The sequence below is a fragment of the Triticum urartu genome, chromosome 1 (genome assembly GCF_003073215.2).
Source record: "Triticum urartu cultivar G1812 chromosome 1, Tu2.1, whole genome shotgun sequence".
Classification (NCBI taxonomy): domain Eukaryota; kingdom Viridiplantae; phylum Streptophyta; class Magnoliopsida; order Poales; family Poaceae; genus Triticum; species Triticum urartu.
This window is the reverse complement of record NC_053022.1, coordinates 193956386-194028474: the sequence shown is the minus strand read 5'-3', so window position 1 is coordinate 194028474 and position 72089 is coordinate 193956386.

Genomic DNA, 72089 nt, shown 5'->3' with positions numbered 1-72089 from the left:
ATTTGAGTTCATCTTGATGCCCGAAATGCTGTTAGAAGAGGGCTACTTGAGATATTTGTCAGATTTGCTACTCCATTTAGATATTTGTCATTTTTGCCATGATTATTGTGGGCATGATATGCCCATGAGCTCTACATATGTTTTGTTAAGGGTTTTGCCATCTTTCCAGAGGTGCAACCCATGTATTTTTGTGATGTGTGTGGTGACTAGCACAAGCTTGCAAAGTGAGGCACTTGGTAATGCTGATTTCAGGGACTTAGCATTTCCACTAAGTCCTTGATCTGTTTATCTCATGTTGCCATATGTTCATGTTGTTTCCTAGTGATCCGTGCCTCTTTTGAGGATGATCAATAAGGATGTTTTGTTAATCTTGTAGTGCTCTATCCATCCATGTCTTTGTTTGCAATTATGGAGCACCCTAGCTTGAGTCAATCAAGCTCTACTTTTGCTACTTCGTGAATCTGAGCAGATTGTCTACTTGTTAGCGATCTTGCCGATGATGTTGTAGTTGGTCCTTGCATGCTATGCTATTGTTCTTGCCATGTCTAGATTGTATTTTGTGTATTCTTGATGGGTGTATGCTTAGATTATCATGACTTGCTCCGTAGTGAGTGCATCGAGGTTGTAAACATGCCTACTTGATATCCGTTTTCAGCATGCTCCAGTTTTCACTAAGTCTGAGAACTGATTATGTTTTTGCCATGTCCACATGCTTGCAATTGTATTTTCTGATCCCTTTTGGCTCAAGGTCACTAAGGGACTTTTGTTAAGATTTTTGAGTAGCTCCATGCCATGCTTTACTTTGCCATGTTCAGGCCCTGTAACATGTAGTTTTGTTGCTCCGAAGTGTGCTACCTGATCTGAAATTCCAGACAAGTGTTAATTTCACTAAGTCTGAGATCTGTTTACCATATGCATTTTTGCCATGCTTGTTTGAACCTGTTAGTGGATGAATTGGCCATAGATCGGTGCTAGACTTTTGTTAAGCATCTTGAATGCATCCCTGCCATGTATTTTTATGCCTTGTTTGAGTGCTGTAGCATGTTCATATTGTTGCATTTAGATGGCTACTTGCTGTAAATCGTAGACCGGTGTCATATTTGAATCGCTTGCCATTTCCAAACCGTAACTCCGATTCTGGCGTTCTTTATATCGTTTTCAAGCGATTTCATCTCATCTTTCCAGTGGCACACTTGGATTCCCAAGTGTAGGCCAGGTTCATGCATTCCTTGTCAAATCTTGCATATGCATCCCGCATCGCATCCCGCATAGCATACCATCTTTGCATCATATTGTTTGAGCTTTGCACGTGGTTGATTGTGTCCTTGTTGCTTGTTTGTCTTGTTTGGGTAGAGCCGGGAGACGAGTTCGCTAATGAGGAGCCCGTTGAGTTTGCTTTCGAGGATCCAGTCAACTCTGACAACTTTGCAGGCAAGATGATCATACCCTCAAAATCACTACTATCTTTGCTGTGCTAGATTGCTCGCTCTTTTGCTATGCCAATGCTACATGCCTACCACTTGCTTTCAAGCCTCCCAAATTGCCATGTCAAACCTCTAACCCACCATGTCCTAGCAAACCGTTGATTGGCTATGTTACCACTTTGCTCAGCCCCTCTTATAGCGTTGCTAGTTGCAGGTGAAGATTGGAGACCGTTCCTTGTTGGAACACTTATTTACTTGTTGGGATATCATTATATTATCTTGTTATCTTAATGCATCTATATACTTGGTAAAGGGTGGAAGGCTCGGCCTCTCGCCTAGTGTTTTGTTCCACTCTTGCCGCCCTAGTTTCCGTCATATCTGTGTTATGTTCCCGGATTTTGCGTTCCTTACGCGGTTGGGTTATAATGGGAACCCCTTGATAGTTCACCTTGATTAAAGCTTTTCCAGCAATGCCCAACCTTGGTTTTACCATTTGCCACCTGGCCTCTTTTTCCCTTGGGTTTCCGGAGCCCGAGGGTCATCTTATTTTAGCCCCCCCTGGGACAGTGCTCCTCTAAGTGTTGGTCCAAACTAGAGTCCTGTGCAGCGCCCCCTCGGGGAAACTCGAGGTTTGGTTTTAGTTGTATGGAGAGCTCATCTGAGTGTGCCCTGAGAAAGAGATATGTGCAGCTCCTATCGGGATTTTTCGGCACATTCGGGCGGTGTTGCTGGTCTTGTTTTAACATGTCGAAGTGTCTTGAAGAACCGAGATACCGAGTCTGATCGGAACGTCTCGGGAGGAGGTCTATTCCTTCATTGACCGTGAGAGCTTGTCATGGGCTAAGTTGGGACTCCCCTGGAGGGATTTGAACTTTCGAAAGCCGTGCCCGCGGTTATGGGCAGATGGGAATTTGTTAATGTCCAGTTGTAGATAACTTGAACCTTAACTTAATTAAAATGAATCAACTGAGTGTGTTACCGTGATGGCCTCTTCTCGGCGGAGTCCGGGAAGTGGACACGGTGTTGGAGTAATGTCTGCGCAGGTTGTCCTCTAGTTTCTCGCTCGCGCTTTGCCTTCTCTTCTCGCTCTCTGTTGTGAACTGGATAGCCACCATATTTGCTAGTCGCTTGCTGTAGCTCCACATATTTACCTTGCCTTACCTATAAGCTTAAATAGTCTTGATCGCGAGGGTGCGAGATTGCTGAGTCCCTGTGGCTCACAGATTACTATTACACCAGATGCAGGGACTGATGATTCCGCTCCAGGTGACGCGCTCGAGCTCAAGTGGGAGTTCGACGAGGACTCTCAACGATACTATGTTTCCTTTCCTGATGATCAGTAGTGGTGCCCAGTTGGGGGTGATCGGGACCGTGTCGCATGTTGGGTTATCTTTTATTTTGGCGCCGTAGTCGGGCCATGAGTGTTTGAATGATGTAATGCTATTTTATGTACTTGATTGACGTGGCGAGTGTAAGCCAACTATGTTATCTCCCCTTTTATTATCTATATTACATGGGATGTTGTGAAGATTGCCTAACTTGCGACATATGCCTTCAATGCGATTATGCCTCTAAGTCGTGCCTCGACACGTAGGAGATATAATCGCATCGAGGGTGTTACACAGATGTAGGGGAAAGTAAGTGTAACTGTCCATCTAGAGTAAAGAGTTAATGTTTCTGAAAGACTATGTCTTGTTCATCCGTTTCTCAAACACAATGTAGTGCGAGAAAACCAATGGAGGAGATCGAGTCTTGTGGGGAAAAGTGCGCAAACCACTGCAGAGTGTACAAACTAATCATGATTAGCTGTGTCCCCGGCTATGGACATCTTGAGTATCCGGTTCTTGGATTATCATGTTGATCTCATCACTCTAAATTAATATATTGCATTGTTAATACTGCTTAATGGGGATTGAGTTGGAGGAAACTTCTCAATGTTTATCAACTACCATGATAGGTAAATAAAATATATTCCTTTGTTGTAGGAAAAAATTGGCTTTTCGCAAAAACATTATAACCATAGATCCTCCACCAGCCATATATGCATATAGTGATAGTCTTTACTTGTTTCATTGCTCTACTGTGTTATATTGCCAACATATTCCATGTGCTGACCTGTTCCAGGCTACAACGTATCATGTTGCAGACTTTTCAGACGAAGAGTAAGGTGCGCTAGGTCGTTGTCGTGCTCAGCTATGCCGTTGGAGTTGATGGACTCACTTTATCTTCCAACCCTTCCGATGTTATCGTAAGCCTTAAGCCATATTTATTGTAATAAGTTCTCTATTGAGACTATCGATGTAATAAGTGTGTGATTGCTACTCTGTCATAAATCCTTCTATGTGTCAGCATTACCGATCCAGGGATGACACTTATGCACAGAGATTCGACCGTTTAAGGTTGGATAGCTACATGGAAGGACATCCCAAGGCAGCCTAAAACTAACCCTAGGTTGTAAAAGGCTCATGGGCCCAAGTGGAGATGATGCAACACCTTTGGACTTGCTGTTTGACTCAGATTCTGCTGCATCATCAGATTGTGTCGTCGATATCTCAATGCTCCGGACGAATTTGAAGGTTAATCCAATTGGTTTGTAAAGAGCATGAAATCTACTTTCCAACAAAAAAACAATCACCCAATTCAGAGTCCGTATGAAAAAGTTGTTGGCGTTTTGAGTTAGGTATGTCTGTGCAGTCTGAATCTGAATTCAGAACGTGAGAGACTTGGACTGTATCTTATCTTGGCCCAAAAGTGACGCGAGAGGACTTTTTGAACAGAACCTAAACTCCTCCTTTTCCCATATCTTCATATGTGGATTGTAAAAATGTCCCATACACCTGCAATTAGACAAAACACAAAAGTGTGTGAAGTATTTTTGTTCTGGATAACATAAATAGATTATTGAATAGTTTACACTAGAAATCACCTGACAAATATGCATGTATGGAATATTTTTGGTCATATCCAAGGTAGTCATGTCCTCATTATCCTCCCCTTCTTGAAAACAAAGCTGTTCTTGGCGTTGCTTAATGTGAAATGTAGCTAACAAAAGAGACAAGGTGTACATGTTGTATATGTATATGTCATCCATTTTTACTTCCCTTGATTTTTGCACATATGACACATGTATACATGAGTAAATTTCATAGATCATAAAATATAAAGCCAAAATATTATCATAAGTAGAAGGCATGAAAATATTGCAACTCAGTTTGCACATATAAGTGAAGCTCTTATTCATATCAAGAGATTGATAATATTCATCATTAAACCATCTCAACATTGGCGAATAAACCTTATGTGCATCAAATTTACATGCTACAACATGGTTAAAAAGAAAACATGCAATAAGTCATTTGATACAGAATGATCATCAAAATTAGAGGTCATATCAAAATGATTAAACATTGGCACAATTATTTTAAAATGTATTTTATCCAAATCTGATTTATTTCCTAATTCACATGGTTCTTTGACATCAACAGTTAATTCAATGGGCTCACTCGAAATTGTTGGTATTTCAGTTGTTTGATCACATGATGCATTCATGACAGTTACATGATTCTCTAAAATAGGTGGCATGCTCAAATCAACAGGTAACTCAACACATGATGTATTTAAGTTAATTAGGCATGCATCATATTCATGTGAAGTTATATCATCAATACCTTTACTATTACCTTGTCACAAAGACGTAGCTGATGTAGGTATGGACAATGACAATATACCATACACTTGAGATGATGTCGCACTCACAATCTGAGGTGTGGCTGCTCTAGTAGGTGCAACAGTGGAGGAATCAACCGATGGTAGTGAGCATGAATTGGAATAGTAGTTGTTGTATTCACCCAATGCATCCTCCTGTAACTGTCTCTCAAAGGTACAAGCACAAACATACGTACCAGTAGTGCAATGAGGAATATACTGAAATCTTGCCTGAATATCATGGTTCAAACCACCAAAAAAGTTATTCATTGTATCGTCCTCAGATTCTTCTATGTCACAATGATGAATATAAGATTTGAACTCTTGGTAGTAAGCATGAAAAGTGTTGTTGCCTTGTTTAAATTGTTCAAATTTGCGAAGCAATTCATGACGATAGTAAGGAGGGAAAAATTGTTGTCTCATTACATCTTTCAAATCTTTTCAAGTTGTGGGTTGTTTATCAATGTTTTTCTTACAATGCACACTCCAAAACAGAAGCAAAACCAGTAAATGCTCTAGTGGTAGCTTGTACTCTCTCAAGTTCAGAAAAATCATGGTGACTAAAAACTTGTTCTACTTCAAGCTCCCAAGCTAGATAAATAGCAGGATTAAATCTACCCTCAAATGATGGTAAAGAGATAACCTGACCATATGCTTGTGTGTGTTGTCCCACCTCTCGTGATGGTGAAGATGTATCTGTCGTCCAAGAACTTCTATCTTCGGATCCTCTGTCATTATTAGTAGAAAAAAGAAACAAAATTCAAGAATAATGTTCCTATGAACTACTAGGGTGTGGTGGTAAAGCACTCTTAGTAAAGCAAATATCAATATCTTACAAGTTCTTACCATGCAGCAGGTGGTGACATGCAACCAGTGGTGTCAAATAACTCTGAAGAGTAAGTAAAACGATTGCTAGGGGAACGTACATATACACAGTCTAGAAATATGTGGAGCTTGGAAGGCTTAAATATATGGTAGCAAAAGATTAGCAATAATCAATTCAGAGATGCAATGTTGAATAAACGCTCAACGATTGTACTGTGCTGGTCCTAGTCTAGACCGGACTAGCGACGCGAGCCTAGAACACTAATGAGGTCACGGCATAGCACAACTAGCATCAGTAAAGGATATGAAGTAGCTCTGGATAGCAAGATATAACTGAAGATCACAAAAGCAGTAAAGATAATGATGTGAAACAATAACCAAGCAGGATATATCAACAACTTACTCTCCAGCTTTCCTTTGGAAAAGTTTGTGCCAATTTTTTTGATATTTTTTCAAGAATGGTACTGACTCAAGCTTTCAAACGCAAAATGAATCACTCAATTCCGAGTTGATATGAGGAGTCAACTTTTTTTAAAACTGACCTGAAAAACTGCAATAAGCTGTGTTCGCAAACTTCGGAGGGCAAAAAGACCTATTTAGAAGCCGATTTTAAGGTGCCAAATATTGAACTAGCTTCTGCAACTATTTAGATGCGTATCATCGCTAAATTTCATTTGAGTACTCACGGAGCCAAAACGGACTTCGTATGAGGAAGTTATGCATGTTTTACTAGACAGTGCACAAAACAGATTCCAATCCGAATTCAACTACGAGATTGAGTCTAGATAGATCTGAATTTTTTTTTTATTCTCCCTTTTTTTCGTCACACTTTCTTTTTCTTCTTCTTTTTTTTCTCTGACTTTTTTTACCTTTTTCTCTTTTTTCTCTCTCTTTCCAAGACAACTAGATAAGATGCAGATTGGATCAACCGAAGATGTGAATGACCTCAACTATGATTATGACAATGAACGATGGGTAGCACGTGGTGGAAATTGACGGATGGGGTGGTGGACAATGGAAGGGATAATGATGCAGCGGCGGCGTGACTAATGTGAACAGAACTCGAAACTCTAAACGAACTACACAGTAAGACCAGCAACTCGACACGACGATGTGCCCCCTGAATACGGTGATGCTACAATGGGGGGAGCTGGTGAAGATCAAGAGGAACCAGACGATGTGCCCAATGATGCTGCAACGGGTGAAGCTGCTGAAGATCAAGAGGAACCAGACGATGTGCCCGATGATGATGATCTCCGCCGGGTCATTGTCAATGCAAGGACGCAATGCGAAAGTCAAAAGGAGAAGCTGAAGTTCGATCGCATGTTAAGGCTGACCCAAGCATCCTGATAAACGATGAAGATTATCCATGGTTACGGCGCAATAAGAAAATGACACAAGCGAATAAAAAGTGAAGACTTTCTCCCGTAACTATTATGATGATACCATGCCAACTTTGTAACACACGAGTATGCTATGCCAACTTTTTCAGAGTTCATTTGAAAACTATGAATTTAGGTCGAATTTTCTCTATAGGTGCATCTATGTTCATTTTTTAGTAAAGTTAATCACAAACTTGTGATTCACACAAATTTCAAAGAATTCAAATTTTAACTATTCAAATTTGAAAACCAATGGCACTAACAAAAAGTTTATAATTTTTCTAAAACTAATGCCACTAACAGAAAGTTTATAATTTTGCTGACCTAAAAGCAAAAAGAAATAAAAAATAAAGCAAAAAACAAAAGAAAATAAATAATGCAGAAAACAAAACAAAAAATTTGGAAAAAAATTAAAAATAGCAACAATAAGTATTTTTTTGTAAATATAAACAAAATAAAATAAATAAAGCAACAAAGAAAACAAAAAAACTAAAAAAGTGTTTTCAAATTTGAAAACTAATGGCACTAACAAAAAGTTTATAATTTTTCTAAAACTAAAAGCAAAAAGAATTAAAAATAAAGCAAAAACAAAAGAAAATAAATAATGCAGAAAATAAAACAAAAAAACTCGAAAAAAATAGCAACAATAAGTATTTTGTTGTAAGTAGAAACAAAACAAAATAAATAAAGCAACAAAGAAAAAAAACAAAAAAGTGTTTTCAAATTTGAAAACTAATGGCACTAACAGAAAGTTCATAATTTTTCTAAAACTAAAAGCAAAAAAGAATTAAAAAATAAAGCAAAAAACAAAAGAAAATAAATAATGCAGAAAACAAAACAAAAAAACTGGAAAAAAACTATTTTTCTAGTAAAGTTAATCACAAACTTGTGATTCACATAAATTTCAAAGAATTCAAATTTTAACTATTCAAATTTGAAAACTAATGGCATTAACAGAAAGTTTATAATTTTTCTAAAACTAAAAGCAAAAAGAATAAAAAATAAAGCAAGAATCAAAAGAAAATAAATAATTCAAAAAACAAAACAAATACTGGAAAAAATAAAAATGCCACCTATTGGGCCACACGGCCAGCATACGACTAGAAACCCATCTATACATGGGCCAGGATGCAGGCCCGCAGGCCCAATAGGCCCAACAAGCCAGTGACAAGGGTAGGCAAGTACTGCCTGCATATTAGAGAGGAGCTCAGCACCTGAGCCGCAACGCAGCTTATAAACAGGTGCTGAGCTCTCTCAGCTAGCGAGGTGGGACTAAACTTCCCACCGCACCGCGCCAGCGCAAGGCCGTTGGTCCCGGTTGGTGCCACCAGCCGGGACCAAAGGTCGCCGCTTCCCGCCCTTTGGGCTGCTGAAAAGAGGCCTTTGGTCCCGGTTGGTGGCACCAACCGGGACTAAAGGGGGCATTGGTCCCGGTTTGAGCCATGAACCGGGACCAATGCCTTTGCTATATAAGCAACACTTGGGAAATTTTCAGATTTCCCTCGCCAGTTGCCCCCGACGACGCCGACCTCCTCGACGCCGCCAGGCTGCCCCGATGCCGCCCGCCGCCCCCGCCGTCGCCGTCGCCCGCGCCCGTCGTCGTCGTCGCCCGCGCCCTCGCCGGCCGTCGCTCGCGCCCGTCGTCGCCGTCGCGCGCGCCCTCCCCCGCGCCCTCGCCGGTCGTCCCCTGCCCCGACGCGTCGCCGCCTCTGTGAGCACCGCGCGTCTGCCGCCCCCGCCGCCGGCGTGCAATTTTTTTAATTATACATGCTTTTTTACATGTTTTTAGATTTTCATATATATATATATATGTATGTATTTTTTAGATATATGTTTTTTATATATGTTCATATATGTTTTTTATGTATGTTCATATATGTATATATGTATGTATTTTTTTAATTGTAATGATGTTTTAAAAATACATATATGCAAAAGCTAGATTTTTAATTAGAAAAGTTTTATCTATATATGTTCTCTGATTTAGTACATTTTAGGTTAGTTTCATTTTAAAAAAAGTTTTATATATTTAGGAAGAAGGAATAGAAGTAAGAAGAAGGACGAAAAGGTTTTATATATGAGGGTCGAGAGGGGGTCGACGGTCGCCGAGAGGTCGAGGGTCGAGAGGGGGTCTAGGCTCGCCGAGGGGTCGAGGGTCGTCGAACATGAGAGGAAGAAGAGGATAAAAAAAGAAGAGGAAGAAGAAAAAAAGAGGAGAAGAAAGAATAGAGGAGTGAGTTCTCTCCTCTATTCTTTCTTCTCCTCTTTTTTTTCTTCTTCTTCCTCTTTTTTTATCGGGAACGAGGGTCATCGAGGGTCGCCGAACATGAGAGGAGGAAGAGGATAAAAAAAGAAGAGGAAGAATAAAAAAAGAGGAGAAGAAAGAATAGAGGAGTATCTTCTACTCTTTTTTTTCTTCTTCTTCCTCTTTTTTTATCGGGAACGAGGGTCGTCAAGGGTCGCCGAGGGGTTGAGGGTCGAGAGGGGGTCTGTCCGACACCGACGACCACATGTATCTCACACCGACGATACTTGCTATTTAGGGTTTCCTCTACCGCTCGGCGACCCTTGACGACCCTCGTTCCCGATTAAAAAAAAGAGGAAGAAGAAAAAAAAGAGGAGAAGAAAGAATAGAGGAGTTCTTCTCCTCTATTCTTTCTTATCCTCTTTTTTTCTTCCTCTTCTTTTTTTATCCTTGAAGCGTTGTCGAGGCCACCCCAAACCCTAGAGAAGCAGCGTCGAGGCCACCCCAAACCCTAGAGAAGCAGCATCGAGGCCACTAATTAATATTAGTTCTACATTTTCCACTAATATATCCATTTGTCATGTTTGAATAATAATTGCCATGTTGTAAATATTTGTAGAAACTATGGACACCGCCCGAGACGAAGTACAAGAAGAGTTGTTGGGGGACATAATCGCACGAGGAAGTTATGCCGTCTGCTCGTTGTTTCTCAACGACACCGATGGTCTGGAAGCAGCTAGCTATGATTATGATGGCTCCGGTGACCTAATGCCGGTGCAAGAAGGAGACCATGTGGACAGCTCCGGTGACCCAATGCCGGTGCAAGAAGGAGACCGTGATGACGTCTCCGGTGACCGAACCGAGTCCGGCTCGAACCGAGTCCGGCTAGGTATATATATTAGTTAAGCTTGTGCTGACTAGCTAATTGATGCATTCATTGTTTTGGTATGTACACATATTAATTAAGTCTTTGTTCTTTTTTCTAGCCCTCCGGATCGAGCACAACTTCGGTAAAGAGACGAGGCCCAAAGAAAAAGTTGAGCTCGGATGAAAGGTTTGAGATCATAGCAATCGCGCCCGACGGCCAACCGATTGAACCCATCCGGACAAAGAGCGCATTTGTTGCTCAGTGCGGGGTTCTGGTCAGGGACAAGATCCCGATCAGCATCTAGCAATGGTTAAAGCCGGCTACAGAAGACCCTGAGGTGTCTTATGTCAATGATATGCAGAAAAATGATCTTTGGACTGAGCTGAAGTCAAATTTCACCCTACCGCCAGAGGATGATCCGGAGAAGCCAGTTAAAGAGAAATTAATCAAGTCTTTTGCTCTTAAGAGGATGACAGAACTATTCAGGAGGTGGAAGAAAGAGCTGAATAAGTTTTTCAAAAATAAAGAGACACCAGAATTCAAGGGTAGATATGAGAAGATCAGAGATCACTGGCCTGCATTTGTGGCCCACAAGACATCGGAAAAGAGTAAGAAGATGTCGGCGACAAACAAGCAAAATGCTACGAAGAAGAAGCATCACCATCGCACGGGGTCAGGTGGCTATCTCGCAGCCCGGCCTAAGTGGGCCAAGACTGAGAATGATCTGGTTGATAAAGGGATCGAACCAGAGACAATTAACTGGCCAGACCATTGCTGGACTTGGTTCTTTGGAGCTGGCGGAACCTTGGACCCTGTATCAGGGAAGTGCATTTGGACGGACGAGCAAATGGAAATACCATTCAAGAGGCTTAAGCACTATATCGAAGCAGTGCAACAAGGGACGTTCGTTCCAGACAGAGAGAATGACGAGCTCACAATAGCCCTCGGGAATCCTGAGCACCCTGGATGGACACGAGGCACGCCAGGCTCCATTGCGTGGAAGGCTGGGTTTCCGAACGCAGGCGGTTTCAAATGCCACGAGAGGAGGAAGAAAGTGGAGCAGACCCAACTGCAGGCGCTGCACGCTAGGGTACAAGCGATAGAGGAACGAGAAGCAAATAGCAGCAAACGAACTGCCAAAGCTTCCCCCGAAGCTACCCCGCCATCTCAGCGGAGAAGTAGCATGGCTTCCACCGAGCTGCTTCAGCCGGAGCATGTCTTGACGGCTCCTGCCAGCTATCATGTGGATGCTATCACGGAGTCTCGAAATTGCCACCTTATGACGCAATGGATTAATATGAAGGTCAAGGCGGCTGTTGGCTCTGTTTTTCCTACTGAACCCGGCACAACTTTTCACTGCCGGCCGATTCCAGAAGGATATGCTAGGGTGATGGTCGATGAAATAATGGAGGGATTTGAGGACCTCCAGCTTGACCACCCTACCGGTGAAGGGGAGACTCGGTTGGGTTCTGCTCTGAAGACTCCATGCCTATGGCGGAAGGAGCTCGTCAACCTTCCGAACTGGACGCCTCCGCCTCCTACTCCTCCTCCAGCGAGTTAGGGCACTCCGCCTCCTCCTCCGGCGAGTGACGATCAGGGCACTCGGCTGGCTCCTTCTCCGCCGCGTGGCAGCACTCCACCTCCTTCTCCGCCTGCGCCGGCATGCCCGAGCAGCCAGCCTCCTCCTTCTCTGCCTCGTCAGCAAGGGCGGAAGAGACCCGCCGCCGCTCCGGTGCGTCGTAGTCCTTCTCCTCCACCTCATAAGCAAGTAAAGAAGACAGCCGCTCCGTCTGCTTTGCCGGCGTATAGCAGTACAGCCAAAGGCGGGAGGACATACAGATTTGGTCCTTCTCTGAAGACTCCAGAGAAGTTACCATACGAGAGGACCCCGGAGGAGAACGCCGAGATTGCGCGAGAAGAAGTGAGGAACTTCTTTGAAGGGGTGAAAGCAAAGAAACATCCACCTCCGGAGGAGAAGGTAGATCCGGTGAAAGCGAAGCGCACTCTGGCTGCCCTGACAAAACCACCCAAGTCTCAGCCGAAAGGAAACTATGAGCGCATTATTGGAAAGGCATTTGCCGAAGTGGAGTGGTCGGGAAGTACTGTCAGTGATAAAAGGCTGAAAGAACGACGAACTGGGAAACAAATTGCCCAGCTCGGCGAACAAGCGAAGCAATCGTGCCCCCCGCTCAAGGTGCCTAGCGACATCGTCGCTAATGATCCGAGGATGGTGCCTGGTTATAGCAATATTGGAGATTACCTACTCGACGATCTACATTATGATTTCATGGAGGTGCAGATACAAAGATACGAGTACGGGAAGCCTCTCGTCAAAGATGAAAGATCTCTATCAACGATGATGCGGAGATTGCATGATTGGTACTTGAAAATCTGCAGAGAGTCTGGGGGGAGGAGTAATTTTTATGTGAGAGTTAAAAAGGAGCATGACCTCGTTGGAATTGAACTGTTGCCTGTTCCATTTGAGGAGTTCTTTCAGTTTTTCAATCAATTGGCCCTCGATAAAGTAACGGTCACATGCTACTGTCTGTAAGTAGTACTACTTCTATCATTAAGTCTCTCTATATAGCTCAGCTCCTTCATTGCATGTATTTATAATTATCCTCACTATATTATGCAGATTGAAGATCGTCGAATTGAAGAAAAGACAAATCGGTGATATTGGGTTCATTAACACAAATCTCATAGATGCAACTCAGGTTAAATTTCATGCCGCAGATACCGAGGCCAACTTGCTACGATCGTTGGTAATAAATGAAAACAAAGATCTAATACTCTTTCCTTACAACTTCAAGTGAGTGTTACTGACTTGTGCATATTCGGTTCCCCTTATATATTAGTCAAGGTTATAGTAATGTAATTGATGAGTTATGCATGCGTGTGCAGTTTCCACTATATTCTCCTAGAGATTAAGCTTGAGCAGGGACTAGTAACCGTCTTAGACTCGAGATGAAAAGATCCCCAGGACTATGCGGACATGACTCAAATGCTCAAGAAGTAAGTTAAATCGATCATTATCCACCATATCAGCAACTTTGTTCATTTCCTAATATATCAAGTAATTGTTTTCTTTGTCTGGCAGGGTTTGGAGAAAAATCGCCAAAAAAGCTCCGGGACTACCGAAGAAGCTGCAATTTAGACACCCGAAAGTAAGTACTATAGTAGCATGTTCCGCGCATCTCCTAGTGATTCAAGCGCGCTAGTTTCATCAATACCATTTGGCATTCTTGCTTATCAGTTTGATTTACCTCTATTTCTTGTAAAGTGGTTGTGGCAGGAACAAGGGAATGATTTCTGTGGATACTACGTTTGCGAGTCCATCCGCCACACAACCTATGAGCGGGGCTACTCTGACGAACAATATGAAGTGCGTAAATAACAACATTCACAATTTTATTTTATTACCATCATTTGTGTTGAGTTTCATTCATTCATATATATATATATATGTATTGACCCCCTTCTTCAAATTAGATGTTTCGGAAGCGGGATGAACTCCTAGCACCAGCTCGCATGCGAGCAATTCAAGAGGAATTGGCGGCATTCTTTCTTGACCATGTGATTGCTGAAGACGGAGAATACTATGTGGACCATGCGTCCGTATGTTAGGAGATTATATTTGTAAGAGATAATTATTGTATATATGTAGCCGGTAGTGTCGGATAGATATACGAGAACTTGTTGTTCGACCAATCTCTCGGAGAAGGAGGGGTGGTCGATATCACTTCTCTCTGTATGCATATATGTTCATGACGATCTTCTGTTTCCTTCGTTTGCTTACTAGCTAGCTAGCGTGTCTAGTCCTCTCTATATGTATGTATAGTACGTAGCGTCGACCAAGCACGGACATAAGAGAGGACACTTCTCTCTATTAATTATAGCTAGCTAACACAATATATGAAACACCTAAATTAACCCCCCAAAACCACCAACCCCCCCCCCTTTCAAAACAAAAAAAACCCAGCCATAGAAATGCTGACGCGTGTATGCCTATTGGTCCCGGTTGGTGCCACCAACCGGGACCAAAGGCCCTCCTGCCCGGGCTCCGCGCACAGGCCATGTGGAGGCCCATCTGTCCCAGTTCTGGATTGAACCGAGACTAAAGGGACAGGGCATTAGTACCGACCCTTTAGTCCCGGTTCAGGAACCGGGACAAAAGGCCCTTACGAACCGGGACAATAGGCCCGTTTTCTACTAGTGTATGCAAGCAATGTAAAGAAAATTGCAAAGGCTCGGACTGTCTTGGACAAAGGATGAATAGATCTAACTTTTTTTGTGGTTTTTTCTTCGACTCTAGGTATGAAGAACATACGCAATCAAGACTATAGAAAACTGAAAAATCTCACCGGGTAACCTAAAAACTGATACCACTTGATAGAGGCGAGGGTCCCGATCTTTTGATGAGATGATAACTATCGATTTGGTGGAGTCGACTTTGACAATCCGACTAAAAACGTGCACGACGTTGCGCCTTAGCAGTCCCTAAACCAATCTCCCGAGGTTACTGATGATGCTAGAAGCACGATTAGCCTGACCATGAAGGTCTATTCCTGCACGCAATCGAAGAATAAGCAATAATATGATAATGTAATCTGAATATTGAGAATATAGATGAAGTATTGATAAAGGTGGGGATCCAAAAGCGGTCTTGGTCTGGTCGTTGGACACAAACGAAGTACACGAAGTTGCAATGGCTAACTTTTAACTAAACAAATCCCAAGAAAAAAGCTACTAGATGGATCTACTTATATAGGAGCAAGGGGTGGTGGCCAAGGAGGTGGAAGGACGTCCCAAGGCAGCCTAAAACTAACCCTAGGTCGTACAAGGCTCATGGGCCCAAGTGGGGTGATGCAACACCTTTGGACTTGTTGTTTGACTCAAATTCTGCTGCAGCGTCAGATTGTTTCATCGATATCTCAATGCTTCAGACGAATTTGAAGGTGAATCCAATTGGGCTGGAAAGAGCACAAAATCTACTTTCCAACAAAGAAAGAATCACCCAATTCGGAGTCCGTGTGAAAAAAGTCATTGGCGTTTTGAGTCAGATATGTTTGTGAAGTCCGAATCTGAATCCAGAATGTGAGAGACTTGGACTCTATCTTGTCTTGACCCAAAAGTGACGTGAGCGGACCTTTTGAACATAACCTAAACTTCTCCTTTTCCCTTATCTTCATATGTGGATTGTACAAATGTCCCATACACCCGCAATTAGACAAAACACAAAAGTGTGTGAAGTATTTTTATTCTGGATAAGCTAAATAGATTATTGAATAGTTTGCACTAGAAATCACCTGAAAAATATGCATGTATGCAATATTTTTGGTCGTATCCAAGGTAGTCATGTCCTCATTACTTTCTATGAGTTTGAGGTAGATGCTTATTATCTTGACACACATATTTGCGTTGCTACCTCACATTTACATGCTTGTTTTCCATGATGTCCTTAATTTCGCTCAATTTATGTGCTTTCATGCCATGTCACAATCCTTTGTTACACCATATGCTATGCATGATGATGTCACTTGTTCGGTGAATCACCACTTGCATGCTTGGTTTTGCACTAATTCTAACCACATTTGTTTTTCCAAGTGTTTGTTGTTCGTGCTCCTTTTGAAGGAATCACAAGATGGTGCGACATTGGAGAGTGCACATTTGGAACTACAAGATGATGAATGCTTGGTGACCGAGGGAGTCCTGGATTAGGGGTTCCTCGGACAGCCGGACTATATAATTTGGCCGGACTGTTGGATTATGAAGATATAAGATTGAAGACTTCGTCCCGTGTCTGGGTGGGACTCTCCTTTGCGTGGAAGGCAAGCTTGGAAAATTCGGATATGTAGATATCCTCCCTTGTAACCGACTCTGTGTAACCCTAGCCCCCTCCGGTGTCTATATAAACCGGAGGGTTTAGTCCGTAGGACAAGAACAATCATAATCATAGTCTAGCTTCTAGGGTTTAGCCTCTACGATCTCGTGGTAGATCAACTCTTGTAATACTCATATCATCAAGATCAATCAAGCGGGAAGTAGGGTATTACCTCATCGAGAGGGCCCGAACCTGGGTAAACATTGTGTCCCCTGCCTCATGTTACCATCCGCCTTAGATGCACAGTTCGGGACCCCCTACCCGAGATCCACCGGTTTTGACACCGACATTGGTGCTTTCATGGAGAGTTCCACTATGTCGTCACCATAAGGTTTGATGGCTCCTTCGATCATCGGCAACGATGCGATCCAGGGTGAGGTTTTTCTCCTCGGACAGATCTTCATATTCGGCGGCTTCGTACTGTGGGCCAACTCGCTTGGCCATCTGGAGCAGATCAAGAGCTACGCCCCTGGCCATCAGGTCAGGTTTGGAAGCTTGAACTATACTACCGACATCCGCGGAGACTTGATCTTCGATGGATTCAAGCCCATGTCAGGTGCACCGCACAGTCACGACGAGCATGACTTAGCTATGCCGCCGGACGGTGTTCGGGAGATCACACCTGTGGCAACTCCGGCCCTCAATCCGGAGTAGATCATGCCGTCCGAGGACGGGTGGATGGACCCCGCCACGGAGGTCGCACACCCAGCGGTTATAGAGCCGAATACTGACTTCACCTCCTATGAGACCTGTGTTGCCAGACCCTTGGATTCATCCCCGGCCACAGGCTCCGAACCGCCTGCGTCCGTGCCTATCGAATCTGATTGGGCACCGATCATGGAGTTTACCTCCACGTATATCTTTTAGCACTCGCCCTTGGCCGACGTGCTAAATTCATTGAGGTCTCTCTCCTTGTCAGGAGACCCTTGGTCAAACTATGTCCGGCTTGAGTGGGAAGCGGACGACGAAGAAATTCATTTCCCACCCGCCACCCACTTAATAGCCACTGTCGACGACTTAACTGACATGCTTGATTTCAGCTTTGAAGACATCGACGGTATGGACAACGATGCAGGAGAAGAACAGGAACCACTGCCCATAGGGCACTGGACAGCCACCTCATCATATGATATATACATGGTGGACACCCCCAAAGAAAGCAATGGAAAGAAGGCAACAGAGGATAATCCCCTCGAGAAGCAATTTAAGCATCAGTGTCATCGGCGCCGCTCTAAGCCCGCCATAGCAAAAGCAGCGATACCGGCACAAGAGACAATAACGCTGCGGACAGTGCCGAAGACGAAGACAATCCCCTCCAGCCAGGCTTCGAGCGGGAGGATGGGCAAGCTAGCCCTAAGGAACTGGCGGCAGACGGAGAATTAGTGGATGACAATTACATGCCCCTCTCCGATGACGAGGTGAGCCTCGACGACGAAGAAATTATCGTGCCTGAGGATCCCATCGAGCAGGAGCGCTTCAAGCGCCGGCTTATAGCCACAGCAAAAAGCCTGAAGAAAAAACAACAACAGCTTCAAGATGATCAAGATCTGCTAGCGGATAGATGGACCGAGGTGCTGGCAGCCGAGGAATACGAACTCGAGCGCCCAACCAAAAGTTACCCAAAGCGCAGGTTGCTACCTCAACTCGAGGAGGAAGCATTAAAGCCTACACTTCCAGCGTATGATGCGGCTGACCGGCCACCTTGTGGCCGAGATAAAGTGGCGTATCAGCCCGATGTCCAGCCCGCACCCCGTCGCCAGTCAAACAAAAACGCAAAGGCCCGGGGCAACACGCAGGACCTGCGAGACATATTGGAAAACAAAGCAGGACATACAAGATCGATCTACGGATCACGGGGGCGCGCCCCAACGCGTGACGACGACCGTCATGCCGGATATACTAAAAGACAAATCCGGCCAGGCCGAATATAGCAGACAAGACTCATATGAACTGCGCCATGATATAGCCCGGCACAGAGGCGCCGCACACCCCCTATGCTTCACTAATGAAGTAATGGATCATGAATTCCCAGAATGTTTTAAACCCGTGAATATTGAATCATATGATGGCGCAACAGACCCCGCGGTATGGATCAAAGATTTCCTCCTCCACATCCACATGGCCCGCGGTGACGATCTACATGCCATCAAGTACCTCCCATTAAAACTCCAAGGACCTACTATGCATTGGCTCAATAGCTTGCCGGCAACTCCATTGGCAGTTGGGAGAATTTGGAGGACGCATTCCTTGACAACTTCCAGGGCACTTATGTGCGACCACCGGATGCCGATGACTTGAGTCACATAACCCAACAGCCAAGGGAATCAGCCAGGAAATTTTGGACTCGGTTCCTAACTAAAAAGAACCAAATTGCCGACTGTACGGATGCCGAGGCCTTAGCGGCATTCAAGCATAACATCCACGACAAGTGGCTCGCCCGACACCTCGGCCAAGAAAAGCCGAAGTCCATGGCAGCCCTCATGACACTCATGACCCACTTTTGTGCGGACGAGGATAGCTGGCTGGCTCGCAGCAACAACACATTAAGAAACCCTAGCAATTCAGATGCCAATGATAGCAACGGCAGGCCATGTCGCAACAGACACAAACGTCATAACAACGGCGACAACGCTGAAGACACGGGAGTTAATGCCGGATTCAGTGGCTCTAAATCCGGTCAGCAGAAAAAGGCATTCAACCACATATCGATCGTTCGTGTCAAATTCACGTCACAGTCGATAAACCAGCCAACCACACCAACAGAGAATGTTGGGTGGTCAAACAGGCCGACAAGTTGAAGGCCGAAAACAAGGAAAAGGGGCTGCATAGCGACGATGAGGAGGAGCCTCGGCCGCCGAACACAGGAGGACAAAAGAAATTTCCTCCCCAAGTGAAAACAGTAAACATGATATACGCAACCCATATTCCCAAGCAGAAACGGAAGCGTGCACTGAGGGACGTCTATGCGATGGAGCCAGTCGCCCCAAAGTTCAACCCATGGTCTTCTTATCCGATCACCTTCAATCGCAGGGACCACCCCACCAGTATCTGTTATGGCGGTTCTGCCGCATTGGTCCTTGACCCCATCATTGACGGATTTCACCTCACTCGAGTCCTTATGGACGGTGGCAGCAGCCTGAACTTGCTTTATCAGGATACAATATGCAAAATGGGTATAGACCCCTCGAGGATCAAACCCACCAAAACCACCTTCAAAGGTGTCATCCTAGGTGTAGAGGCCTGTTGCACGGGCTCAATAACACTGGAAGTAGTCTTCCGATCTCCGGACAACTTCTGAAGCGAGGAGTTAATCTTCGATATCGTCCCCTTCCGCAGTGGCTATCATGCACTGCTCGGACGAACCGCATTTGCCAGATTCAATGCGGTACCGCATTATGCATACCTCAAGCTGAAAATGCTAGGACCCCGCGGGGTTATAACAGTTAATGGAAACACAGAATGCTCGCTCCGCATGGAGGATCACACTGCGGCCCTCATAGTAGAAGCGCAAAGTAGCCTTATGAGGCAAACCACCAATTCGGCGAAAAAGACCCCGGACACCTTCAAGCGAGTCCGGAGTACCCTGCAAGAGGATCGCCAGGCACGTTTAGAGCTCGCCTAGCAATTCGGCCTCCGTCCTAGTCCCAGTCAAGCGGCGAAATTTGCGCCGCGCGTACATAATTACGCACTTAAGATACCATGGGCATAGGCGGAGGCACGGGCATGGCACGGCCCACAATGCGGCTCAACTGCTTCAGGACCCGTATACCTTTATCATTTTCTTCCTTTCAGGCCCCTATTCTCTGACGGCCCTCTCCGATCGTCTGATTATCAGACCCGTCATGGGAAGGAAACACCAAGGAAGCAAGAAGCTTTGACGTACAAGGGAATCCTTAGGTGGTCCTTGATAACGATCGATATACCTGTTTTGCATACCCACACGCAGCTCGACCTTGGATAGGACATGTCAAATAGTCATATTTTTTACTTATTAAACTACATGTATGCATACGCTTTGACGTATCATTTAAATAACAATGTACAGCATCAGCTCATTATTGCATTCCTTTATCTTTTTTTCCTGTCTGCTTACTTACGACACGTCGCACCCATACATTCTGATACGACCTGTGCGCAAGGGCTTCAGTATACCCCATAACACGGCATGAAAAGTCCGAACACTTTCAACAGTGTGGCACCCCGAACTTATAGCATTATATACATCAGCTCCGAATCATCTCTTGGGTCAGTAGTTGGGTTTGCCCGGCTCCCATGTTTTGGTACCTTACGTTCCGCTATATCGGCTAAGGTAGCACTGGGAGAACTACCGCAATTGTGTCCTGGTTCTTCCAGACGAGCACCTCAGTAGAGAAAGCTGAAAACTGACTGTCATGATGTGGCAAGAGCTGGTTGCTGTTCGAGAGCTCTCAAATCCTTAAAGATTTTTTCCGCTTCGGGCGAGGAGTCAGCCTTGTCCGATTTAGGCGTCCATAGTGCCCCAAGTTCGGCCTTCCGAATACTAGGGGCTTCGCCAAAATTTAAAATTGTAGACTTTTATGGCTAAGTGAGAGTGATAAAGCTTTATAGTCCAATTGCCTCGTTCGTTGTGCTGAACACCTCCTTCGAAGGACCCAAAACTAGGATAAAGAGTGATCAGGTTTATCCTGAACACCTCAGTACTAGTTACATGGGGGCAGAAGCCGACGACTAGCCAACTCTCAAATTTTATAAACGGCCGCACAGAAGGTAATATTTTAAATCAAAAAGCGTTACATAGCGCACACGAACTTGTTTCACATTACAAAATCACATGAGTACATTCATTCAAATAGTACATCCTTAGCACATTCCTCTGCTACAAGGTGAGCACCCTTCAGGACACTGTCATAATACTTTTCGGGGTGGCGATGCTCCTTGCCCTCCGGCGGCCCCTCCATCACCAGCTTTTCGGCGTCCATCTTCGCCTAATGCACTTTTGCCCGGGCAAAAGCCCTGCGCACACCCTCAATGTAGAAGGACCGCTTTATGACTTCAAACCGTGTGCAAGCATTCACAAGCCGCATTACCAGGCCGAAATAGCTGCCAGGCAGGGGCTCGCCAGGCCACATCCGGACTATGAGGCCCTTCATGGCCAGTTCGACCGCCTTGTGAAGCTCGACTAGTTGCTTCAACTGGTCGCTCAAGGGCATCAGATGTTCGGTCCCAGTATACTAAGACTAGAACAACCTCTCTGTCGAGGTCCCTTCCTCGGCCCGGTAGAACTCCGCGGCATCCGACACACTGCTGGGTAGATCTGCGAACGCTCCTGGAGAGCTCCGAATTTGGGTAAGTAAAAGGAAAGTTTCCTTCACATGCTTCCTTTGCATAATGAATGCCTTACCCGCTGCTATCTTCCTGACCGCCTCAATTTCCTGGAGGGCCTTTTGGGCTTCGGCCTTGGCATTTTGTGCGTTCTCGAGGGCCTTCGCAAGCTCGGACCCCTACGTCCTAGAGTCACGCTCCAAGGACTCGTACCTCTTGACAAACTCCTGGAGCTCTTGCTGAACCTCGCCGACTCGGGCCTCTTGCTTCTCACGCTCGGCGCGCTCCTTGGCCGCTTTGCCTTGGGCCTTGGACAGCGCCTTCTTCAGGGTCGCCACTTCGGTCGTGGTCCCTAGCAAAATTCATGACGATCCTGTGATCTAGCAACCAGTTTCCTTTTTTTATCAATAAACAGACGAGGTTTCACTTACCTTTGTTCTCTTCGAGCTGCCTCTCGGTAAGGTCGAGCTCTTCCTCAAATCGGTCAAGGTCCTGCTTTGGTGCGGAGACCTCCGCCATGTGAGCGGCAGCGGCCATGTAATGCCCTCGATGCGGATATATCTCCCACGTGTCGAAGCACGACTTAGAGGCATAACCGCATTGAAATCAATGTCGCAAGTGAGGTAATCTTCGCAAACAACCCATGTAATACATAAGGGAAAGAGATACATACTTGGCTTACAATCGCCACTTCACACCATTACATGAATAAAGCATTACAACATCCAAATACAATCAAGGTCCGACTACGGAACCAAAATAAAAGAAGAACCCCAAATGCGACAAAGTCCCCGATCGACCCCAACTGGGCTCCATTACTGATCAACTAGAACGAAACAACACAAAGGACAAGATCTTCAACGAGCTCCTCCTGATCTTGGTTGCGTCATCTGCATGGGCTCATCGGCACCTGCAAACTGGTTTTGGAAGTATCTGTGAGCCACGGGGACTCAGCAATCTCGCACCCTCGCGATCAAGACCATTTAAGCTTATGGGTAAGGTAAAGGTATGAGGTGGAGCTGTAGCAAGCGACTAGCATATATGGTGGCTAACATACGCAAAAGAGAGCGAGAAGAGAAGGCAAAGCACAATCGAGAAACTATGATCAAGAAGTGATCCTAGAACAACCTACGTCAAACATAACTCCAACACCGTGTTCACTTCCCGGACTCCGCCGGAAAGAGACCATCACGGTAACACACGCTGTTGATATATTTTAATTAAGTTAAGGTTCAAGTTATCTACAGCCGGACATTAACAAATTCCCATCTGCCCATAACCGCGGGCACAGCTTTCGAAAGTTCAAATCCCTGCAGGGGTGTCCCAACTTAGCCCATCACAAGCTCTCACGGTCAATGAAGGAATAGACCTCCTCCCGAGACGTTCCGATCATACTCAGTATCCCCTACAAGACATTTCAACAGGGTAAAACTAAACCAGCAACACCGCCCGAATGTGCCGACAAATCCCGATAGGAGCTGCACATATCTCTTTCTCAGGGCACACTCAGATGAGCCAGACGTCGGGTAGGCCAGCCCAGAGTTGCCCCTGGTAGCCCCGGACATCGCTCAGTTGGACCAACACTCAGAGGAGCACTGGCCCGGGGGGTAAAATAATGATGACCCTCAGGAGCGCGACTCCCAAGGGAAAATAAAAGGCTAGGTGGAAAATGGTAAAACCAATGGTGGCCATTGCTGGAAGAGCTTTACTTAAGGCGAACTGTCAAGGGGTTCCCATTATTACCCAACCGCGTAAGGAACGCAAAATCCGGGAACATAACACCGATATGACGGAAACTAGGGGCGACAAGAGTGGAACAAAACACCAGGCATAAGGCCGAGCCTTCCACCCTTTACCAAGTATATAGATGCATTAATTAAATAAGATATAATGTGATATCCCAACAAGTAAACATGTTCCAACAAGGAACAACAACTCCATGTTCCAACAAGGAACAAACTTCGATCTTCACCTACAACTAACAACGCTATAAAAGGGGCTGAGCAAAGCGGTAACATAGCCAAACAACGGTTTGCTAGGACAAGGTGGGTTAGAGGCTTGGTTCAACAATATGGGAGGCGTGAAAAGCAAGTGGTAGGTATCGCAGCATAGGCATAGCAAAAGAGCGAGCAACTAGCAAGCAAAGATAGAAGTGATTTCAAGGGTAGGGTCATCTTGCCTGAAATCCCGCAAGGAAGAAGAATGAGTCCATGAGGAAGACAAACGGACGTAGACGAACGGGTCCTCACAATCACGACATTATCGGAACCAACCTGAAGAAGCAACACCGGAAAGAAGCACACAACATAGTAAACAACCAACACATAACATGGCATGATGCACAATCAAGTATGATGCATATCCGGTTTAATGAGGCATGGCATGGTAAAGTGCACAAGCAACCCTACAAATTAAGTGGAGCTCAATATGCAACGATTTGCATATTAACGAAACACCACGTCGATTATTTAGTTCTCTCCCGTTTAGGTACTCAACAATATTAAATGTTGTTAAGCATGGCAAGAGGTGAAGCATAACAAAACTATACCATCTAGTCAAGTTTAAATGAGGCCGGGAACAACAAACAACAATTTCGGAAACTCCTCATATGCATATATTAGGTTTGGTCCTGTTCTGCCCTAAACCATATTTTATAGTTATTAAACATGCAAAGTAAGGCCACCCTGTTAAACTAGGCATTTTTCCACCCCATTTACATATAAAATTTATTAAATTCCGAGTTACGGTTATTTAGTTACGAAATAAATCATTTTAGCAAGTTATTTAAGCAAATTTAAACAAACAACATTTTAAACATTTTAGACATGGATGAAAATGACATATTATGAAACTAGACAAAATTCTAAGCAAGTCTCATATTAAGTTTGTTTTAATCCGATGCACGGTTTGTGAGATAAAATATGCATGGACAACAGGGGGGTTTCTATAAAACTGTAATTCGCTAGAATAAAAGGAAAATTGCCGCACTGAAAAAAACTACCAATGGGTCGAAACTGAAGCAAGTTGGTCAGCGGTAGGAAAAAAAAGGAGGGGCGCTAGGGCTCACCCATGGGCCAAGGCCCAACTGGAGGAGGAGGCCGGGCAGGTGCTGTGTCCAGAGGCGGCCCAGGCGCGACCCACGTGTGGCGCTCGTCCTCCTCTGCTCGAAGCAGAGGTAGGAGTATGGCTCGGCGGCTGCTGCCGGCTATGTGGAACGACGGCGCGGCAGGGAAGAGCTCCGGCGAGGTCAGGAATGGATGGATCCGGCGAAGGGGATCCCAGATCCGGTGACGGAGGTGGCCGGCGGCACTCAGGGACGCGGAAAACGGCGAAGTGGAGCTCGTCCATGGCGGCCTCCCTTGGGATGGCAGGTGCAAGATGAGAGAGACAGAGAGATTAGAGAGGAGAGGACCCTGAGATGTAGGAAGGAGAGTGGGGCGGAGCGACCTGGGGTTGGCGGCGGCGGATCCGGAGGACTGGTCGCCGGAGGCAGCGGCGGTGAGCACGACCGGCTTCCGGGTCGAGCGGGAGCTCGGGGACGAGCGTCCTCAGGCACAAGGCGGCGGATTTTCAGGCCCCGATGGGCTTCCAAGGGCCCGATCTGGGTCCTGGAGGGTCCGCGCGGCTAGGGCGACATGGCGAAGCCACATGGCAGCGCGGGACTGGCTGGCGGGCGCGCGGAGGCGACGTGGAAGGCGGGGATTGGCAGGACGGTGGTTTCCGGTGACGGCACGGCCTGTGGCTTGCTGCCAAGTGGTGGAGGAGGGTTGGGGCTCGCCGGAAAACGAGGAGAAGAAGGTGGGAGGCGGTTGGGAGATGATTGGGGGCACGGAATTTTATGGGGAGGGGTAGGTAGCTGCCCAAAATGGAAGGGGAGTTGGTTTAAATAGGAAAAGGGGCTAGGATTAGGGTTAGGAGGGGGGTTTCTTGACCGTCCGATCGCGATCGGGCGGTTCCGAACGTGAGGAGAGGTAGGCTGGACCTAGGTGTGCTGTGGGAAGAGAAGAGAGGGCAGTCCCGCACGGGTTTCTGGAGACTGAGAACGTCCGACGAATAAACCGACAACGGTGCCGCTATGGATGGCAGTTGGGCAGTCAAACGGGCTCCGAATGCGACGAAACTTGACAGGCGCTCTGCCTATGCTATAATAAGACCACATGGCAACTCTCATCCCATTCCAAGAACATTTTCTGACCACTTATAAAATAATATTTCGGACGTGCCGCGGGCGCGTGCAAGTGTGTCTGGGCTCAGAATGGACAACGGACGGAATGAGGAGACCAGGACGGATGCAGGTTTTGAAATAAACATGATGATGCAATGCACATGATGACATGGCAAGATGCAACACGCAAGCAAATGACATGGCAACAACAGCGAATAACAGGAAGACACCTGGCACATCGGTCTTGGGGCGTTATAACACTCCACCACTACGAGAGGATCTCGTCCCGAGATCTAGAATGGCACCGGAGGGAAAACGGAAGAGAAAGAGAAGAGGTAAAACTAAGTTGCTTCTTTGACAAACGAGTGAAACCAAAGAACCTTGAAAAGGTTAAGCCATTTCAAGAAAAGAATACAACGGAGATGAACGAAGTATAAAGCACTCCGTTAGGAAAGAGGAACAAGGAAGAACAAGGTTGAAAGAACTCCGGTAGGGAAGAGTAATAAGGAAGAACAAATTCGAACAACACTCCGGTTGAGAAGCGATGCAAGACTTGATAAGGCGAAAAGAACTTGAGCAAAAGGCACAACACTCCGGTTAAATGGATAAGCATGAAAAGAACAAGGTCCTGACAAGAACAAGAAGAAGGGTTGAAGAGAGCAACAACACAATGCCTCCGGAAGAAAAGAGAGAAAAGGAATGGAATGAACGGAGGAGAAAACAACATCTTCTACCTTAAATGAGCTTGCAAGAGTATCTTTAGGAGAAGGGTCGAACGAAGTTGATGGAAAAACCACCAACGAAAAGAATAAGGTTGATATGGTCTTACGGAATACATCTCAAATTATGAGGTGACAACCTGCCACTCACGGGAAAAGAATTGGATGGATATGAGAAAAATGACGAGAAAGTATATCGCACCGGAAAGGATGAAGAAAAACTTGGGTCCTTTATAAGCACCATGGATAGCAATAATCCTTAGGGAAAACTTTAGGTGAAAAATAACCCAAAGTGACTCCAAAGAAGAGGTTGATGGATTTAAAATACCTCATTCTTAATAACATGTGAATCATGAAACATGAACTCAAATTATCAAGAATGACATAATACCACCTCCAAAGATACGGTAGAAAGAAATGCACTGCGGATAGCAAGATGAAGAATGCTTGAACTCCACTGAAAGAATGTTGATGAACGCTTCGAGAAGGAAATAAAACCTCTATGAACCATCATGTAGGACATCCATGAGGAACTCCGGTAAACAAAATGATGACAAAAGCAAGAGAAGTTGAAAACACAAGGTGAAACCTTGTAATGATTTAGAAGGAGCTTTGCGACAAGATAAAGTGGAATCTTGGAACTCCAGAAAAGAAAGATGATACAAGTGAAACCGAGAGTTTGAAGAGCCTCCGGACTAAGGAATTAATCATTAGGATGAAGCAAGAATAAGAATTACATTATGGTTGTCCTTCATCAATTAAATTGATGATAAACAATGGATTTGGCACACTACTTATACTCGTAAAAAGATTAAGAGAGATATAGCGCAAACTTGAGAAGGTCTTCAACGATCCATCGGTAGAATTTGAAAAGCACGAATGCATAGATATGATACTCGAAGGAAGAAAACTCTTGAATGAACCACCATAAGAATTGAAAATGAACGAAGAAGAAAAATAAAGAAGCACCTGTAAGGATTAGAGAGCAAATGAAGATACTTGAGGGGAATTTAGATACATAAGAATGAAGAGATCGCGAGCTGGTAAGAGAAAACTTGAATGATGCACCGGTAAGATTTGGAGAACAATAGCTGAAAGCTGGAATGAATAATCCCGTAATGATAGTCTTCGAAGAATCAAACTGAAAAGAGTCCTAGATTGCTCCGGATGGGTGAAAATAATATCTCACAATCGAAAGCAATAATAAGAGGATGACACGAAGCTAGAGCCATGGATCCTTGAGAGAACGGATAAGATATGGAGGAAAACTCTTCTTCGATCTTCAAATGTTGAGAATGATGACGAGAACCACCACTGAGAATTGTGGAGGCACTCCAGAATTAAAATTGGAAAGGTTGAACTAACGATGAAAAGAATTTGAGAGATCTTAGAGAAAGACATATGACTGATGACAAATCATACTTACGTCATACATTAAAAGAATTTAGGATAGCTCCGGGAAAATAAGAAGAGTCAGGTAAGATCCTGGGAAAAACCTGTGGGTTAGGGCCCACTCAAGATAAAACACCGTTAGAATGATTAAAAAGAGAGATTTCACCGGTTGAATTAAAAGACTTGAATGAGATAACATCCTCGAAAGAACTTGAACGAATGTAGAGTGGAAAACACGAATCTTCGAGATATCTTGAGCACTCCGGGACAATAGAATAGCGAGAAGTGAACGATTAAGAATTTGCACCGGCATGAGAAAACCTTGAAATGAGGAAAAAGGGTATGATCAACACCGAAAGCTTGAATTGGTTCCACCAGAGAAGAAAGAAAAACGGAGAATGATGAGCTTGAAGCTCCATTAGAATCTTCATGAGAATCACCGGGTAAGAACATTGCCGAAAAAGACTGGAGAGACTTCATATGAATAAAAGGATACTTGATTAAGAATTCCGAGTCCTCGAAGAAAAAGGGTGTGGTTGGGCGGGAAAAAAAACAAAGGCAGCTTGGGACAAATGAAACAAACAACGTCGAGAAGAAATGATAATTGATCTTGTGAATGTTGAAATGATCGGATCCACTTGAAGAGAAACACACCGGTAGAAAATGATTGACATGACACTCTTGATGATCAAGAAGGATTGGTATTTACATCGGAGTATGAGAACACCGCTTAGGCAAGGTATGGAATCAACATTTGACTTCGAAGCAACTCGAATACCCCAACTCAAAACAAAACAAAGGATTGGCTTGCGGAATAAGCCGGAACAAACATATGATAGAGATTTTGTCCGAAGTTTTCGTGGTGGGGCCTACACGGGCTCGATCGTACAGCACCATCATGTACAAGGCAGTGCACATGACATACGAAGCGTCCCCGAGTCGGCATAGCCAAGGACTCTTTAAGACACAACGAGACCACTGTAAAACCGACCGTGAATAGGCGGACCACTAGACGTCGAACCCCAATTTCATATCATACATCTGTCGGAAAGATATCCTAGGAGCTACTTGAATTCCCACTTACAAACTCCCGAAACTTTTCGGTTATGCAATCAGGTGTTGGGGATACAGGGGAAGCATAATATCTCACACAAAACTAGCAAATCCTACATCCAGCTGTATCCATCCTTCAACTCATAACCAAGAAACCTTCGGAAATCATCTACCTCAACCTTCGAAAAGCATCCGTTATACGAGTTATGGCAATACTCCCGAACTCCCGCCCCAGTACTGGGTGGCGTCGAGGTTATCTCACCAATGAACTGCATAAAAGAGATTTTCGAAGTCGGCGTACTAAACTCAGGTATTCCAGAACTGCAACGATAAAATTGTGACGACAACACCTCAGAGCTCAACTCCCCTGGACACTTCCACAAAACCCCTGACAGGAGGCACCAAGACAATGTTCTCGTCACAAAACCATCGGAACGATTCCAAGATACCCGCGTGATCCTAAAAATTTTTTTAGTGAAATTTTAGAAGAGAAGAGTCAAAACTCTACGTCAGGATGCCTTACCAGAGTGATGAAGGGACTGAGGAGTAAAAAGAATTCCTAAACTCTCCGATATATAATTCCTAAATGACTCAAAAACATTTTTTTTCTAGACTCAACTCGTCCGATAATTCGATCAAGCAATGGGGCTCCTAAGGTCAGGGAAGGCTCTGATTACCAACTTGTAACGCCCTCGATGCGGATATATCTCCCACGTGTCGAAGCACGACTTAGAGGCATAACCGCATTGAAAGCAATGTCGCAAGTGAGGTAATCTTCGCAAACAACCCATGTCATACATAAGGGAAAGAGATACATAGTTGGCTTACAATCGCCACTTGACACCATTACATGAATAAAGCATTACAACATCCAAATACAATCAAGGTCCGACTACGGAACCAAAATAAAAGAAGAACCCCAAATGCGACAAAGTCCCCGATCGACCCCAACTGGGCTCCACTACTGATCAACTAGAACGAAACAACACAAAGGACAAGATCTTCAACGAGCTCCTCCTGATCTTGGTTGCGTCATCTGCATGGGCTCATCGGCACCTGCAAACTGGTTTTGGAAGTATCTGTGAGCCACGGGGACTCAGCAATCTCGCACCCTCGCGATCAAGACCATTTAAGCTTATGGGTAAGGTAAAGGTATGAGGTGGAGCTGCAGCAAGCGACTAGCATATATGGTGGCTAACATACGCAAAAGAGAGCGAGAAGAGAAGGCAAAGCACGATCGAGAAACTATGATCAAGAAGTGATCCTAGAACAACCTACGTCAAACATAACTCCAACACCGTGTTCACTTCTCGGACTCCGCCGGAAAGAGACCATCACGGTAACACACGCTGTTGATATATTTTAATTAAGTTAAGGTTCAAGTTATCTATAGCCGGACATTACCAAATTCCCATCTGCCCATAACCGCGGGCACGGCTTTCGAAAGTTCAAATCCCAGCAGGGGTGTCCCAACTTAGCCCATCACAATCTCTCATGGTCAACGAAGGAATAGACCTCCTCCCGAGATGTTCCGATCAGACTCGGTATCCCGGTTCTACAAGACATTTCGACAGGGTAAAACTAAACCAGCAACACCGCCCGAATGTGCCGACAAATCCCGATAGGAGCTGCACATATCTCTTTCTCAGGGCACACTCAGATGAGCCAGACGTCGGGTAGGCCAGCCCAGAGTTGCCCCTGGTAGCCCCGGACATCGCTCGGTTGGACCAACACTCAGAGGAGCACTGGCCCGGGGAGAGGGGAATAATGATGACCCTCAGGAGCGCGACTCCCAAGGGAAAAGAAAAGGCTAGGTGGCAAATGGTAAAACCAATGTTGGGCATTGCTGGAAGAGCTTTACTTAAGGCGAACTGTCAAGGGGTTCCCATTATTACCCAACCGCGTAAGGAACGCAAAATCCGGGAACATAACACCGATATGACGGAAACTAGGGGCGACAAGAGTGGAACAAAACACCTGGCATAAGGCCGAGCCTTCCACCCTTTACCAAGTATATAGATGCATTAATTAAATAAGATATAATGTGATATCCCAACAAGTAAACATGTTCCAACAAGGAACAACAACTCCATGTTCCAACAAGGAACAAACTTCGATCTTCACCTTGCAACTAACAACGCTATAAGAGGGGCTGAGCAAAGCGGTAACATAGCCAAACAACGGTTTGCTAGGACAAGGTGGGTTAGAGGCTTGGTTCCACAATATGGGAGGCGTGAAAAGCAAGAGGTAGGGATCGCAGCATAGGCATAGCAAAAGAGCGAGCAACTAGCAAGCAAAGATAGAAGTGATTTCAAGGGGAGGGTCATCTTGCCTGAAATCCCGCAAGGAAGAAGAATGAGTCCATGAGGAAGACAAACGGACGTAGACGAACGGGTCCTCACAATCACGACATTATCGGAACCAACCTGAAGAAGCAACACCGGAAAGAAGCACACAACATAGTAAACAACCAACACATAACATGGCATGATGCACAATCAAGTATGATGCATATCCGGTTTAATGAGGCATGGCATGGTAAAGTGCACAAGCAACCCTACAAATTAAGTGGAGCTCAATATGCAACGATTTGCATATTAACGAAACACCACGTCGATTATTTAGTTCTCTCCCGTTTAGGTACTCAACAATATTAAATGTTGTTAAGCATGGCAAGAGGTGAAGCATAACAAAACTATACCATCTAGTCAAGTTTAAATGAGGCCGGAACAACAAACAACAATTTCCGGAAACTCCTCCATATGCATATATTTAGGTTTGGTCCTGTCTGCCTAAACATATTTTATAGTTATTAAACATGCAAAGTAAGGCCACCCTGTTAAACTAGCATTTTTCCACCCATTTACATATAAAATTATTAAATTCGAGTTTACGGTTATTTAGTTACGAAATAAATCATTTTAGCAAGTTATTTAAGCAAATTTAAACAACAACATTAAACATTTTAAACATGGATGAAAATGACATATATTATGAAACTAGACAAATTCTAAGCAAGTCTCATATTAAGTTTGTTTTAATCCGATGCGGTTTGTGAAGATAAAATATGCATGAACAACAGGGGGTTTCTATAAAACTGTAATTCGCTGGGAATAAAAAAAATTCGCCAGCACTGAAAAAAATACCAATGGGTCGAAACTGAAGCAAGTTGGTCAGCGGTAGGAAAAAAAAGGAGGGGCGCTAGGGCTCACCCATGGGCCAAGGCCCAACTGGAGGAGGAGGCCGGGCAGGTGCTGCGTCCAAAGGCGGCCCAGGCGCGACCCACGTGCGGTGCTCGTCCTCCTCTGCTCGAAGCAGAGGCAGGAGTATGGCTCGGCGGCTGCTGCCGGCTATGTGGAACGACGGCGCGGCAGGGAAGAGCTCTGGCGAGGTCAGGAATGGATGGATCCGGCGAAGGGGATCCCAGATCCGGTGACGGAGGTGGCCGGCGGCACTCGGGGACGCGGAAAACGGCGAAGTGGAGCTCGTCCATGGCGGCCTCCCTTGGGATGGCAGGTGCAAGATGAGAGAGACAGAGAGATTAGAGAGGAGAGGACCCTGAGATGTAGGAAGGAGAGTGGGGCGAAGCGACCTGGGGTTGGCGGCGGCGGATCCGGAGGACTGGTCGCCGGAGGCAGCGGCGGTGAGCGCGACCGGCTTCCGGGTCGAGCGGGAGCTCGGGGACGAGCGTCCTCAGGCACAAGGCGGCGGATTTTCAGGCCCCGATGGGCTTCCCAGGGCCCGATCTGGGTCCTGGAGGGTCCGCGCGGCTGGGAGCGGCTAGGGCGACGTGGCGAAGCCACATGGCAGCGCGGGACTGGCTGGCGGGCGCGCGGAGGCGACGTGGAAGGCGGGGATTGGCAGGACGGTGGTTTCCGGTGATGGCGCGGCCTGTGGCTCGCTGCCAAGTGGTGGAGGAGGGTTGGGGCTCGCCGGAAAACGAGGAGAAGAAGGTGGGAGGCAGTTGGGAGATGATTGGGGGCACGGAATTTTATGGGAAGGGGTAGGTAGCTGCCCAAAATGGAAGGGGAGTTGGTTTAAATAGGAAAAGGGGCTAGGATTAGGGTTAGGAGGGGGGTTTCTTGACCGTCCGATCGCGATCGGGCAGTTCCGGACGTGAGGAGAGGTAGGCTGGACCTAGGTGGGCTGTGGGAAGAGAAGAGAGGGCAGTCCCGCACGGGTTTCCGGAGACTGAAAATGTCCGACGAATAAACCGACAACGGTGCCGCTATGGATGGCAGTTGGGCAGTCAAACGGGCTCCGAATGCGACGAAACTTGACAGGCGCTCTGTCTATGCTATAATAAGACCACACGCCAACTCTCATCCCATTCCAAGAACATTTTCTGACCACTTATAAAATAATATTTCGGACGTGCCGCGGGCGCGTGCAAGTGTGTCTGGGCTCAGAACGGACAACGGACGGAACAAGGAGACCGGGACGGATGCAGGTTTTGAAATAAACATGATGATGCAATGCACATGATGACATGTCAAGATGCAACACGCAAGCAAATGACATGGCAACAACAGCGAATAACAGGAAGACACCTGGCACATCGGTCTCGGGCGTTACAGGCCAGCAGTGAAGCCTACTTATTCACATAGACATATTCTGATTAGACTCCTGTGATTATTATTTGATCCTTTGTTCGGCCTTTCTTCCGAACACCCAAACAGAGCATCAGGGGGTACTGTCTATGCTGTACCATTTTCTCATAATTTGGTTACTTACCTTAAAGCCTGTTAGGAGACTGGCACAGGCTTCAGTCAGTCCGCTTTTGGTGGACTAAACCTTCTTGACCACCACACTCATGATAGTGCGGTGCTCTTCGTCAATGGAAGCGCCGCGAAGCACTTCCAGCAAATTGTCCGATGCCCCTGGATGGACAGAGGCCATTGGCACAGACTTGCTTCCCTCGACATTAGAGCCCATGGGAGTCTTTCCCCTCGTGTGCTCAGCGTCCGGAATGTCGCCTTGGGGTGCTTCCGGAACCGTCTCCCCTTGGTTCAGTACCCTTTGAGACAGCACCTCGACGTTGTCCGTAGGGCAGGGTAGGAGGCGATCGGGAGTGAATCGCTGTTCATCTATGACGGGCCCAAAGACTCATCCGAAGAGGATACGTCGATACGGGCTTTTGAGGGGCTGCATGATCTTGTTCAGCATGATAAGAAGTAATAAAATAGAACATACCAAGAACTATTATGGTATCCGGATACTTACGACTTCGCCAAGGGCTTGTCCCTGGGTAACCACTCCTCGTCGCTAAAAGCGAACGCCGTGGAGCAGTTCGGAAGGAGAGTCCTTCCCTTCTTGGACCCTTCGGCTTCCCCTGACGGGGAGGCCTTCCTTTTCTTGTCTCCCCCGGCTGGGGGGGGGGGGACTTTCCTCTTCCTCCTCCTCGTTTTCGTGGGAGGAGGGCGCCTCGGTGTTATCGGACGACGAGTCCGATACGACCTTGCGCCGGAGACCTTTCCTGGTCCCCGTGGCCTTCTTCTTTGCCTTCTTCTCTAGTGCCTCATAGGGCGCCGGAACCAGCATCTCCGTTAAGAGTGCCCCTGCTGGATCCTCGGGCAGTGGGGCCGGACAATCGATCCGCTCCACTGTCACGACCCATTCCTGTTAAATGGCGTGGAGGCTTAGATCCCCCACATGATTATACTGGGGTAAGAAACGTCTTATGAGATATAAGGAGCTTACCGGATTGGCAGGGAGCTTTGCGCTGAGTCCGCGATCCTCGGTAAGGGGAGGAGGTACCTCGGCGGACTTGAACAGCACCCTCCAGATGTCCTGGTGTGTCGTGTCGAAGAGCTCTCGTAGTGTCTGGTTCTTAGCCGGGTCGAACTCCCACATATTGAATGCCCGTCTTTGACACGGGAGGATCCGGCGGAAGAGCATGACCTGGACCACGTTGACAAGCTTGATTATCTTGCTTGTCATGTTATTAACACAGTTCTTGAGTCCGGTCAGATCCACTGATGAACCCCAGGATAGGCCCTTCTCTTTCCAGGAGGTGAGCCGCGTGGGGATGCCGGATCGAAATTCAGGGGCCACCACCCAGTTGGTGTCACGCGGCTCGGTGATGTAGAACCACCCCGATTGCCACCCCTTCACTGTCTCCACATAGGAGCCTTCGAGCCAGGTGACGTTGGGCATTTTTCCCACCATGGCGCCTCGGCACTCCACTTGCTGGCCGACCACCACCTTCGGTTTAACGTTGAAGGTCTTCAGCCACAGGCCGAAGTGGGGCTTGATGCGGAGGAAAGCCTCGCACACGACGATAAACGCCAAGATGTTAGGATGAAATTGGGGGCAGATCGTGGATTCCAGCCTGTAGTAGAACATGAGCCCACGAACAAATGGGTGGAGGGGAAATCCCAGCCCACGGACGAAATGGGTAAGGAATACAACCCTTTCATGGGGTTCAGGGGTAGGGACGATCTCCCCCGCATCTGGGAGCCGGTGCGCGATATCTGCGACCAGGTATCCGGCTTCCCAGAGCTTCGTAATGTTCTCCTCCGTAATAGAGGAGTCCATCCACTTGCCTCCCGCTCCGGACATGTTTGGAGTGGTTTTGCGGAGGAAATGCGAACTTGGGTGCTGGAGCTCGAGTGCGCGAGAATGGATGGGCAAGGAAGAAGAAGGCATGGGTGAAAAGGAGGAATCCTTGTCCCTTTATAAGGGCAGAAGAAACTATGTGCCTCCCCACCTGCCTGGTAAACTCGCTTATTCCCCAAGCGCCGTGATTGATGGCGTGGTTGGATTACCCACACCCGTATTGATGAGAATCCCGTGATAAGGGGACACAATTTCTGCTTCGACAAGACATGCCAAGAAAACCACCTCACAATATGTGTAGTAGCTGCTTGAGAAAAACGGTTCGAATAATGACCGGGCCATGGCGTGATGTCACGTTATGAAAAGTTGTCAGCAGATTAGATTTGTGGAAATATTATACTCTCTATGGTGGCTGTGATGGAGTATTCGGAGAAGGAACCCGCCTTGCAATGCCGAAGACAATCTTCGCGCTGGACTCATTGTCATTGAAGCCTGGTTCAGGGGCTACTGAGGGAGTCCTGGATTAGGGGGTCCTCGGAAAGCCGGACTATATACTTTGGCCGGACTGTTGGATTATGAAGATACAAGATTGAAGACTTCGTCCCTTGTCCGGGTGGGACTCTCCTTTGCATGGAAGGCAAGCTTGGCAAATTTGGATATGTAGATCTCCTCCCTTGTAACCCACTCTGTGTAACCCTAGCCCCCTCCGGTGTCTATATAAACCGGAGGGTTTAGTCCGTAGGACAAGAACAATCATAATCATAGGCTAGCTTCTAGGATTTAGCCTCTACGATCTCGTGGTAGATCAACTCTTGTAATACTCATATCATCAAGATCAATCAAGCAGGAAGTAGGGTATTACCTCCATCAAGAGGGCCTGATCCTGGGTAAACATTGTGTCCCCTGCCTCCTGTTACCATCCGCCTTAGACGCACAGTTCGGGACCCCCTACCCGAGATCTGCCGGTTTTGACACCGACAGTGACCTTCCACCTCTACACGACGCCATCATCTCTTTCCCATGGTGATTTGGATTTCGATTCGAGGTCAGATCTTTCCCAAGGGGGAGGGGATGACGCGGAGCATCCTACGGACATCACCATGTTCACCTTCATTGCACCTCAAGCCCCAAGTGGACCTACCGGACTTAAGGTGAACCTGCTCCTCTTCAAGATTTACATGAATATCCATAGGACTTGGTTTCTACCTCACCATGGATCGGTGTGCATCATTAGATACGAGGTGACCACCACCAAACAGCTAGGAAGCTTCCCGAAGGCCAAGGGGAAGGACCCCAAGCCCACATGGAGGAAGAAGGAACCCAACAGGAGCTGGACATGAAGTCCTAGGCAACCCCGTGCGCACGGGTCCCCGAGACCCCGTGTCCACGGGCTACACAGGGAGCTGGCGCTGGAGCACCCCATGCGCATGGTCTTGTACCGTGCCCATGGGACTCTCGTGCGCACGGGCCCAACTTACCCCGTGCGCACGGGCCCATCAGGATGGACGGCTGTGATCTGCTGTTGGGCCTCCTCTTCGTCCCCTCCATCCACCTACCTATATATTCCATACCTAGACCATTTGTGAGGGGTAGCAAAGTATATGAGATGATTATGTGAGCTTTGCTCCTTGTACCCACTCCTCTAGGAGATCATGTCCTCCTAGGGGAGAAGATCCACTTGTGGATATCAAGACCCCATCTAGGGAAGGATCCCCATCATAGGATCATCAAGACCTCTCTCTTCATAGGATTGGGATGAACTAGTACCTTGTATCTTTCTTTGTTGTTCTTGAATCTTTGTGAAGCCTTGTATGTTCTTGGATCTAGCATATGTGTGATTGGATCTAGTCAATTGAGTGTTTCGTCTCTCTTGTGTTCTTCTTATTCTTGGGGATTCCCCCTCCAATTCATGAAAGATCTCCACTTAGGGTTCCACCGTACAACACCATATCTTTCATACCAAGGCCGGCATCAATGGAAGGTCCGTCAAGGTCATCATCGATGGAGGGAGTTGTCATAACTTAGCAAGTGAAGAACTTTGCTCCAAGCTCCAATTGCCCAAGATGAAGCACCCACATCCCTACAAAGTTCAATGGCTAAGCGACTCCGACACTATTCAAGTTGAGCATAGAGTGCAAGTCTCCTTCAAAATCGGAGCTTGCGAAGACACTTTGGAGTGTGATGTCATTCCAATGACCGTTTGCCACCTTCTACTCGGACGACCATGGCAATTTGATAGAGGTGTCATCCAGGTGTCATCCACAACGGCGGAACGAACCACTACATCTTCAAGATGAAAGGAAAGGAGTATGTACTTCACCCTGTGTCTCCAAGCCAAGTGATCGCCGACAAGCAAGCCACCCATCGTGGAGAGAATAGCGAGAGAGCGAACCACCAAAAAGAGAGTGAGCGCCACAAGCCCAAATTGAGTGCCTCCACGATGAGCGAAAAGAAGAACCTAGTTCTATTTTCCACCAAAAGTGAGATAAGAGAAGTGTGTGAGAACCCATCAAGTGTCCTACACTATGTCCTTTGGTGCAAGGACGAGGCATTAAAAGCTAACACCTCTCACAATCTACCTATAGTGTTGTCTTCTCTTTTGCAGGAATTCCAAGATGTTTTCCCCGACGAGCTACCTCCGGGACTACCTCCACTACGAGGCATCGAGCACCGCATCGACCTCATCCTCGGAGCACCACTTCTGAACAAAGCTCCCTACCGAGTCAACCCTAAAGAAACCCAAGAAATACAAAGGCAAGTAAAACATCTCATAGACCATGGACATGTGCATGAAAGTTTGAGTCCTTGTGCTGTTCCAATCATTCTTGTGCCAAAAAGAGACGGTATCTTTCGCATGTGTTCCGATTATAGACCAATCAATGCTATCACTGTTCGATATAGGTACCCCATTCCAAGCCTTGATGATATGCTTGATGAACTTAGCAGTTGAGGGAGTCCTGGACTAAGGGGTCCTCGGGCGTCCGACCTACTATCTATTGGGCCGGACTGATAGGCTGTGAAGATGAAGGCCGAAGACTGTACCTGAGTCCGGATTGGACTCGCCTTGGCGTGGAAGGCAAGCTTGGCGATCGACTATGAAGATTCCTTCTTATGTAACCGACTCTATGTAAACCCTAGATCCCCTCGGTGTCTATATAAACTGGAGGGATTAGTCCGAAAAGGATATATTCATTACCATAGTCATATAGGCTAGGCTTCTAGGGTTTAGCCATTACGATCTTGTGGTAGATCAACTCTTGTAACACCCATATTAATCAATATCAATCAAGCAGGACGTAGGGTATTACCTCCATAGAGAGGGCCCGAACCTGGGTAAACATTATATCCCATGTCTCCTGTTACCATCGATCCTAGACGCGCAGTTCGGGACAGCCTACCCGAGATCCGCCGGTTTTGACACCGACATTGGTGCTTTCATTGAGAGTTCCACTGTGCCGTCGATGAAAGGTTCGATGGCCCCTTCAATCGTCTATAGCGACGATGTCCAAGGAGAAACCTTCCTCCCCGGACAGATTTTCGGGTTCGGCGGCTTCGTCCTGCGGGCCAACTCGCTCGGCCATCTGGAGCAGATCGATAGCTATGCCCCTGGCCACTAGGTCAGATTTGGAAATTTGAACTATGTTGTGGATATCCGTGGAGACTTGATCTTCAATGGATTTGAGACTGCAATGATTGCTCCCCCTCGCTCCAAGGAACATGACTTAAATCTGTCATGGGATCACATCCAGGAGATGGTTCCTGTTGCTGCAACGACCTTAGAACTGGAGCAGATCATGCCATCCGAAGCCATAGAGTCCGCGGCATTGGAGCCGCACACGGACTCGGCACCTCGCAATATCTGCGTCAATGGAACTCCGGATTCGTCTTCGGCTATAAGTTCCTGACCATGTACGCCTGCGGACACCGAGCTGGATCGGTTATCGATTTTCGAATTTAGCGCCGCAAACATCTTCCAGCACTCACCTTTGGGTAATGTTCTAAACTCTTTAAAGAAGTTGTCCTTGGAAAGGGACTCACAGCCGAACTATGTTCGGTTCGAGCCAGAGGCTGATGATGAGAAATTTTGTTTCCCACCCGCAACCCACTTCATAGCCACTATCGATGACCTAACCGACGTGCTGGATTACGGCTCCGAAGACATCGACAGTATGGACGACGACGCCGACCAGGAGCAAGGCCAAAACCCGCCATTTACTGGACGTTGGACGGCCACCTCTTTGTACGATGTGTACGTGGTCGACACGCCTAAAAAAGCTAGCGACAATGACAAAGGAGATCCAGTTGCGAATAAACCTTCTGACACACAGTCCAAGCGTCGACGCCCTAAACGCTGCTCCAAGCCTCGTCGCTCAAATGATGGAAATACTGGCACCGGAGAGAATAGTACTCCGGGCGACGCCGAAAACAATGAAGACCCTGTCGGGGCTGTATCCGAATAGGTGGAACAAGACAACGGGCAAGATAACCCTAATAATCAGGCCATGCCCAATGACCCAGACAATGATAGTCATCGTCCAATCTCCAAGGATTATGGGAGCCTCGGCAATGAGGACTTCATCGTGCCTGAGGCACCCCTCAAGTAGGAGCGCTTCAAGCGCCAGCTAATAGTCACTGCAAGAAGCCTAAATAAGAAGCTTTGGCAGGAGCTGGACAGCAGAGCAGAACACACCAGATCAATCTACGGATCGCGAGGATGCTTCCCGACTTGGGATGACGGCTACCTATTCGGGCGTGACAAACCTAGTCACACCCGGGCCGATAACCACAGACGCACTCCATCAGAGGTGCACCGTGATGCGGCCCGATATAGAGGCGCCGCACACCCTCTCTGCTTCACAGATGAGGTGCTGGATCACGAATTCCCCGAGGGGTTCAAGACTGTCAATATTGAATCATACGACGGAACAACCGACCACGCAGTATGGATTGAGGACTTTACTCTCCACATCCACATGGCTCGTGGAGATGACCTCCACGCCATCAAATACCTCCCACTAAAACTCAAAGGACCAGCTAGACACTGGCTGAATAGCCTGCCCGAGAATTCCATCAACAGCTGGGAGGACTTGGAAGAGGCCTTTCTTGACAACTTCCAAGGTACATATGTCCGACCACCCAATGCCGATGACTTAAGCCACATAGTCCAACAACCTGGAGAATCAGCCATAAAATTCTGGACTAGGTTCGTAACCAAAAAGAACCAGATCGCTGACTATCCGGATGCCGAAGCCCTAGCGGCCTTTAACCACAGCATCCATGACGAATGGCTAGCACACCACCTCGACCAAGAAAAGTCGAAGTCAATGGCAGCCCTTACGGCACTAATGACCCGATTTTGCGCGGGTGATGACAGCTGGCTGGCTCGTAGCAAAAACACAGCTAGTGAGACAGGCCCCTCCGAGGCCAAGAACAGCTCCGGAAAGATCTGGCGCAACAGACACAAACGTCAAAGCAATGGCAACAACACCGATGACACCACCGTTAACGCCGGATTCAGCGGCTCCAAGTCCGGACAGTGAAAGAAGCCCTACAAAAGGAACAACGAGGGACCATCCAGCCTTGATCGCATACTCGATCATCCTGCTAGATACATGGTACCCCAGATAAATAAGCCAATCACACCAACAGAGCCTATTGGGTTTTCAAACAGGCCAGCAAGTTAAATGCTGAAAACAAAGAAAAGGGACCACAAAGTGAGGACGAGGACAAAGAGCCCCGGCAGCCGAACACCGGAGGGCAGAAGAAATTCCCCCCTCAAGTCAAAACAATGAACATGATATATGCTACGCACATCCCCAAAAGGGAGCGCAAGCGAGCACTTAGGGACGTCTACACGGTAGAGCCAGTCGCCCCAAAATTCAATCCGTGGTTGTCATTCCCGATCACCTTCGATCGTCGAGATCATCCAACTAGTATCCGGCATGGAGGTTCAGCCGCACTGGTCCTCGACCCAATCATCGACGGATTTCACCTAACATGAGTCCTAATGGACGGCGGTAGCAGCCTCAACCTGCTCTATCAGGATACAGTGCGGAAGATGGGCATCAATCCCTCACGAATCAAACCCACAAAGACTACCTTTAAAGGAGTCATACCAGGCGTTGAGGCCCGCTGCACGGGCTCAATCACGCTGGAGGTGGTCTTCGGTTCCCCGGACAACTTCCGAAGCGAGGAGTTAATCTTCGATATCATCCCCTTCCGCAGTGGCTACCATGCACTACTCGGACGAACCGCATTTGCTAGATTCAACGTGGTACCACACTATGCTTATCTCAAGCTGAAGATACCCGGTCCGCGCGGCATCATAACAGTCAACAAAAACACAGAACACTCCCTCCGGACAGAGGAGCACGCCGCCGCCCTAGCAGCAGAGGTACAAAGCGACCTTCTCAAGCAGCATCATAGTCTGGCTGCCGAGCCCCTGGACATCATTAAGATGGTCCGGACTACACTGCAGCAGGACAGCGCGGCTCGTCAAGAGCTCGATTAGCAATTCGGCCACCGCCCCAATCCTGATGAGGTTTCTCCTATGGGGGCCTCCTTCGACGGCCTGATTAACGATCCCGTCAAAGGACAAATACACCGGATTGACACGGAGCACATGCGTACATGGGAAGCCCTAGAGGCTAACCGCTTTTCACGGCCCACGCGCAGGCCGCCTTCGGGTATGGCATGTCAAATAGCCGGGTGCTTATTGCATTATTTTGTACCAATGTGCTTGGACGCATTAACCCAACTATAATGGAAATAGTTCATGATCCAAGTTTAAGGGCTCCGGATCCTATCTCCGTTCTCCCTCTGTTTTCCTTTATATTACTTATTTCCTAGCAGCAGTACACTCTGGTACGTTTCATATTTTCCAGGGGCTCCCCATCGCCCCACGATACGGCAACAAAGTCCGGACAATCCCTAAAGATAAGTTCGGCACCCCGAATTTAGCATTATATGCATTGGCTCCGAATCATGTCTTTGGTCAATAGTTGGGTTGCCCGTCTCCTGTGCTTGCTACCCTACGTTCCGCTAAATCGGCTAGGGTAGTAAAGGGAGAACTACTGCAATTGTGCCCTAGCCTTAACCAGATGAGCACCTTAGTAGAGAAAGCCGAAAACTGACTGTCATTATACGGCGAGAGCCGGTCAGCTGTTCGAGGGTCACAAATCGTGGGAGATTTTTTTCCGCATTATACGAAAGATCGGCACTTCCCGATCAAATGATGACAGCACCCTAGTTCGAACTAGGGGTTGCACCTACTCTTTATTATAAAACTCCTATGGCTAAGTGAGGGAATTTAAGTCGTACAGTCTGATTGCCTTATTCGTTGCGCTAAACAACTCCTTCAAGGACCATAAAATTGGATCAAGATTGTTTAGAATCCATCCCGAACACCTCCGTACTACCTACGTGAGGGCAGAAGCCAACGACTGGCCAACCCTCAGATTACATACAACATGGCCGCACAGGAGGAAACAATTCAAAGCATAACAATATTACATTACAAAGCAGGCTTTGTTCCCATAATACAAGGCAAAGGTAACATGAATACATTTATTCAAATACAATGTCCTGCGAACATTATGCTGCCGCAAGGCGAGAACCCTCCAAGACATCCGCAAAATACCGTTCGGGTGTGCTGTGTTCCTTGCCCTCCGATGGCCCTCTGGTCACCTCGACGTCATCCATCTTCGCCCACCACATCTTGCAATGGGCGAAGGCCATGCGCGCCCCTTCAATGCAGGCCAAGCGCTTGACGACATCCAGCCGAGGACAGGCGTTCACCATCTGCCTCACGAGTCCGAAGTAGCTGGTTGGTATAGCTTCGGCTGGCCATAGCCAGATTATGAAATCCTTCATGGCTAGTTCGGCCACCCCATGCAGCTCCCCCAGCTGTTTCAGCTGATCGGTGAAGGACACGGGATGCTCTGGCGCCGCATACTGTGACCAGAATAGCTTCTCCGTAGAACCCCCTCCTTCGGCTCGGTAGAACTCTGCGGCGTCTAATACACTGCAGGGTAAATCCGCAAAAGCTCTTGGGGAACTCCGAACCCGGGTTAGTAAAAGGTACTGCTTCTCTGCATACTTCCTTTGTATCTTAAATGCCTTACCCGCCGTGATCTTCTTGGCCTCCTGGATCTCCTGGAGGGCAGCCTGGGCCTCATTCCATGCGGCCTCCATGCTCTGACAAGCCTTGGCGAGTTCGGTCCCTTGAACCGACGCATCATGCTCCAAGGCTTCGCATTTCCTGACCACATCATGGAGCTCCTGCTGGATTTCTTTGACCCGGGCCTTGGACTTCTTACAGGTGGCTTGCTGCTGGACAACCTTCTCCTCGGCCTCGCCCAGGGCCTTCTTCAGGGCCTCGACCTTGGTCGCGGCACCTGCACATATTATGACACAACGGTCAATATACAACGCCTATCCTTTCTAAACACACAGGAAGTCGTCACTCACCTTGCTTCTCCTGGAGCCGAACCTTAACCTCACCGAGCTCATTCTCAGTCCGCTCCACCCTCTACCATAGCTCAGAGACTTCGGCAGCATGGGAGGTCGCGACCAACAGCGACGCCTACTTATTCATACATATTACGTTAGTCTCCTACAATAGAAGATTGATCCTCTGTCCGGTTCTTCTTGCCGAACACCGGACAGTGTCTCAGGGGCTACTGGTTACACGAGGTTTTTCTCTTCCTTACCTCGAAACCTGTCAACAGGCTACTGCAGGCTTCATTCAGTCCACTCTTGGCAGACTGAATCTTCTCGATCACCACACCCATAAGGACACGGTGCTCGTCCACGACAGAGGTGCCTCGAAGCGCCCCCATCAGATTATCCGGCGCCCCTAAATGGACAAGGGCCACCGGTGGAAGCGGCGCATTCCCCTCCTTCAAAGGGGGTCGCTCGCCCGACTCCGGGAGCCATATGGGCCTCCGGAATCGTATTCGGCGGAGGGCCGAACTAGATACGGCCCTCTACGCCAGTCTCCATGGGGATCGGCTCCCCCATGTGTCCGCCAGTGGAGGTCTTGCCTTGTGGTGCCTCCTGGACAGTGTCCTGGGCTCCTCCCCAGTTCGGAACGGTCCTCCGGGATAACACTTCGGTGTCGTCCCTAGCCCCGGGGGAATAAGCAGGCAGTGGTGACATGCTCGCCATCTTCGACGGAGCCGACAAACCTATAGAAGAGGATCGCTGGATAAGGTCGTGGGCCAGACTGCAATAGCACAATTAACTATGTCATGATAATGAAGAGAAAGGGCCGGATGTGCACATGAGCGAGCCGTGTCACTTACGATGCGGCCTGGGGATTAGTGCGGGGGTATTTCGTCGGACTACTATCAACGTCCCACGCGGTGTTGACCGTTGGGATGCTCTTCCCCTTCTTGGGCGTGTCCGCCTTCGGATGCGCCGAAGCCGCCCTCTTCTTATTCCTTTCCTCAGGGGGATGGTTGTTTTCCTCCTCCTCCTCCTCTTCCTTGCCGTTGTCCTCAAGGACAAAGGAATGGGCTTCGTCGTCTTCGGACGTCACGTCAGAAGTGCCCTTCCGACGGGGGCCACCCTTGGCCCCCTTGGCCTTCTTCTCCGGTGCCTTATAAGTCGCCGGCACCAGCATCTTCGCTAGACGCGGGTTGACCAGTTCCTCAGGCAGCGGAGCCGGACACTGGATCCACTTCGCCCTCCCCATCCAGTCCTGGAAATGCAATGATAAGCTCAGACATCATCCTTGAAATGATTAAGTTGGGGATACATCGAAAGATAGCATACCTCACTAGCGAGGTGTTTACAATTGTGACCACGGTCTGAATCCGTGGCCGGTGGCTTCTCGTTGCCCTTAAAGAGCAACTTCCATGTGCCTTCGTGAGTACTCTTGAGCCTCACCAGAGTATGATTCTTCTTCAGGTTGAAATCCCACAGAGGACGGCTTCGGTGCTGGCACGGAAGGATCCGGCGAACCAGCATCACCTGGATCACATCAACGTGCTTGACTTTCTTGGTTGACATGCTCTGAACGCGCGTCTGCAGCGCTATCACCTCGCCAGGGGAACCCCAGTCCGGACTCTTCTCGACCCAGGAGGTGAGTCGCATGGGGGTGCCGGAGCAGAATTTGGCAGCTGCGGCCCAGTTGGTGCCGCGAGGTTTTGTGAAGTAGAACCACTGCTTCTGCCACTCCTTCACTATGTCCACAAAAGTGCCTTTGGGCCAGGATACGTTGGACAGCTTGCTCACCATAGCTCCTTCGCACTCCACGTGCTGGCCGTCCACCACCTTCGGCTTCACATTCAAGACTTTGGGCCACAGCCTGAAGTGGGGTTGGATGCGGAGGAAGGCCTCACACACAGCGATGAATGCCGAGATGTTGAGAAAGGAATTCGGGGACAGATCATGGAAATCTATCCCGTAATAATACATCAGCCCGCGAATGAAAGGGTGGAGTGGAAACCCTAGCCCGCGGAAGAAATGGGGGAGGAACACCACCCTCTCGGTGGGCTTCAGCATGGGGACGACTTGTCCCTCGGCCGGAAGGCGGTGAGTTATCTCCTTCGCTAAGTATCTGGCCGCCCGAAGCTCCGTAATGTTCTCCTCCTTAACGGAGGAGACCATCCACTTCCCCTGACCGCCGGATCCGGACATGGTTGCTTGGGTGGGAAGGAGATGAGAACTTGGGCGCTGGAGCTCGAGACTGTAAAGGCGGAGACAGAGAGAGGGCGTGAGAGAGGAAGAGGGAATCCTTATCCCCTTATAAAGGCAACGAATATTGAACGCCTCCTCACTCGCCGTAAGATTCGCCTATTCCCAAGGGCTGCATAAATGACACAGTTAGGTTACCCATGCCCGTATTGATGAGAATCCCGTAATAAGGGGGCATGATCTTTGCTTCAACAAGACATGCCAATGGAAACCGTGTCTCGAAACGTGGAGTGGCAAACGAAAAATGGTCCGAAATTATGACCGGACAGACGTGATGTCATATTATAAAAGCTGTCAGTGGATTAGACTCGTGTAAAAATATATATTCTCTCTACGGTTATGTATGGTGTGTATGACAGGTCCGGATACTATCATCGCATCCGAAGACTATCTTGATGTTCGGATAAAAGGGAACCCGCCTTGCAATGCTGAAAACAATCTGCACGTCGGACTCCTCGTCATTGAAGCCAGGTTCAGGGGCTACTGAGGGAGTCCTGGACTAAGGGGTCCTCGGGCGTCCGGTTTGACGCCCCAAGACCGGAGCTTCAGACGCCTTCCATGTTTTCCGAGTTTCGTCGTGTGAGTTGTTGGTTTGTTGCATTCATCATTGCATCATTCGCATTGCATCATGTCATCATGTCTTTTAATTTTGTAAAACTCAACTAAATAAAATGCATAGATCTTTGATCTATTTAAATCGAGGGAAGGGTGACTTCTCTTTATAACATATCCTCCCGATAGTAGGGAGCTATATTAAATATTTCTTTAATTTGAAATTCACCATAACACACTTCCGAAAATTAGAATGCCTTTGTTATCACAATTCTTGGCCTCTAACTTTGCCATATATCCTTTCGTCATTTTCCGGAGCTCCACCTAAATTCTCAACATTTTTGGGCACTTCAAAAAACCTGTCCTAGTTCAGACCTTTTGAATTAAATTCAAAGGAATTTGAATTTAATCTTTCAATCATGACCTTTTCTATTTTCTCGGAACAAGCACATTTCTGTGAGTCTGGGAAAATTATCCCCATGCCCAAATTCCTTCTCCAACCTTTTCTTTCTCTCATTTTCTTTCTTTGATATTTGTTGTTTTTTGGCAAATAAAGAGAATTTAAGAGAGAGGGAGAGGAGTAGTGCAGCAGCCCAACTGAGCCTCCCTAGGCCAACTCCAACAAGGCCCATCCCTCTCCTAGGCCAGCCGCACCTTAAACCTAGCCCGATCCATCTCCCTCCCCAATCCCATCTCTTCCTCACTCGTCTCCCTCTCCCTCCCGTAGCGCTGCCAGAGAGAGAGTGCAGCAGCAGCGCCTCCTACCCGATTCCCCAACGCCGCCCCTGCCGGACTTCCTCATCTCCACCACCCGATCCGGCCGGCCTCCGCCGCCCTTGCCCGTTCCCGGCCGGATCCTGCCAGCAGGGCCCCATCCCCGCCTCTATTTTCCTCCACCACCATCGCCTCCGGGTGCTGCACCGGAGTTCCACCTCGTCGGAGCAGCCCAGCGGACTAGGGCGCCATGCTGCATCTCTCCTTTCTTCCCTGGTTTCCTTTCTCTTTGACTCTCTCTCTCCTGACTCAAATTTCTCCCTCTCTCGTCTCTGTAATAGGAAGCCCCGAGGAGCCGCCCTCGTCCCTAACACCGGCAAGCTCACTGTTGTCCTTGTGCTGCAACGCTACCGCGCCCACCTCCGCACACCTACCTCGTCGGACCGCTACCCCGGCTCCATCTCCACGCTAGGGCTGTCCGCCTCTGCTCATGGCGAAGCTCCTCCTGCAGCTCTGCATCGCTTGTGCCTCCTCCCCGGGCAAAGAAGCTCTTGTCCGAGCCGTCCCCTTCGGTCAACCTGGTTGCTACCACCGCTGCCTTAAACTTCCCTGGTGCAGCTCGTTTCCAATGAATGGCAGCCTGAGGTTTACCTCCACGCCAAGTACCATGACCCGCAAGACTGAAAACGCCAAGCACCCCATCGAGCTATCAAGACCGCAAGCGCCAAGTAACACGACGACCCTCGAAGACTTCAGATTCGACAAGTCCGATGACGCTCTTGTATAACTACGTTGCCGAGAACGGGACTGGCAAGACCGACGACACGGAATTGCCAAGTACCCCTACGCGCGAAGATGCCTAAGATCATTTTGGGTTTCATCAAGCACCGCTACCGATGACTCGAACACCTACAAAAACGTGTTCCACTACCATCGCTGAGATTGCAAGAACCTCTACCGACGACCTCGGAGCGTCAACGACGACCGTTATCGAAGACCCGTACCTCTACCGCTTCTCGGACATGAACGACTACCTCCACTACGAACGTGGCGAGAACGTCTACTTCCTCTACTTTTCACCGAACGAGAATCGTCCCGTTTTCACTCTTCGAAGGTATAACCACCAAGACGACCGCCCGTGGACCGTATGCCTGTGTTGTATGAGATGCATCCTATGTTTGCACCATGTCCGAATTGTCACTCGTTTCCATGCCACTAACCCGTGGGAACCCGTTAGTCGGGAGCACCCCACCATCTTGCTCAACTCGCTCACGCCCTATCTTTTTCACCGGCATCTCAATCGAGTTACCGAAACCGGAACGTTGTCGTGGCACCGTTTTCGTTATCGTCGCCGTGGCACCCTTTCTTTCCGCCATGCTGACAAAATGCTTCATCATATGCTTGTCAACATTTTCATAAAACTTGCATAAAACTTGCACATGTCATCCGCATCATGATAACAACTTTTCAAATGTTCATTTTGTTGTTGCATTAAATTGCTAATGCACATGAGGACTTACTGGAATTGTTGTTTGTTATATCTGGCCTCATTTAAACTTGTCTAGATAGGTAGTTTTTTTATGCTTCACCTCTTGCCATGTTTAATAACATTTAATATTGTTGGGTACATAAACGAGGTCAAACTAAATAATCAAATGTGGTGTTTCATCATTATGCAACTCGTTGCATATTGAGCACCACTTTACTTGTAATGTTGTTTGTCCACTTTGCCATGCCATGCATAATTAAACCGGACATGCATCATACTTGATTGTGAATCATGCCATGTTTATGTGATGGTTGTTTACTTTGTTGCCTGCTTCTTTCCAGGTTGCTTCTCTCGTTAGCTTCGATTTCGTTCCGGAGTTGTGAGGATTCGTTCGACTACGTCCGTTTGTCTTCTTCGTGGACTCGTTCTTCTTCCTTGCGTGATCTCAGGCAAGATGACCATACCCTCGAAATCACTTCTATCTTTGCTTTCTAGTTGCTCTCTCTATTGCTATGTCGCGCTACCTACCACTTTCTATATCATGCCTCCTACATTTCCATGTCAAGCCTCTAACCCACCTTTCCTAGCAAACCGTTGTTTGGCCATGTTACCGGTTTTGCTCAGCCCCTCTTATAGCGTTGCTAGTTGCAGCTGAAGATGAAGTTTGTTCCATGTTGGAACATGGATATTTTTGGGATATCATTTTTATCTCTTATTTACTTTAATGCATCTATATACTTGGTAAAGGGTGGAAGGCTTGGCCTTATGCCTGGTGTTTTGTTCCACTCTTGCTACCCTAGTTTCCGTCATACTGGATACTGGGAGTTGAGCTCCGAGGTGTTGTCGTCACAATTTTATCGTTGCAGTTCTGGAATACCTGAGTTTCGCCGACATCGAAAATCTCTTTTTCCCAGTTGTTGGTGAGATAACCTCGACGCCACCCAGTACTGGGGCGGGAGTTTGGGAGTATTGCCATAACTCGTATAACGGATGCTTTTCGAAGGTTGAGGTATATGATTTCCGAAGGTTTCTTGGTTATGTGTTGAAGGATGGATACAGCTGGATGTAGGGATTGTTAGTTTGGGTGAGATATTATGCTTCCCCTGTATCCCCAACACCTGATTGCATAACCAGAAAGTTTCGGGAGTTTTATAGGTGGGAATTCAAGTAGCTCCTAGAATATCTTTCCAATAGACACTTGATACGATATGGGATCTATCATATGTTTGTTCCGGCTTATTTTGCAAGCCAATCCTTTGTTTTTGTTTTGATTGTGGTATTCGAGTTGCTTCGAAGTCAAGTGTCGAATCCATACCTTTTCCTAAGCGATGTTCTCACATTTCTATGTGAATACTAATCCTTCTTGATCATCGAGGTTGTCATGTCAATTCTTTCCAACCGGTGTGATTCTCTTCAAGATAATCCTATCATTTTTCCACCCGCAAGATCAACTCAAAGTCTTCCCAATGTTATTTGTTTTATCCGTCCTAAGTTGCCCTTATTTTCCCACCCTCCCACCCTTTTCCTTCAAGGAATCAGATGTCTTAATCAACTATCCTTTTCATTCATGTGAAGTCTCTTCATTCTTTTCATTCAATGTTCTTATCCGGTGATTCTCGGGAAGATGCTAAAGGAAGCTTCAAGTTTATCATTCTTTGTTCTCTTATATTCCCCGGTGTTTTCAATGCAATCTTTCGGTGTTGATCATATCGTTTTCATTGGTTCACATGCTTTCCATGTTGGAAGTTCTTATCGAAGACTCTCTTATTTATTCACCTCTCGCTATTCATTTGTTCCGGAGTGCTGAAGATATCTCAGAAGATTCGCGTTTCCATTGCTAATTCGTTTAAGCTATCTCGAGGTTGTTATCTCATTCAAGCCATTAAATTCAACCGACGCAATCTCTCTTTTAAATCGTTCAACAGTGTATCTTTTGAGTGGGCCCTAACCCACAGGTCTTTTCCCAAGATCTTACCGGACTCGTCTTTTTCCGGAGTTATTCTCAAATTCACTTCAAAGCTTGACGTAAGAATGAACTGTCATCAGCCAAATGTATTTCACCAAGGTCTTTCAAATTCTTCATCGTTGGTTCAACCTTTCTATTCTTCATCCCGGAGTATCTAAACAATTCATGGTGGTCTTTCTCATCATCATTCTCTGCACTTGAAGACCGAAGAAGAGTTTCAACTTCAAATTTTATCCGTTGTCTCAAAGATTCGTAGTTCAAGCCTAATGCCATCCTCTCATAATTATTTCGATTGTGACAATTCTTTTCACCCATCCAGAGCAATTCAGGAGTCTTTTCAGTTTGATTCTCCGGAGCCCATCATCTCAGAATTATTCATTACAGCTTTCAGCTCTAGTTCTTGAATTCTTCCGGTGCATCATTCAAATACTCTCTAATCAGCTCGGGATCTCTTCGTTCACTTGTATCTAAATTATCTCAAGTATCTTTGTTCTCTAATTCTTCCCGGTGTTTCTTTATATTTTCTTCATTCATTTTCAATCCTTACGGTGGTTCATTCAAGATTTCTATCCCTTCGTTATCATATCAATTCATTCGTTCTTTCCAATCCTACTGGTGGTTCGTTGAAGTCCTTCTCAAGTTTGCACTATATCTCTCTTATCCTTTCTACAAGAATAAGTAGTATGAAAAATCCGTTGCTTGTCATCAATCTAAATTGGTGAAGGATACGCATAACTTAATTCTTACTCTCGGTTCATCCAGGTGATTCATCTTTCTCTCTGGAGTTGTCCTTCATATCACATTCTCGGTTCGAGATGCTTCATCTTTTGTTTTTCGGAGTTTGTTCATGATGAATAAATTCTTGGTTTCAATTGTTTCATCTTTTCTTTTACCGGAGTTCTCACGATGGCTCAACTTGGTGGTTCGTCAAGGCTTTCTTTCATTCTCCATTTGTTCTTCAAATTTTCTCTCGGAGTTAAGATCCGCCAAGATATACTCTAAATTAAACATGGTGTTCAACACATGTCTTGTTTTGAGGAGTTCAAGCATTATTCATCTTGCATTCTGAAGTGCAATTCTTTCATATCTCATCTTTTGAGGTGGTGTTATGTCATTCTTGACAATTTCCCTTTGTTGTTTCACGATTCTCAAATGTCAAGAAGGACATATTCTAAATCCATCATTTTCTCTTTGTTCAAGAGACCTTTTCAACCAATCAATCTCTTCGTTGGAGTTATCTTGGGTTATATTTCCCCTAAAGCCTTCCCTAAGGAATGTTGCTATTCTGGTGCTTATCAATAATCCAAGTTTCCTCCTATTCTCGCGATGAAAGAAGTTTTCATCTCTTCGTTGCTCTCAAGCAAGCAATTGTTTCCGTTAGTGGCAGAATTTCACCTCATAATTTTGAGAAGTTTTTCCTTAAGCCCACTACAAGCTTTTTCATTTCGTTGTCTGTTTTCCAACAACTCCGTTATAACCTTCTTGGAAGGGTGCCTTCCAAGCTCATTTGTGGCATAAGTTGTCATTTTCTTCTCAATTCTTTCATTTCCAATGATCCAACTTCTATTCTTTCGTTCCGGAGGCAGTGTGTTGTTGACCTCATCAAGTATCCTCTCATCTTGTCAAATTCTTGTTAATTCCTTCCATTTACAGTCGAAGTTCTGTCCAAATTATATCATTCTAATTCCTTCTCTATCTTGTTTTAACAGGAGGGGTTTCAATATCTATCTTGGCACTTAACCTCAAGGTTTTTTGCAATGTTCTTTGTTCCTCTTTTCTAACGGAGTGTTTTGAACTTTGTTCATCTTCGTTGCTTTCTTCCTTTCAATTTGTTCAACCTCTCAAGGTTCATGGTTTCACTTGTTTGTCCAAGAAGCAACTTTGTTTTACCTCTTCCTTTTCCGCTTCTCTCCGGTGCCATCCCTAGGATCTCTGGTCGAGATCCTCTTGTAGTGGTGGAGTGTTGTGACGCCCCAAGACCGGAGCTTCAGACGCCTTCCATGTTTTCCGAGTTTTGTCGTGTGAGTTGTTGGTTTGTGGCATTCATCATTGCATCATTCGCATTGCATCATGTCATCATGTCTTTTAGTTTTGTAAAACTCAACTAAATAAAATGCATAGACCTTTGATCTATTTAAATCGAGGGAAGGGTGACTTCTCTTTATAACATATCCTCCCAATAGTAGGGAGCTATATTAAATATTTCTTTAATTTGAAATTCACCATAACACACTTGCAAAAATCCCAATGCCTTTGTTATCACAACTCTTGGCCTCTAACTTTTCCATATATCCTTTCGTCATTTTCCGGAGCTCCACCTAAATTCCCAACATTTTTGGGCACTTCGAAAAACCTGTCCTAGTTCGAACCTTTTTAATTAAATTCAAAGGAATTTGAATTTAATCTTTCAATCATGAACTTTTCTATTTTCTCGGAACAAGCACATTTTTGTGAGTCTGGGAAAATTATCCCCGTGCCCAAATTCCTTCTCCAACCTTTTTTTCTCGCATTTTCTTTGATATTTGTTGTTTTTGGCAAATAAAGAGAATTTAAGAGAGAGGGAGAGGAGTAGTGCAGCAGCCCAACTGGGCCTCCCTAGGCCAAATCCAACAAGGCCCATCCCTCTCCTAGGCTAGCCGCACCTTAAACCTAGCCCGATCCATCTCCCTCCCCGATCCCATCTCTTCCTCACCCGTCTCCCTCTCCCTCCCGTAGTGCCGCCAAAGAGAGAGTGTAGCAGCGCCTCCTGCCCGATTCCCCAACGCCGCCCGTGCGGGAGTTCCTCGTCTCCACCACCCGATCCGGCCTCCGCCGTCCTTGCCCGTTCCGGGCCGGATCCTGCCGGCAGGGCCTCGTTCCCGCCTCTGTTTTCCTCCACCACCATCGCCTCTGGGTGCTGCACTGGAGTTCCACCTTGTTGGAGCAGCCCAGTGGACCAGGACGCCCCTGCTGCACCTCTCCTTTCTTCCCCTGGTTCCCTTTCTCTTTGACTCTCTCTCTCTCCCGACTCAAATCGCTCCCTCTCTCGTCTCTGTAACAGGAAGCCCTGAGGAGCCTCCCTCGTCCCTGACGCTGGCAAGCTCGCTGATGTCCTTGCGCTGCAACGCTCCAGCGCCCACCTCCGCACACCTACCTCGTCGGACCCCTACCCCTGCTCCATCTCCATGCCAAGGCCGTATGCCTCTGCTCATGGCAAACCTCCTCCTGCAGCTCTGCATTGCTTGTGCCTCCTCCTCGGGCAGAGAAGCTCTTGTCTGAGCCGTCCCCTTCGGTCATCCCGGTTGCTACCGCCGCTGCCTTAAACTTCGTTGGTGCAGCTCGTTTCCAATGAATGGCAGCCTGAGGTTTACCTCCACGCCAAGTACCACGACCGGCAAGACCGAGAACGCCAAGCACCCCTTCGAGCTATCAAGACCGCAAGCGCCAAGTAACACGACGACCCTCAAAGACTTCGGATTCGACAAGTCCGATGACGCTCTTGTGCAACTATGTTGCCGAGACCGGGACCGGCAAGACCGACGACACGGAAACGCCAAGTACCCCTACGCGCGAAGACGCCTAAGACCGTTTCGGGTTTCATCAAGTACCGCTACCGATGACTCGAACACTTATGAAAACGTGTTCCACTACCACCACCGAGATTGCGAGAACCTCTACCGACAACCTCGGAGTGTGAACGACGATCGTTGTCGAAGACCCGTACCTCTACCGCTTCCCGGACATGAACGACTACCTCCACTACGAACATGGCGAGAACGTCTACTTCCTCTACTTTTCACCGAACGTGAATCGTCCCGTTTGCACTCTTCGAAGGTATAACCACCAAGACGACCTCCCGTGGACCGTATGCATGTGTTGTATGAGATGCATCCTATGTTTGCCCCATGTCCGAATGGTCACTCATTTCCATGCCACTAACCCATGGGAACCCAGTAGTCGGGAGCACCCCACCATCTTGCTCAACTCGCTCACGCCCTATCTTTTTCACCGGCATATCAATCGAATTACCGGAACCAGAACGTTGCCATGGCATCATTTTCGTTATCGTCGCCGTGGCACCCTTTCTTTCTGCCACGATGAAAAAATGCTTCATAATATGCTTGTCAACATTTTCATAAAACTTGCACATGTCATTCGCATCATGATAACAACTTTTAAAATGTTCATTTTGTTGTTGCATTAAATTGCTAATGCACATGAGGACTTACCGGAATTATTGTTTGTTATATCCGGCCTCATTTAAACTTGTCTAGATAGGTAGTTTTCTTATGCTTCATCTCTTGCCATGTTTAATAACATTTAATATTGTTGGGTACATAAACGAGATCGAACTAAATAATCAAATGCGGTGTTTCATCAATATGCAACTCGTTGCATATTGAGCTCCACGTTACTTGTAGTGTTGTTTGTACACTTTGCCATGCCATGCATAATTAAACCGGACATGCATCATACTTGATTGTGCATCATGCCATGTTTATGTGATGGTTATTTACTTTGTTGCTTGCTTCTTTCCGGGTTGCTTCTCTCGTTAGCTTTGGTTTCGTTCCGGAGTTGTGAGGATCCGTTCGACTACGTCCGTTTGTCTTCTTCGTGGACTCGTTCTTCTTCCTTGCGGGATATCAGGCAAGATGACCATACCCTCGAAATCACTTCTGTCTTTGCTTGCTAGTTGCTCGCTCTATTGCTATGCCGCGACACCTTGCAGGATCACTTCATGGACTCGTTCTTCTTCCTTGCCGGATCTCAGGCATGATAACAACATTTAAAAATGGTTATATTTGTTGTTGCATTAAATTGCTAATGCACATGAGGATTTACCGGAATTGTTGTTTGATGTTTCCGGCCTAATTTAAAATGCCTAGCTGTGTATTTTACTCATGCTTCACCTCTTGCCATGCTTAACAACATTTAATATTGTTGGGTACCTAAACGAGAGTGAACTAAATAAGTCATGTGGTGTTCCTTCAATATGCAACTCGTTGCATATTGCGCTCCACTTAATTTGTAGTATTGTTTGTCCCTTTTGCCATGCCAAGCCTCATTAAACCGGACATGCATCATACTTGATTGTGCATCATGCAATGTTTATGTGATGGTTGTTTACTGTGTTGCTTGCTTCTTTCCGGGTAGCTTCTCTCATTTGCTTCGGTTTCGTTCTCGAGTTGTGAGGATCCGTTTGACTACATCCATTTGTCTTCTTCGTGGACTCGTTCTTCTTCCTTGCGGGATTTCAGGCAAGATGACCATACCCTTGAAATCACTTCTATCTTTGCTTGCTAGTTGATCGCTCTATTGCTATGCCACAACACCTACCACTTGCTTTATCATGCCTCCCATATTGCCAGGCCAAGCCTCTAACCCACCTTTCCTAGCAAACCGTTGTTTGGCTATGTTACCGCTTTGCTTAGCCCCTCTTATAGCTTTGTTAGTTGCAGGTGAAGATGGAGTTTGTTCCATGTTGGAACATGGTTATCGTTTGGGATATCATCATTATTATCTCTTGTTTACTTTAATGCACCTATATACTTGGTAAAGGGTGGAAGGCTCGGCCTTATGCCTGGTGTTTTGTTCCACTCTTGCCGCCCTAGTTTCCGTCATACCGGTGTTATGTTCCTTGATTTTGCGTTCTTTACGCGGTTGGGTGTTATGGAAACCCCTTGACAGTTCGCTTTGAATAAAAATCCTCCAGCAAGGCCCAACCTTGGTTTTACCATTTGCCTCACCACCACCTATACTTTTCCCTTGGGAGTCGCGCTCTCGAGGGTCATCTTTATTTTAAGCCCCCCGGGCCAGTGCTTCTCTAAGTGTTGGTCCTAACTAGAGTCCTTTGCAGCGCCACCTCAGGGAAACTTGAGGGATGGTTTTAGTTGTACGGAGTGCTCATCCGGTGTACCCCTGAGAACGAGATATGTGCAACTCCTATCGGGACTCGGCACATCGGGCGGTCTTGCTGGTCTTGTTTTACCATTGTCGAAATGTCTTATAACCGGGATTCCGAGACTGATCGGGTCTTCCCGGGAGAAGGAATATCCTTCGTTGACCATGAGAGCTTGTGATGGGCTAAGTTAGGACACCCATGCAGGGTTTTGAACTTTATAAAGCCGTGCCAGCGGTTATGGACAGATGGGAATTTGTTAATATCCGGTTGTAGAGAACTTGACGCTTAACTTAATTAAAATGAATCAACTGCGTGTGTAGACGTGATGGTCTCTTTTCGGCGGAGTCGAAGAAGAGAACACGTTCTTGTGTTATGCTTGAACGTAAGTAGCTTCAGAATCACTTCTTGATCACTTATAGCTTCTCGACTGTGCGTTGCTTCTCTTCTCGCTCTCTTTTGCGTATGTTAGCCACCATATATGCTAGTGCTTGCTGCAACTCCACCTCACTACCCTTTCCTACCCTTAAGCTTAAATAGTCTTGATCTCGCGGGTGTGAGATTGCTGAGTCCTCGTGGCTCATAGATACTGCCAAACAGTTGCAGGTGCTGATGATACCAGTGCAGGTGACGCAACCGAGCTCAAGTGGGATTTCGATGAAGATCTTTGTCATTGTTATTTGTCTTGTCTGGTTGATCAGTAGTGGAGCCCAGTTGGGACGATCGGGGATCTAGCATTTGGGGTTTTCTTCTTTTACTTTGGTTCGGTAGTCGGACCTTGATTGTAATCTGGATGATGTATGTTTAACTTGTATTTGTGTGAAGTGGCGATTGTAAGCCGACTCTTTACCCCTTTCTTATTCAGTACATGGGATGTGTGAAGATTACCCCTCTTGTGACAAGCCTACCATGCGGCTATGCCTCTAAGTCGTGCCCCGACACGTGGGAGATATAGCTGCATTGTGGGTGTTACATCCGTCCTGCTATCTATTGGGCCGGACTGATGGGCTGTGAAGACATGAAGGCCGAAGACAGTACCTGAGTCCGGATTGGACTCTCCTTGGCGTGGAAGGCAAGTTTGGCGACCGACTATAAAGATTCCTTCTTATGTAACCGAATCTATGTAAACCCTAGATCCCCCCGGTGTCTATATAAACCGAAGGGGTTTGTCTAGAAAGGATACATTCATTACCATAGTCATACAGGCTAGGCTTCTAGGGTTTAGCCATTACGATCTCATGGTAGATAAACTCTTATAACACCCACATTCATTAATATCAATCAAGCAAGACATAGGGTATTACCTCCATAGAGAGGCCCCGAACCTGGGTAAACATTGTGTCCCCTGTCTCCTGTTACCATCGATCCTAGTGTGACGCCCCAAGACCGGAGCTTCATATGCCTTCCATGTTTTCCGGGTTTCGTCGTGTGTTTTGTTTTGCTTGTTGCATTCATCTTTGTATCATGTGCATTGCATCATGTCTTTTTGCACCTCTTCTTAAAACTCAACTAAATAAAATGCATAGATCTTTGATCTATTTAAATTGAGGGAACTCACCTGGTGATTTCTCTGTATAACTTATCCTCCCAATATATTAGGGAGCTATAAAAAATATTCCATTCTTTAGGAATCGACCATAACACACTAGAAAATTATCCCAATGCCTTTGTATCTCAAGTCTTGGTCTCCAACCTTGCCATATATCTCTTTCATCATTTTCCGGAGCTCCATCAAAAATCCGAACATTTTTGGACCTTCCCAACCCTCACTTCCTATTCAAACCATTTGAATTAAATCCAAATGTGTTTCAATTTAATTCCGCAATCTTGCCACTTCTATTTTTCTGTGATCATGCTTATTTTTATGAGTCCAGGAAATTTGTCATCCTGCTCAAATTCTTTCCCTAACCTCCCTCTTTCTTTTTCTTCCCCTTAAATTGTTTTCTACTAAAGAAAATAGGAAGAGGATAGAGAGATAGCTCCTGCCAATCCGGCCCAACCATCCCCGCGGCCCACCTAGGTCGAGCCAGCCTGCTTAAGGCCCACCTGCATCGTGACCTAGCCGGCCCGAGGCCCAGCCGCTACACCCCCTCACCCCTTGATCCCAACTCTCTCCCTCCGCCGCCAGCGCCCGATCCCCTCGCTCATCTCTCCCCTTCCTCCTCCTCTGGCGCCACCCCTCTCCCTCACTCACTCATCTCCCTCGACAGCCCCTTCCTTCTCCCCCGCGCCTCCATCGCCACCCTCGGCCGCTGTGCCACCTCGCCGTCCTTCAGCTCATCGTCGCACCGTTGCCGTCTTCGGCTCCACGCGGGTGAGCGCCACTGCCAAGGCTGCTCCTTCTGCCGCGCGCTACCCCAAAGCCACGCCGGTCCTCCTGTCCCGCAGCAAAGCACCCCGGCGCCCATCTCCTGTGCCTCCCCGATCAGGAACTCCGCCTTCCCTGCGCCCGTGCTTTGCTGACCGGAGGCGTCATCCTCGACCGTCGCCAACACCGCTGCCCCGCCTATGTCCTTTGCTCCGACCGTCTCGTGCACTCCCTTCGTATGCGTGCCCAGGGTCGCGTCAGAGCCGTCTCCCAGGCCAAGCTGCTGCCATGCTCCGGCACTGCCCTCTGCTTCCGTCGAGCCGCGCCGCTCTGCTACACCCCCTCTCCTGCCTTGACTCCACCGCCTGGACGTGCTCTGCCATCTGCCATCTCCAGATTGCTCCCGCCTGCAGCTGCTTATGACCCGGCCACAAACCTCCAAGGCCATCGTTCAACGTTGAGACCTCTGCCCTGGAGTACCTCAAGTTCGTCTATATGAAACTGCAAAGTACCTCTACGCTCGGATACGCCAAGACCGTCCAGGATTTTCCAAGTACCGGTTCGAGTACGACTACCGCCGAAACCCCGAGGACATCGAGTATGACTACACAGGATGATGCATCAAGTTCCACGGCTGTCTACATGGAAGTACCACTACCGTCACCGTGGATTCGTCAAGACCCGTATACCACTACCGCCTCCGAAGAACCGTGTAACGATACGTCAAGTTTGACTACGACTCATGAACAACTTCGCGGGATTCCTCGGACGCCAAGTTCAACAATGCGTCAAGTTCCTCGTTGTGACCCCGAACATCTACGGACAAACTTGTGCGTCTAAGAACATGAACGCCTACCGATGACCCTCCAAGTTCGTCCACGATTGCTATGTACCACTACCATCGACGAGAACCACTACTTCCACTACGGCATGTACAACTACCATCGCGAGAACGTCTACTTCCACCACTTCCACTACGAACTTGTTCCGCTCTGTAATTGCACTTTTGGAAGGTATAACCGCCGGAACGATGCCCGTGAATGAATGAATGCATGTTGTATGAGATGCACCCTTGTTCGCCTCGAGTCCGAATTGTTGGTGCACGTTGCCCCTCTTTTGCCTTGTCATCGACATGTGGGAACCCGGTTACCGGGATCACCCCACCATCTTGCATGACACGCTCATGTCACTTTTCCTTTTGCACCGGTATCTCCATGAGCTACCGGAACCGGTATGTTGCCGTGGCACCATTTTCGGATTCATTGCCGTGACACCCCTTTCGTTTCCGCCACGATGACTAATGCTTCATAAAATGCTCTTATCAATATTTTCATAAAACTTGCATAAACTTGCATATGTCATCCACATCATGATAACAACATTTAAAAATGGTTATATTTGTTGTTGCATTAAATTGCTAATGCACATGAGGATTTACCGGAATTGTTGTTTGATGTTTCCGGCCTCATTTAAAATGCCTAGCTGTGTATTTTACTCGTGCTTCACCTCTTGCCATGCTTAACAACATTTAATATTGTTGGGTACCTAAACGAGAGTGAACTAAATAAGTCATGTGGTGTTCCGTCAATATGCAACTCGTTGCATATTAAGCTCCACTTAATTTGTAGTATTGTTTGTCCCTTTTTGCCATGCCATGCCTCATTAAACCGGACATGCATCATACTTGATTGTGCATCATGCCATGTTTATGTGATGGTTGTTTACTATGTTGCTTGCTTCTTTCCGGGTTGCTTCTCTCGTTTGCTTCCGTTCATGAGTTGTGAGGATCCGTTCAACTACGTCCATTTGTCTTCTTCGTGGACTCGTTCTTCTTCCTTGCGGGATTTCAGGCAAGATGACCATACCCTTGAAATCACTTCTATCTTTGCTTGCTAGTTGATCGCTCTATTGCTATGCCGCGACACCTACCACTTGCTTTATCATGCCTCCCATATTCCCATGCCAAGCCTCTGACCCACCTTTCCTAGCAAACCGTTGTTTGGCTATTTACCACTTTGCTTAGCCCCTCTTATAGCTTTGTTAGTTGCAGGTGAAGATGGAGTTTGTTCCATGTTGGAACATGGTTATCGTTTGGGATATCATCATTGTTATCTCTTGTCTACTTTAATGCACCTATATACTTGGTAAAGGGTGGAAGGCTCGGCCTTATGCCTGGTGTTTTGTTCCACTCTTGCCGCCCTAGTTTCCGTCATACCGGTGTTATGTTCCTTAATTTTGCGTTCCTTACGCGGTTGTGTGTTATGGGAACCCCTTGACAGTTTGCTTTACATAAAACTCCTCCAGCAAGGCCCAACCTTGGTTTTACCATTTGCCACCTAAGCCTTTTTCCCTTGGTTTCTGCAGACTCAAGGGTCATCTTTATTTAAACCCCCGGGCCAGTGCTCCTCTGAGTGTTGGTCAAAACTAGAGCACTGTGCAGGGCCGTCCCTTGGCAACTTGGGTTACGTTGGCTCCTGTACGCTTATCTTATCCGGTGTGCCCTGAGAACGAGATATGTGCAGCTCCTATCGGGATTTGTCGGCACAGCGGGTGGTCTTGCTGGTCTTGTTTTACCATTGTCGAGATGTCTTGTAACTGGGATTCCAAGTCTGATCGGGTCTTCCTGGGAGAAGGAATATCCTTCGTTGACCCTGAGAGCTTGTGATGGGCTAAGTTGGGACACCCCTGCAAGGTTTTGAACTTTCGAAAGCCGTGCCCGCGGTTATGGGCAGATGGGAATTTGTTAATGTTCGGTTGTAGAGAACTTGAAACTTAACTTAACTAAAATGCATTAACAGCGTGTGTAGCCGTGATGGTCTCTTTCCGGCGGAGTCCGGGAAGTGAACACGGTTCTTGTGTTATGTTTGAACGTAAGTAGTTTCAGGATCACTTCTTGATCACTTCTAGTCCATGACCATTGCTTTGCTTCTCTTCCCGCTCTCATTTGCGTATGTTAGCCACCATATATGCTAGTGCTTGCTGCAGCTCCACCTCACTACCCTATCCTACCTATATGCTTAAATAGTCTTGATCTCGCGGGTGTGAGATTGCTGAGTCCTTGTGGCTCACAGATACTTCCAAACAGTTTCAGGTGCCGATGATGCCAGTATAGGTGACGCAACCCATCTCAAGTGGGAGCTCGATAAACATCGTGTTCGTTGTGTTGTTTCGTTTCCAGTTGATCAGTAGTGGAGCCCAGTCAGGGCGATCGGGGATCTAGCATTAGGGGATGTCTTTCTTTATTTGGTTCCATAGTCAGACCTTGATTGTATTCTGGATGATGTAATGCTATATTTATGTATTGTGTGAAGTGGCGATTGTAAGCCGACTCTCTATCCCTTTCATATTCAGTACATGGGATGTGTAAAGATTACCCCTCTTGCGACATGCCTACTATGCGGTTATGCCTCTAAGTCGTGCTCCGACACGTGGGAGATATAGCCACATCCTGGGTGTTACACCTAGACGCACAGTTCGGGACCCCCTACCCGAGATCCGCCGGTTTTGACACCGACAGCAGTGCCACTATTTTTTCCAAAATTGATCTTAAAAGTGGTTGCTATCAAATCCGCATACAAGAGGGTGATGAATGGAAAACCGCTTTCAAAACAAAGTTTGGTTTGTATGAGTGGTTAGTCATGCCTATGGGTTTATCAGAAGCACCGGGTACTTTCATGCGTCTTATGAATTATGTGTTTCGCCCTTACATTGGTGAGTTTGTTGTGGTCTACTTCGACAATATCCTTGTTTATAGCAAATCTCTCAAAGATCTTGTCACCCATGTTTGAACCATTTTGCAAACTCTTCGAAAAGAGCGTCTCTATGCTAACATGGAAAATGCCTTTTTGGCATTGATAAGCTTGTTTTCTTGGGTTTTGTTGTGTCCTCTAAGGGTGTTCATGTTGATGACTCTAAGATCAATGCTATTAAAACTTGGCCACAACCAACCAACTTGCAACATGTGTGTAGATTCCGTGGTTTAGCTGGTTTCTACCGTAGATTTGTGAAGTACTTTAGCACCATTGCTTCACCTTTGCATGCTTTGAGCAAGAAGAATGCACCCTTTGTTTGGGGACCATCGCAAGATACCGCATTCAATGAGCTTAAGAATTTGCTTACTCATGCTCCCGTGCTTGCTTTACCCAATTTTGACAAACCCTTTGAGATTAATTGCGATGCTAGTGGTAATGGCATAGGAGGTGTGTTAATGCATGATAAGCGCCCAATATCTTTAGTGAGAAACTTTCCAGAGCGCAACTCGATTACCCCATCTATGACAAAGAGCTTTATGCTTTAGTGCGAGTTTTTCATGAATGGGAACATTATCTTCGCCCTCATGAATTTATCATTCATACCGATCATGAAACGCTTAAATATCTTAAGGGTCAAACTAAGTTGAACAAGCGTCATGCTAAATGGAGTTAATTCATTGAGTCTTTTCCTTATGTCATCAAGTACATTAAAGGTAAGGAAAATGTTGTGGCGGACGCTCTTTCCCGCATATGCATGCTTGTTACTCACCTTGAATTGGATGTCATTGGCTTTGAGCACATAAAAGACTTGTATGCACATGATCCTACTTTTGCTATTCCTTATGCCAAATGTCCGACGCATACCTCTTGGGATCATTATTACATCAAAGATGGATATCTTATGGGAGCTAACAAACTTTGCAACCCCAAGTCTTCTCTTCGTTTGTTGCTTTTGCAAGAATCTCATGGAGGAGGACTAATGGGACATTTTGGACGCGACAAGACTTTTGCTATGCTCTCAAAGAACTATTATTGGCCCAAGATGTTTCGTGATATCAACCGCTTCACCAACCGATGCTCTACATGTCGCAAAGCTAAGTCTAAAGCTCAATCCCATGGCCTTTATATGCCTCTCCCAATTCCATATCAACCATGGGAAGATATCAACATGGATTTTGTACTTTGATTGCCTAGAACTAAAAATGGAAAGGATTCGGTATTTGTTGTTGTGGATCGATTCTCTAAGATAGCACATTTCATTCCTTGCAACAAGATAGACGATGCTTCACATGTTGCCAATCTCTTTTGTAGGGAAATACTTCATCTACATGGAGGGCCAAAGACGATAGTCTCGGACCTCGACGTCAAGTTCCTAAGCTACTTTTGGAAAACATTATGCGCCAAGCTTGGAATCAAGCTACTCTTCTCCACGACTTACCACCCACAAACCGATGGCCAAACGGAGGTGACCAACCGCACACTTGCCGCTCTACTTTGCGTGCTAATCAAGAAGAACATCAAGGAGTGGGAGTAGTGTCTACCTATCGCCGAGTTCGCCTACAACCGCGCAAGACACTCAACTACCGGCAAGTCCCCTTTCGAGGTCATCTACGGATTCAACCCATTGTCACCATTGGACATTCTTCCTCTACCACTCCAAGAGCCCATCAATATGGACACAAGTGCATGTGTGAACCATCTCAAGAAGGTGCATGAAGATACAAGGCACACCATCAAGCTCCAAGTACAACGACTTGCGACCAAGCTCAACATCAACAAGCACCCCATGGTATTCAACATTGGTGATCTGGTGTGGCTACACCTTCGCAAGGACCGCTTCCCTACCGAATGCAAGTCCAAACTCCTACCACGAGCGGATGGACCCTTCAAGGTGCTTGCACGCTACAACAACAACGCTTACAAGATCGACCTCCCACGCGACAAGTACAACGTGAGCGACGTCTTCAATGTCAAGGATCTCTCGCCCTACCATGGTGATGAAGAATTCGATCCGAGGTCGGATCTTTCCCAAGGGGGGGGAGATGATGTGGAGCATCACAAGACCATCCCCATGGACCTATCTACGTCTCCCACGACACCACTTGGACCAATGACAAGAGCACGAGCAAAGGCTATCGAAGATAAGGTGAACTCGCTCATTTCCGAACTACCACCTTCGGCACATGATACATGGCTACTACCTCAAACGGATACACTATGTGTGCTCAGGTACTTGGAGGAAAGCCACGGAACATTTACATCCTACGGACAATACGACGAGGACACCGAGCGCGAAGGGCAAGAAGAAGAGCTGCCCGGAAGCTAAAGCCACCGGATGACCGGTCTAGCTCAAACGTCCGGCCCCTGAAGGTCACATCAGTCCAAGGAATCCAGGCCATCAAAGGGTACAGTGGCCGGACGTTCGACCAGGTCCGGACGATCGACACCTCCCAGGCCTCGGACAACCGAGCCTCTCCGGACGACCGTTGCCTCACCACCCGAGCGGAAACAATGGAAATCCGAGGAAGACCGGACGTCCGACGCCACGGCGACATAACCTAATCTGCGGAAGTCCGAAGATCTACGGACATACGGACCGTCCCGAGCCTCCGGACGTCCGACCCCTAGTTGTGTCCAGTTGCGGGCTGAGGCCCATGTAGCACCTCACTTCGCCCCCCCCCCCCCCCCCCCCCCCCCCCCCCCCCCCCCCCGTCTGCACTAAGACTATAAATAGACCTCCTCCTCATCCTAGTTAGGGTTAGCATTGTGATAGCTCATATTAGAGATAGAGCCTCGCTCACCCACATTGGATCTACTCCACGAGAGAGACCGCGGCCCCTCTACGAAGAAGATCCCCTTGGATTCAAGACCTCCTTTTGGGTGGCCCCATCAAGACCTCCTTTGGAGAAGAACCGGTTACCGTGTATCGTCCCTTGTTGATCATGGATCATGTATCTCCTTTTGTGTTCATGGATCTAGCACATGTGTGATCATACTTGTTGGTTTGAGTGTTTCTCTTGTGTTCCCCTTTTGTGATTTCTCTTCGTGTTCCTCGCGGGATCCGCTCCTTTCGTGAAAGATCGGCCACCTAGGATTCCTCCCTACATCATGTCACATACTCTAAGACTTCTCCCACTGCGTCCATGCCAAGATACTGACCTTATAACCCTAGGTACCCTACCTGGTGTGTGTATAAGCCATAGGGTTTAGCCTGTAGAGGGGATATCAAAACAATCTCATTCACCTACCCCTAGAGCTAGAACACATATGATGATCTTGAGGTAGATCAACTATTTACTCGATACATCTATATCAATATAAACAAGAGCAAAACGTACTGTTTTACCTCCATCAAGAGGGCCCAAACCCGGTAAACATTGTCTCCTTGTTCCTGTTACCATTTGTCCGAGATCCATAGCTCAGGACCACCTACCCCTTGGTCTACCAGTTTCCACACCGACACTGGTGCTTTCATTGAGAGTTATCTTGTGAGATCAACAAAAGGATCGATGGCTCATCCGCAGATGAACTACAACAACGACAATGGGAACATTTACGCCCCTCGCCAATACTTTGTGTTCGGCAGCATGATCTTCTGCGCCGACTCAGCTGGCCATTTGGCCTCCGTGGAGAACTACGCCTCAGGTCAGATCGTGACCTTTGGAGACCTAGAGTACACCGCGGATTCCCACGCCGAACTCATCTAGTCAGGCTAGACACCCGGCCAAGTTGAGGACCTGTCCGGCACCGGAGGTACGTATCCGTTCTCCTTCGAGGTCATTGGATCTGACTCCCTGGCATCACTGGAAAATCCTAATGTAACGGCTCACGGCAATCTCCCCTTGACCACCCATCTGGGCTCAAACCCGGCCCCTATCTTTGAAACTGCGTCGGACATAGAACCGACCTTGGCGCGGGATCTATGATCACTCTCAGATCCTCTCCACGCCAAAAACATGCCAAGTTATATGCCACGCATACTTCAAGTCAGCCCCGCTTATAGTGAGTCCATGAACTCCGAAGAATTATCTCGCCTGAACGAGATGCTTGATCGTATCCAGAGCATGTCTATCTCGGATGACAGGCTTCGCTTTATGACAAGATCGGATTTAATGTCGTCAACGGGGAAATTTATATACCATCCTCCACCCACCTAGTTGCCACGATCGATGACTTAACCAATGTGTTGGACTACGAAGAGGCCACAAACATGGACGAAGATGTCGATGGCCCCATAGAACACACTTCGCCCTTGGTAAACACTGGCAAGTGGACTACAACATCCACCTATGATGTCTACATGGTTGACACTCCCAGATCCCCTCCAAGATGTTGGTGCAGATGCAGAAGGGGTACCAACAAAGAACCCAGTGGCAACAACGTCAACATTGATAATGGCGACGCAACAGCTGGCGACGCCGATAACCATGGAGAGGACTTTCAAGCCTCCCTAGTATGGATCAATAGTCCTGAAGGAAATCCCGAGGACTTGGATCCCGACGACCTCTTTTAAGGGGCCGGCGACAATTATATGTCGGAGTCCGAAGAAGACGAGAGCCTCGGCACCGAGGACTACATTGTCCCTAAAGACCCTTCAAACAAGTGGGCTTCTGGCGACACCTCATCACCACCGCTTGAAGCATGAGATGCAAGCAGCGGTTGTTACAAGACAATAAAGATCACTGAAGGAAAAGTGGGTCGAAGTACTCTTGGCCAAAAAAAATCTCAAAGACCGACGTCATAGCGCACCAAAATCATACCCTCGGCGGTGTCCACTGCCGGAGTTCAATGACGAACTAGTCGCTGATGTGCCTGGCCGACCACTAGAGGTCAGGATAGACCAGTGCGGGAAAACCTCAACACATGACCGGCTCCACGCCGTTATGGCAAGGACCCCGTGGATTACCTAGACCCTCATGATGTTCGACGTCACACTTAGGAAAATCGAGCACCTCCTCGGTCCATCTACGGGTGAAGGGGACGTGTGCCCATCGGGCCTGATGGCTATGATGCCTGGTTACATAGGAATGACCATGCCCGCGATCAAGCCTACACACGGCCCTCTCCCGACCTCCGATGAGATACTACTCGGTTCTGGGGTCTAGCCCACCTGATCTGTTTTATAGATAGGGTAATGGAACATCAATTTGAAGAAGGGTTTAAACCCATCAATATAGAATCATACGATGGCACTATAGACCCAGCAGTATGGATTGATGATTTCCTTCTCCATATATCCATGGCTAATAGAGATGACCTCCATGCCATCAAATACCTACCGCTTAGGTTAAAGGGACCGACTGGGCATTGGCTTAATAGCCTGCCTCCTCACTCTATTGGTAGCTGGGAAGCCCTTGAGGATGCCTTTCGGGAAAATTTCCAAGGCACTTGCGTCCGACCTCCGGACGATGATGATCTCAGCCGTGTCACTCAGCAGCTAGGGCTGAAAACGAGTCAAGTTTGAGCTAGTTGGATTAGGCTCACCTCAACTTATACTAAAACTCGCGTGAGCTCAAACCGAGCGAAGCTCAAGGTTGAGTTGTGGAAAGTGGCCCGTGCACAGCTCATAACAATCTCGAGTTGGTCACGAGCTAATTTTGAGCTAAATAAGATGATGTCTTTTAATAATCTAAGATAAATTTTTAAACAAGGTAGGAATAACACAACATAAGAAATCATTATATAACTCAACTTATTCTCTGTCAAATGAAGGTTAGTACTTAAAAGCAAGAGATCATGGATAAACTAGGAAGAGAAGAAACAAATGTGCATCTGGTCTCAATTTATTTTGCCAAATAACATGATATTTAACACATGGTTGATCACATGACATATTGGGCCTAAATTTTCTCCATAAGTAAGCTTCCATGTTTTGTAGTCGGTTAAATTGAGAAAAAACGTACACAACATATATGGTAATAATTTTTTTACTATCCATACTGTAATAAATTTTCCCGTTTCTTTTTAGTAGATATCAAAATTGTAATATCGAGTTAAAACTGAGCAAGCCAACATTTTCTCAGGATCAGCTCATTTCCTCATCGAGCTATATAAAGTGTTCATAATCAACATATTTCTTTTCGAGCTGATCTCGAGTTGAGCCAAAACACGAGTTGATCTCGAGCGGCTCGTGAATCTCAAGCTTTTCATGCAGCCCTATCAGCAGCCAGGTGAATCAGCCTAGAAGTTCTGGAATAGGTTGCTAACTGAAAAAATAGATCATAGACTGCTTTGACGTCGAACCACTTCTGCATTCATAAATAATATCCGAGCTGAATGGCTTTCCCGCCAGCTCGGCCAGGATAACCCGAGGACCATGGCAGCCCTTCCTTCGCTAATGAGCCGTGATAGAGGCTAAGGTGTCCCATCTTTCGATGAGATGGTGGCTATCGTTTTTAGTGGAGTAGACTTTGAAGATCCAACAATGAACATGCGAAGATGTTGCACCTTAGCCATCGCTAAACCAACTCCGAGAGGTTATTGACCATGCCGGAGGACGATCAACCTGACCACGAGGGTATGTTTCCTACGTGCAAACAAACAACAATCAAGAAACTAAAATTGCAATCTGGATATTGCGAATATAAGAGGAAAGCTTTATTAATGAAGGTGGGGTTCTGTGACGTCTTTGTCTGGTCGTAGAACACAAACAAAGTACGTGAAGTTGCAGCTATGGAAAACTCTAATCTAAACAAAACCCTAAGTCCAAACGGTGCCTTAATGGTTGTATTTGTAGGGGGAAAGAGAGGGGATTTCGTCCCCTAGGGCAAGGCATGACTAAAAGACCTCCCGAGTCGTTTCCACTACAATACGGACTCTAAAAAATAGCCTATATGTAGTATTTCGAAATTACATGGGCCTGGCCCAAAAATAAGGTGGCGCGGCACCTATATTAAGCTATAGACGAAATTTGTAAAAGGTCATCTTGTATATTTCATACATGCACTTGTATGTCATCATGGTGGCTCCAAAATGCTGAAAACTCCACCAGAAACTCTGTTTTTGTTCCCCTTGTGCATGCCATCATCTCCATGCTTGATCATACTCCAACGTTCATCCTTCTTGTCCATGCCAGGCCCTTCATTTGAAAGCAAAAGAAATGTATCCAATTTAGGCAGTATCATATTCTCATGAACATTTGAATCATTACCAAGAAACGAAAGTACCTGGTAATTTAGTTGTCATGCGCGAGCTCTAGTAATTGGTACCATGTATGTAACAGCAGGGGTGTGAGTGTAATTATGGAAGTGATGTCCTCATCATCCTCACCTTCTTGAAGTGAAGTTGTCCTCGATGGAATCTCATCTTCCTTACCCAAGTAAGGCTTCAAATCTGGGACTAACCCCAAAATCTGCAGGCAACTCAAGTTTATATGCATTATCATTTATTTTCTCTAACACCTTAAAAGGACCATCAAAACGTGGCATTAGCTTTGATTTACGCATCAGGAAACCTATCCTTACGCAAGTGTAACCGAACAAGATCTCCAGGTGCAAACGCAACATGTTTTCTTTCCTTGTCTCCAGCAAGTTTATATTTAGCATTCATACGCTCAATGTTTTCCTTAGTTAACTCATGCATTTTGAAGTTCAATTCAACACGTTGTTTAGCATCAAAATTAACCTTCTCTGAAGATGGAAGAGGCAACAAATCAATAAGTGCACGAGGTAGCAAACCATATAGAACTTTAGAGGGGCACATCTTAGTAGTAGAATGCAGCGATCGATTATAAGAAAATTCAGTATGAGGCAAACATTCTTCTCACATTTTCAAGTTATTCTTCAAAACAGCCCTAAGCATAGTAGACAATGTTCTATTGACTATTTCGGTTTGTCCACCAGTTTGGGGTGACATGTAGTACTAAAAAGCAGTTTAGTCCCCAACTTAGCCCATAAACATCTCCAAAAGTAGTTAAGAAACTTAGTATCATGATCTAAAACAATAGTATTTGGCACACCATGAAGCGAATAATTTCACGAAAGAACAAACCAGCAACATTAGCAGCATCATCGCTTTTATGACATGTTATGAAGTGTGGAATTTTCAAACATCTATCCATGACAAGAAATATACCATCCCTCCCCTTCTTTGTTTGAGGTAAACCTAAAATAAATTCCATAGATATATCCTCCCAAGGAACACTAGGTACAGGCAAATGCATATATAAACCAAGAGGATTGAGTCATGACTTAGCTTTTTGACATGTAGTGCAGCGAGCAACAAAACGCTCAACATCCCGTCTCATCTTTGGCCAAAAGAAATGTGTAGCAAGTATGTCCTCCGTCTTCTTCATGCCAAAGTGTCCCATTAATCCTCCTCCATGCGCCTCCTGCAACAACAAAAGATGAACGGAGCTAGCTGGAATGCATAGCTTGTTACTACGGAACACAAATCCATTGTTAACGACGAACTTGTTCCATGTTCTTCCTTCTTGACAATTCTGCATTACATATCTAAAATCAGCATCATGTACATATTGATCTATGATGGTTTACAAACCAAATATTTTAAAGTCAAGTTGTGAAATCATAGTATAGCGACGAGATAGTGCATCAACAATAACATTTTCTTTACCCTTCTTGTGCTTAATAAAATAAGGGAAAGTCTCAATGAATTCAACCATTTAGCATGTCTACGATTCATTTTAGCTTGACTTTTAATATGTTCAAAGATTCATGATCAGAATGTATAAAAAATTATTTGGGCCATAAATAATGTTGCCATGTTTCTAAAGTTCGAACAAGAGCATATAATTCGTTATCATAAGTAGAATAATTCAGACTAGGCCCACTCAATTTTTCAGAAAAGCATGCAACAGGTTTGCCATCTTGTAATAACACACCTCCTAATCCAATTGCACTAGCATCACATTCAAGATCAAAAGTCTTATTAAAATTAGGAAGTTGGAGTAATGGAGCATGTGTCAACTTATCTTTCAATACTGTGTAGGCTTCTTCCTGTGTGGTACCCCAAACAAAAGGCACATCCTTATTTCTAAGCTCATTGAGAGGAGCATCAATGGTACTGAAATCTCTCACAAAAATGACTATAGAAACCGGTGAGGCCAAGAAAACTCCTCACTTGTGTGACCGTTTTGGGCTGCGGCCAACTCTCAATAGCTTCAATCTTGGCTTTATCAACTCCAATTCTCTATGGAGTAACAACATAGGCTAGAAAAGGTACTCGCGCGGTGCAAAAGGTGCACTTC